Source organism: Engystomops pustulosus, chromosome 4, assembly GCF_040894005.1.
Source record: "Engystomops pustulosus chromosome 4, aEngPut4.maternal, whole genome shotgun sequence".
NCBI classification, from domain to species: domain Eukaryota; kingdom Metazoa; phylum Chordata; class Amphibia; order Anura; family Leptodactylidae; genus Engystomops; species Engystomops pustulosus.
In genome coordinates, this window is record NC_092414.1 from 39341214 (window position 1) to 39400338 (window position 59125).

Genomic DNA, 59125 nt, shown 5'->3' on the forward strand with positions numbered 1-59125 from the left:
AAATCCTCTACATAGCATTGTGCACAGCTCATTCCATCAGTCAGCAACCAGCTATTTGCCTGTGAACCTTCCTAGATCCTGCAGGTGAGACTTGAGGCTTCTAAATATAGCACATTTCCCATGGAAGCATGTCCCCTTTTCCTTCATGGGGGAGGGGGGTGGTTTATTCCCTGCAATAATTATGAGCAACTAAAATGTCCATGATGTGTGTGACTAGCTCTATTCTAATGTATGGATTGGATAATGATGTGGATATCAATATTTTATGATTTGTACTGCACAGGAGAGCACAGCAGGAGTGTGCACGGAGAAGCATTGTGTGATTGAATGTGTCCTACTGTACAGGAGCATCATTCATCAGCACTGGACAGCTCCTCCTCCAATGCAACAGCCACTAAGAGCTGCCTCCTGCCTCTCCTCCCTGCCTTTCCCTTACATCCCAGCTTCTCCTCTGACCAGTGCACTATGCGTTCCCACTAACACACAAATGGGTGCTGACTTTTCTGCTCTGTTCGCTGGCTGATCTGGCAAGGAGCACACTCATCCATGACACGTCCCCTTCTAGATTTCTAACATTACATTGGGCTACTGCGGAGGTCAGACACCCTCAGCCTGTTGTGATTGAATCCCTGGAAACACGAAAGATGTTGGGGAAGGATTACATGCTCGCTATCATTATTGTCAATTATGACGGTAAGTTCATTCAATCTTACAAGCTTTCTAGGAAGAGGCAAATAAAATGTAAAGTACAGGCAAAGCTTTATTATTATTATTATTATTAAAGGGCTGCTGTATCTATGCAGACGTTCATGATGGCTTCCTGGACCATCAGGTAAAGCTGCAAATAATGACTACAGTGGCGATTCCCCCAGTGCTAAGATCTTATTTTATAGAGCTAAGAGGATTGTTTGAGGCTGTTATTAAGTTTTAGTATTTTAAACCTATTTGGACATATCGCTTAACCCTTTAGACAATATATGCTAGATTGATCTCTGCCCTTCTGTTACTACAATGCTTTCTTATGTCATCATTCAAGTTATGGTGAAGTTTGCAGAAATTGTACAATGACTTGTGGCTTAAAAGGAGCTACCACTTTTTTTTTTTGAATACTCGTGAGATTAAATTGTACATTGCTCTCACCCCCTGTATATTAAGAGTCATAGATTTTCTTTTAAGTTTATTGTTGTCGCAAAATAAGTTAATGGAATCCGGGGTCAAACCGAGACTCCACAAAATACCTGTTTTTCTAGAAGCTACTTGTGAATGAGATATAATATGGAAATAGTTCTACCACTGTTATGATTCTCTTATCTCAAATCCCTCTCTTTACCAGTGGTACAGGGTAGTCGGCAGAGTAGAGGTGTGGTTCATGTTTGGCATGGTATGGTCATTTAGATTTTTACTTTGAGTAGTGTTGATCCTTCTTTCTTGTTTCCCCGGTGTGGTTGAATGGTCACAGTCCGTTCTCTGTTGACGCAATACATGCACATAAAACAGTGCTGGTATTTGACAGAATAAGAAGGGTGGTTTACATATGAAAAATATATAAATATTTAATATGCTGCTTTATTGCAGGATATACCTTAGTAGCAGTTTTAAAGTTTTGGGTAGTGTTCAAGAGATTGCCTGGGCCAGAAATATTTTTAACAATTATAGAAATACACAAATAAAGAGATCTGGACCTGTCTATGATACTCAAGCCGGTATTTAAAGGGATATGTATGAAATAAACGCAATTTTAACGTACCATTAAGCATTTTGAAGAAACATGTTCTTTTCATAAATCGCATTCCTCTCCCATGGTGTACACTTAAGTTCTGTTAGTTGAGATTTGCCATTGTATTTAAGCATAAGCTCACAAGGAAGTGTGTGTTATTAATAGATAATAGAGTCCCCGGGTTGCATACAAGATAGGTTCTGCAGGTTTGTTCTTAAGTCGAATTTTTATGTAAGTCGGAACTGTATATTTTATAATTGTTTTTGATCTCCGTGACAATTAGATATTAAAAATGTTGGATTGTCATCAGAACCAGGATTAACAATAAATCTTAATTGTAGACACCTCTGATAGCTCTTACAGCTGATCATTGTAGCCTTGGACTAAAGTACAGTAGATTACCAACATCCTGAGGTCCGTTTGTAACTAGGGGTTGTCTGTAAGTCGGGTGTTCTTAAGTAGGGGACTGCCTGTATATATAAAGTAATATGATAGATAAGTATAATATATAAAGTAACCAATGCTTGAAAAACAATATGTATGACCTTTGTGCCCTCTGTTAAACCTTTAGATTAAATATCTACTTGTAAGCCTAAATTCAATCGTCTTCAAAGTGTTTATTAGGCTGCATTTACACTGACTTATTCCCTCAGGGCTACGGCCTGGCGGGCATACATCAGGTGCCATGTAGAAGAGGAGGGGTGACCGCTCCCCTCTCCATAGCAATGTATTGTGTACGGGCCGTAACACGGAGAAAGATTGGACATGTCCTATCTTCCCTGTGTACGGAGCGGTACAGTGCCGCACGTGTGCAGCCCCGTATCGCTTCGTGTGGCCATTGCCATCTATGGGGGCCATTGCCGCTTGGGGATGTACATAAGTCCCCCATATGGTCATGTGAATGCAGCCGAAGTCATATTCAGTTTTAGACTAGGGTTTCTAGGACACACCAGTATAATTAATTCTGAAGCCCAGTAAACCAGCACAGTTACATGTAAATAGTACCCTCTGAGCAGTAGCCTTTTGACTATAATTTTCTCTTGCCCTTTTAGACATGTTCACACAGAGGTAAATGCAGAAAGATAACTGAATACAATGGGCTCCAAGTTGCACTGGCCTAACTATGCACCTAGATGTCATCATAGTAAGGCTGCATTCACACACATGTATGGGGGACGTATATACGGCCGGCATATATGTGGCCGATATACGTCCCCCATACACTTCTATGGGCTCACGGCGACCTACGGGAGCGGTACAGTGCAGTACACGTGCGGCACCGTACCGCTCCGTGGCCCGGGAAAAGATAGGACATGTCCTATCTTTTCCCATATCACGGCGCCGCGGCCATATATCGCTATGGCTATGCGCTCACCTCCTCCTCCTCTCCCCGCACTGCCGTGTGCCCGCCGTGCTACGGTGTGGTGGGCTCACGGCAGTGTGCATGTAGCCTAACCCGGTGTGTGTGTGTATATAACTATTCTCTGGGTAGAAAACTAATTTCTAGCTTATTACATGAATCCTCAGGCAGGATGACATGTTGTATGCTCCAGACTGTGTGTGACTGTACTACTCACCACTCATACAGGAGGTGGGTGGGTGATGGTACTCTGAGGTACCTACATGGTGAATCATTTGCTCCCCTGTGGACCTGTTGGAGCCTGTTCTCTTGGCTCCTAGGATGTCTTATACATGGGGAAGATCAGAGCTCTTGTGTAGTCAACATTTTTTTTCTGATATATTTTAACACTGCTTTCCTAAGCACAAGAAAAGGAAATAGAGTAATGCCTCTTGGGTTAACCTACCCCTGGAACACCATAGCACCTAAGGCCACTTTAAAAAGGGCACATGCTTCCACAAATCAAAATCTGAAGAGAATCATTTATCTCTTCCCTGTTGGATTGTTTTAGCTTAAAAATGCTGATGCTTAAATATTAACTATTGAGTATGTGAAACGTGGGAGGAAGTAGAATTTCAAAAAGCAAGAAAAGTTAAGAATAAACACCAAATGATATTAGAATTTGCTGTGAACATATGCTAACTCAGTGCCTAAATATTTTTCTACCCTTATCAGTTGGATATGAGTAGGTTTGCTGAATAACACCCTATATACATCTCTCTAGTTACATTGGGAATGACTAGAGTGCATGACTGTATGACACTTGAGTTTGTGGCTGTGTGTTGAAATTAGCCACCTCATTCATAAAGGGGTTCACTCATTCCCTGTCCATAGGAAGTAGTCTGGATGCTTGGAATCCTCCTTTAAATGACTGCTATGGAATCTTCTTAGACCATCATGTGCACTGATTCACATCTCCTGGGCTGTATATGTATATATCACGTCTTGTATGATTGATGGGATATAGTTAATGGATTTGGAGGGCCAGGGTATAATAATAACTAAGTGTAACGTGGCATATAGTCGCTCTATAAATTATGGCCAGACAATGAAGAAAGTTGTCGTCATCTTCTACTAGAAGTGGATTGGCTTTGCCCTTACTATGGGGTGGAGGAAGCCAGACTAAGCTGCTTTATAATATATGAGTGCAGACAGCATGAGACGTGTTAGGTCCTTTTCAAGGCCATTTTGTTATGAGCCAGTAATGAAACAGTCTGAGAATTTCTTAATTAAAACATAGATCATGTCTACAGTACAGAATGTAATGTGGTATCCAGAAACTCTATCGTCCCTAAAGGGGGATTCTGATGTTACGATTCACAATGTTACAAGAAAAAAGGGAAGACTGGAAGGAATTGGTAAACACATAGAAATGCAGTAAATGTTCAAATCAACAAGGCTTCTGTGTGCGAATTGCAGTAGAGATTATCTCCAGCTATGAGTACTAGACACAGACAGAACCTAGTACATTGTGTCCTACAAGATGTTTACCCCTATAAAAAGAGCTAAGTAATATTTGTGTGCTTGTTTATTAAGGAATTTATGTTGTCTGCCCACTTAAAGGGGTTTTCCCACCAAACAAGTTATCCTCTGGAAAGGGCTAAATATGTTGATTGGTAGGGGTCTTAGTGTTGAGACCCGCAAAGATCACGAGAACGGGGGGGTCTAAGTTATCTTTGTTGGACCCCTTCTTGCTCCCTGAGATGGATGGAGTAGATGGGCGCACATGTCCATTCTGCTCCATTTATCTCCATGGAGCTGACTGAGGTGTAGTTTTTCTGTTCCAATAACAAAACACCCAAATGAAAATACATTACAAGTGTGAACGTAGCTTTAATCTCTTGGGGATTCTGTTAGTCATTCTGTTACTAAATATAATGCTCCATATTCCTTTTTGTTTTATCAGGTTTTAATAATAGTGTGCATGTGCTTTAGTATACTTATGTTTAAAAGACATCTACCATCAGATTTACTGATAGATGGTAGATATCCTAATCTTACTTTCTCTTTATGTCTGCCAGGGGATGGCATCGTTTTTCGTATGTCTGGGAACAGACAGATTCTCTTAAAAAGACTTGAATTAAAATATTCAAATGAGCCGGAGGTGATCTGGCCTAAGTTACCGGAGCTCCTCTCAGCTCCGCTGCCTGATAATATATGCACGCCTCCTCTAAGTTCATTGCACCCATCAATTGTGACGTCTGTGGATTGCCGGGCAAGAGCAGGTTGCAATGAACTCGCCATGTCATGTACTTATTATCAGGCAGCAGAGACGAGAATTGCCCTGGCCACAACGCCTCCAGCTCATTTGAATATTTTTATAGATTCTTTTTAACCCCTTAAGGACACAGCCATTTTGTAGCTTAAGGCTCAGCCCCATTTTTTTGGATTCTGACTTGCGTCGCTTTGTATGGTTATAACTTTTGAACACTGTTACTTATCAAAACGATTCTGAGATTGTTTCTTCCTCACATGTTGTACTTCATTTTAGTGGTAAATGTTGGCTGATAAGTTTTGTGTTTATTTACAAAAAAACCTGACGGCGGTGCTACACTGCATCAGCTGTTAGTTCTAGACGGCAAGGCGTGAATCCCGATCACCGTTTTTGTTTCTTGCCCCGCCCCCTGTGGTCCTTTCCTTTTAATCCACCTTACTAACAACTACATGTTTGATAAGCAAGAAAACTTTTGATCATGTTGCAGATTCCCTAAATGAGTCAAATCTACGGCCAGTTTTAGAAAGGATCTAAAGTCCGTTTCGCAGGTCTTTGTAATTAATACATGAGTACCAGGGGTTATGGTTTTCATTTATAAAATACAGGCGGTCCCCTACTTAAGAACACCACTCGACTTACATACGACCCATAGTTACAAACGGACCTCTGGATATTGGTAATTTATTTTACTTTAGTCCTTAGCTAAATAAACAGCTATAACAGTTATCAAATGTGTCTGTAATGAAGCTTTAGTGTTAATATTGATTCTTATGACAACCCAACATTTTTAAAATCCAATTGTCACAGAGACCAAAAAAGTTCTGGCTAGGATTACAATGATAAAATATACAGTTCCGACTTACATACAAACTCAACTTAAGAACAAACCTACAGACCCTATCTTGTATGTAACCCGGGGACTGCCTGTAATTAGTTTTAATATTGTACTTTTTATAGCCTATTAACATTGTATTTATACCTGTAAATACTGTTAAAGTCCTAAACTATCTGGCTATCTACTCTAATAATATAAGTATGATCCCATTGGCACTGTTGGCAATCATTAATGAGAGTTTTAGAATCATCCAAGTTAATTACAAATGTGTCATTTGTGTGGGTGTGTTCCTGCAAAAATGTAATAATTTTAGTTATAAAGGACATAATTTACTGTTATTATAGCTCAGCAAGCCATCATCACAGCTTATCAGTGAAGTCATTTTAGAAATCTAACACTTTTCTTGACTTATTTTAAATGAGTCATGTTATCACTTAAAAGGCTCAGACTTAAAGATGATGATATGTAAATTTGTTTTCCTTAAGGAGATTATGTAGAATTAATGTTAGCATTTTTCAGAAAATGTTTCATTTTTATCCAGCACCAACTCCTAAATAACACTTGAATAATAAGTAAAAGTATTTTAAAAAAAAAACCTGCCATTCAAATTTGGAGACATAGATAAAAGTCTTTTTTATAACAATTTTGGGGCAGATTTACTTACCCAGTCTTGTCGCGATCCAGCGGCGCGTTTCGGGTCTTCCGGCGATTCACTAAGGTAGTGCGCCTAATGTCCACCAGGTGTCGCTGCTGTGCTGAAGTCTGCCAGAGTTCACTGGAGTTCACCATCCGTTGCTGGGTGCAGGTAAGCGCGTGTCAAGCGACACATTTTTTTAAAAAAAAATTCTGCGTTTTTTCGAATCCGTCGGATTTTCTGTTGGCCACGCCCCCCAATTTCCGTTGCGTGCATGCCGGCGCCAGATGACACTAGGATCAACTGGTACCTAAATGATATGAAGATTTGACAGGGCTTGGAATGACTCATAATTATAAGCACATCACATCCTCTGAAAAAATATCAGTCTGACTATATGGGGAATCATGGCTTTTGATGGCACTGGTTAGTGTTAGCGTTTATAAGGAAAAAGGAGGAAATGATAGTAAAAAATAGTAAAACCACGTTACTGAAAAATAGTAAACCCACATTTCCGTACACTGAAGTATGAAAAAGTTATTAGCGGCAGAAGATGGCAAAATGAAGAATCTTTTTTTGTACAGGTTTTAATTTTTGTAAATATATGAAAACATTATAAAACCTATATAAATTTGTTTTCCCCGTGATTGTACTGGTTCCAAAGAATAAAGTCCAAGCCCACAATAAAATGGCGCAAATGCAATTTTTCACTAATTTCACTCCATTTGAAATTTTTTCCCGCTTCCCAGTAAATGGGATGGAATATTAAATACCCTCACTATGAAGTGCAATTTGCTTGCAGAAAACAAGCCCCCACACAGCTCTGTACATGGAAAAATGTTATACATTTTTAGAGGTGGAAAATGAAAACGCAAAATGAAAAAGTATATACGGTAAATGTTGATCTTTTTGCTAATTTATCAAACAAGAAAAACTGAAATATCAGATGGTCAGAAGTATTCAGCCCCTTTGCTCAGTATTGAGTAGAAGCAGCTTTTGAGCTAGAACAGCCTTGGGTATTCTTCTTGGGAATAATGCAGCAAGTTTTAAACACCTGGATTTGGGGATTCTCTACTATTTTTAGTTCCAGATCCTCTCCAGTTCCCTCAGGATGAATGGTGAACAATGGTAGACACATTTTTAAAGTCTCTAAAATCAAGAATGGTCACAGAGTTGTTCTGAGGTCACTGCTTTGTTATTTTAGCTGTGTGCTTAGGGTCATAGTCTTGGTGGTCGGCAGCACGATTGCTCAATGGTTAGATTTACAGCCTTGCAGTGCTGGAGACTTGGGTTCAAGTCACAGGGTGAACATCTGCAAAGAGTTTGTATGTTGTCTCTGTGTTTGAGTGGGTTTCCTCTGGGTGCTCCAGTTTCCTCCCACGCTCCAAAACATACTGGTAGGTTTATTAGATTGTAAACCCCATTGGGGACAGGAACAGATTTGGCAAGCTCTGTACAGCACTGCATAATCTGTGTGCGCTATATAAATAAAGGAATTATTATTTGTTGGAAGGTTAGCCATCGGCCCAACCTGAGGTCCAGAGCACTCTGGAAGAGGTTTTCATCCAATGCAGCATGCAATGGTTAAATAATTTTTACAGTACGATATGGTTCTCCCCTGCACAGCTGAAAAGCTCTTTGACTCACCAATCAGCTTACTCTGGTGAATGTGTGGGCAAACACACGAGCACGCTGCCAATCTATGAAACAGCGTGCTTCTACACAGTAATCCCCCGGATAAGAGCCTTCATTTTCTCCATTAAATCCTCCTTACTGTCAGCAACATGGAACAGATTTCAATTTTTACTTGTGCTTAAATAATATTTTTACTTTTAACCCCTTAACGACCGTCATACATATCCCTTGCAGATACCACTTATATACTTGCCATAACAGGGTCCCAATTTAAACGATCATATCTCCTGAACTGTGGAACCTAAAATCTCAGTTCCGGAGTCATTGCCGAACGTCTGTTCCATTCATCTCTGGGAGCAACCAGGGGTCCTTGGACCCCCTGTTCTCTTGATCTGTGGGGGTCTCATCACTGAGACCCCCACTGATCAGCTATCCTGTAGATAGGGGCTAACTTGATTGGTGGGAAATCCCTTTTAATTTAACGCATACAACCAGTGTCAGTAGTCACAGTAATACACAGAGTGGAGCAGCAGGAGAGGACGTGGTAGCAGTGAAGACTTCTCAGCTGCTGTCACCACTATCCTGTTTTCTGCACAAAATTTTTCTGCATAAAAGAAAATTAAAAATTGTTATGAAACTTAAAGCGGTTCTGAAGATATCTTTTAAAGAGGAGCAGAACAGAACTGGAAAAAGTAACCTGGGCGCTCAGGCACCAATGACCCTCGGTCAATAAAGGGTTAAGGTTAGCAAATCTTTTAGCTGGCACCCTACATTCCTTTAACAAAGGAGAATAGAAAGAATACAGGATTTTTAAGATGGCAACTGTGAGATATTCATAAAACTTTATCCTGGAAGTCAAGATGCTTACAGTCAATGATACGTAATTTTATCATAAAGCTGAACATACAGAAAAAGATCATTAATAGATCAATATGTAATGGCAAAAAGATGCTCTGAAATCCCTGCAGACCTAAAGAAACTGCTGATTCACCAACCTATAGGGATCATATTGCCTGACATAGAACCATGTCACGTGGAACATACAGATATTGAGATGTAACTACTTGTTATGTTCTAGCAGTTAGCAATTATTCTGAACAATCCGGAATGCCAACAGCTGAAGGGCATCAACATGGAAACAATTGCTTCTAATTAACTAGTACAGTTACACCAAAGTAGGTGCATGTGCGCAAACATTAGATTGTGGTCATCTGGAATTGGTATATAACTCGCACAAATGGCCTGGCCAAAACTTTGATATTTACAGGAAAGTTTTGATTAGTGATATTCTCAAATCAAACTATGTTTCCATCTATTATTTCTGTCCATTATGCAGTTTGTGAAAAATTTCCACTGTAATCCGTAGCTAATGAGTTGGTGCATGGAGAGTCCTTAGGATCTGCTATCGCCTTATCTGTCGGATTAGCAGCAAATGTGCCTTGTGAGCAGGGCCAGATTATAGGGTGGGCCCCCACCACTTCGCCCTTAAATGGGCCCCCACCAATACATTAAGTATTCTACCATAGACCACAGAGCACTCAGGACATGAGTGTCCTATCGCTGGCGGGGCAGTAACCTCACACACTGCATCCCGAAAAAAGAAGAAGTTGGTCAGGGAAGGTGAGTATACTTTTATTATTTTTACAGGGGGTTTACATGGGGGGTAACAGTGTATATATAAATATATACACTCACCGGCCACTTTATTAGGTACACCATGCTAGCAACGGGTTGGACCCCCTTTTGCCTTCAGAACTGCCTCAATTCTTCGTGGCATAGATTCAACAAGGTGCTGGAAGCATTCCTCAGAGATTTTTGTCCATATTGACATGATGGCATCACACAGTTGCTGCAGATTTGTCAGCTGCACATCCATGATGCGAATCTCCCGTTCCACCACATCCCAAAAATGCTCTATTGGATTGAGATCTGGTGACTGTGGAGGCCATTTGAGTACAGTGAACTCATTGTCATGTTCAAGAAACCAGTCTGAGATGATTCCAGCTTTATGACATGGCGCATTATCCTGCTGAAAGTAGCCATCAGATGTTGGGTACATTGTGGTCATAAAGGGATGGACGTACTGTGCGTTCAGAGATGCTCTTCTGCCTACCTTGGTTGTAACGGGTGGCGATTTGAGTCACTGTTGCCTTTCTATCAGCTCGAACCAGTCTGCCCATTCTCCTCTGACCTCTGGCATCAACAAGGCATTTCCGCCCACAGAACTGCCGCTCACTGGATGTTTTTTCTTTTTCGGACTATTCTCTGTAAACCCTAGAGATGGTTGTGCGTGAAAATCCCAGTAGATCAGCAGTTTCTGAAATACTCAGACCAGCCCTTCTGGCACCATACCACGTTCAAAGGCACTCAAATCACCTTTCTTCCCCATACTGATGCTCGGTTTGAACTGCAGGAGATTGTCTTGACCATGTCTACATGCCTAAATGCACTGAGTTGCCGCCATGTGATTGGCTGATTAGAAATTAAGTGTTAACGAGCAGTTGGACAGGTGTACCTAATAAAGTGGCCGGTGAGTGTATATATATACAGTATATATATATATATATATATATATATATATATATATATTTGTAGAAAGTCCAAAGCAGCACATAAATTGTAAAGAGTGGGTGCAGGCCTATTTTGGCCGGGCAGCAGGTCCTCAGCAATATGTAATTGGAAAAAAGGCAGCACTCCAAGGTTTCAGTAAAAATCAAAAGAAAGTCCTCTTTATTGCATATCCCAATACAGCAATGCTTCAGCTCGGTGTGAGCTGCAGGCTCTGGTAAAGACCAGGTGCCGCTTAGTCACCGGTCCCAGGAATCGGCTAGTACCATCTCCCGCAGTGGTCCAGTGGGTCCACAGACTCCTGACAGTGGGGCTGTGTATATATCTATGTATTCCTGGGGGGGTGCTGTGTATATTTCTATGTATTCCTGTGGGGGTGTGCTGTATATATCTTGTGTATCTGGTGTTACTGGGGCTGGCGCTGTGTATATACGTGTGACTGGCGTTGGCGCTGTGTATATAAGTGTTACTGGAGTTGGCGCTGTGTATATACGTGTTGCTGGGTGTGGCACTGTGTTTATACGTGTTAATGGGACTGGCGGTGTGTATGCACGTGTTACTGGAGCTGGTACTGTGTATATACGTGTTAATGGGACTGGCGGTGTGTGTATACGTGTTACTGGGGGTGGCACTGTGTATATATGTGTTACTGGGGTGGCGCTGTGTATATCTAAATATTACTGGGGTGGGTTTGTGTATATACGTGTTACTGGGGGTGGCGCTGTGTATATATGTGTTACTGGGGGTGACGCTGTGTATATACGTGTTACTGGGGCTGGCGCTCTGTATATATACGTGTTACTGGGGGTGGCGCGGTGTGTATATACGTGTTACTGGTAGTGGCGCTGTGTATATACTTGTTACTGGGGCTGGCGCTGTGTATATACGCGTTACTTGGGCTGGCCCTGTATATATACATGTTACTGGGGTTGGTGCTGTGTATATACATGTTACTGGGGGTGACACTGTGTACATACGTGTTACTGGGGTTGGCGTTGTGTATATACGTGTTACTTGGGCTGGCGATGTGTAAATACGTGTTACTGGGGCTGGCGCTGTGTATATACGTGTTACTGGGGGTGGTGCTGTGTATATATGTGTTACTGGGGGTGGCGTTGTGTATATACGTGTTACTGGGGCTAGCGCTGTGTATATATGTGTTACTGGGGGTGGCTCATTGTTTATTCGTGTTACTGGGGGTGGTGCTGTGTATATACGTGTTACTGGGGCTGGCGCTGTGTATATACATGTTACTGGGGCTGACGCTGTGTATATATATATGTTACTGGGGCTGGCGCTGTGTATATATATGTTACTGGGGCTGGCGCTGTGTATATATGTGTTACTGGGGCTGGCGCTGTGTAAATATGTGTTACTGGGGGTGACGCTGTGTATATATGTGTTACTGGGGGTGGCGCTGTGTATATCTACATGTTACTGGGGTGGGTCTGTATATATATACATATGTGTTACTGTTGGTGGCGCTGTGTGTATATAAGTGTTACTGTTGGTGGCGCTGTGTGTATATAAGTGTTACAGGTGGTGGCGCTGTGTGTATATAAGTGTTACTGGTGGTGGCGCTGTGTGTATATAAGTGTTACTGGTGGTGACGCTGTGTGTATATAAGTGTTACAGGTGGTGGCGCTGTGTGTATATAAGTGTTACAGATGGTGGCGCTGTGTGTATTGTGGGGATTTGGCCCGGTAGAGACCGTGGTAGCGGGGTGCTGTGATGCAGTTCAAGACAGTGACACCAAGGTACAGTCCAAAACAGGTCTAGCCTGCGTTTATTGCAGCAAAAAGTAAAATAAAACAGCCTTTACACTCAGGCATCCAAACAAAATAATATCCTACCCGTCAGGGTGCTAACTAAACATAGGATCACTAACTCACAATATCCAAAGTACACGTGGCTGCTCCAGGCACAGAGGTCAGGGCTGTGTGCTCTCCAGCCTCCTTCCACAGAGAGACAACATTCTGAGCTCTGCTGAGTGGCTTTATTGGCCTGATTGGGCTGTTCCCCCCACCTGTGTCCAAGGTGCTGGACAACACAACCTCAGCACTAAGGCCTTGCGTAATAGGAAAACCTAGGGGAAACATACCGCCCATCCACAGTTAACCCCTTCAGTGTCTCACATACCCTCCCCCTCTGTTTGACCCTGTGGGGGCGAACACTATTGGCCATCAGACAGTGGGTACGAGACAGGGCATCGGCATTCCCATGCAGCTTTCCTGCTCGATGTTCCACCGTGAACTTGAAACCCTGCAGCATCAGGAACCACCTTGTGACCCTGGCGTTCCTCTCTTTGGCCTGACTCATCCAGGTGAGGGGAGAGTGATCGGTCACTAGTGTGAACTGTCGCCCTATCAAGTAGTATCTCAGGGATTCCAGAGCCCATTTTATCGCCAAGCACTCCCTCTCAACTATGCTATAGTTCTTTTCAGGAGGTGTGAGCTTGCGGCTCAGGAATGTCACAGGATGTTCCTCACCCTCCACTACTTGGGACAGGACAGCCCCTAAGCCTACGTCCGAAGCGTCAGTCTGCACGATAAAGGTCTTGGTGAAGTTAGGGGTGATCAGTACCGGTCCCTCGCACAAAACCGTCTTAAGTCGCTGAAACGCCCCCTCAGCCTCTTCACTCCACTTTACCATCACCGCCCTGCTACCCTTGGTCAGGTCAGTCAGGGGTGCCGCTATTGTCGCAAAATCGGGGATAAATCGGCGATAATAGCCCACTATGCCCAGGAAGGCCCTCACTTGCTTTTTGCTCAAAGGTCGTGGCCACTGCTGGATCGCCTCTACTTTATTTACTTGGGGTTTGATGACCCCTCGCCCAATACGGTACCCCAGGTAACGGGCCTCTTCCAGACCCAGTGCACATTTTTGGGGGTTCGCTGTCAGCCCTGCTGCCCTCAGGGAGTCTACCACTGCTTGCACCTTGGCTAGATGACTCTCCCAGTCGTTACTATAGACTATGATGTCATCCAAGTAGGCCGAGGCATAACTCCGGTGAGGTTTTAGCACGAGATCCATTAACCTCTGGAATGTGGCGGGAGCCCCATGTAGTCCAAAGGGAAGTACCACGTACTGAAAAAGCCCATCAGGGGTAACAAAAGCGGTCTTCTCTTTAGCCCTGTCAGTCAGAGGTACCTGCCAATACCCTTTTGTCAGGTCAAGGGTGGAGAAGAACCTAGCCTGTCCAAGTCGTTCTATCAACTCGTCAACCCTGGGCATGGGATAAGAATCAAATTTGGACACCTCGTTTAACTTCCTAAAGTCATTGCAGAACCGTAGGGAACCATCAGGTTTGGGAATCAACACAATAGGACTCGACCAGTCACTTTTAGACTCCTCGATTACCCCCAGGTCTAACATCTGCCTGACTTCTTCGGATATGGCAAGCCGGCGCGCTTCAGGGACCCGGTAGGGTTTTTGGTGTACCCGGATGTGGGGTTCGGTTATGATGTCATGCTTGATGACTGAAGTACGCCCCGGTAACTTAGAGAACACATCCACATTTCGGAGCACAAACTCCTTCGCTTCCTGAATCTGGGCCCTGGAGAGGGACTCCGAGATCCGTACTTCAGGCACCTTGGCATCGGGTACACCTACCTCCGGTGTCACCTTCTTGGGGACAGACGCCTTTTCTACTCCCATGGCCATCAGGGACTCTCTTTCCCTCCATGGCTTTAGGAGGTTCACGTGGTATATCTGTTCGGGTTTCCTCCTCCCCGGCTGAGATACCTTGTAGGTTACCTCCCCCACTTTCTCCATGACCTCATATGGTCCTTGCCACTTTGCCAAGAATTTGCTCTCAACGGTGGGCACCAGAACTAGCACTCTATCGCCTGGGTTAAAGGTCCTGAGTCTGGCTGACCTGTTGTAGACCCTAGACTGGGCCTCTTGTGCCCTTGTCATGTGCTCCTTTACAAGGGGCATTACCGCCGCTATGCGGTCCTGCATAAGGGAGACGTGTTCTATCACACTACGGTGGGGGGTCCTCTCCTGTTCCCAGGTCTCCTTGGCTACATCCAACAGCCCACGTGGGGAACGGCCATATAACAGCTCAAAGGGTGAAAAACCTGTAGAGGACTGGGGAACTTCACGTATGGCAAACATCAAATAGGGCAATAAACAATCCCAGTCCTTCCCATCTTTGCTGACCACCCTCTTTAGCATCCCCTTCAAGGTTTTGTTAAACCTCTCGACCAGGCCATCTGTCTGAGGATGATACACAGAGGTGCGGAGCTGTTTAACCTGCAGTAATTTACACATCTCCTTCATAACTCTAGACATGAATGGGGTACCCTGGTCAGTCAAGATTTCCTTGGGGAGGCCTGTGCGTGAGAATACCTGGAACAGCTCCCTAGCAATATTTTTGGAGGAGGTGTTCCTTAATGGAATCGCCTCGGGATACCGCGTAGCGTAGTCCAGGATAACCAGGATGTATTGGTGCCCCCTTGAGGATTTGACTATGGGGCCAACCAGATCCATTGCAATCCGTTCAAATGGCACCTCTATGATTGGTAGCGGGACCAAAGGACTCCTGAAGTGGGACACCGGGGCAGTAAGTTGACACTCAGGGCAGGAGCTACAATACCGGTTTACCTCCTCCCACACCCCGGGCCAGAAAAATCTCTGCAGGATCCTCTCTCGGGTCTTCTCTGCACCTAAGTGCCCTCCCAGCACATGTTTGTGTGCCAACTCTAGCACCAGCCTACGGTGAGATTGGGGTACTACAAGTTGCTCAACCTCCTCACCCCGTATCTGGTCGACCCTGTACAACAGTTCCCCAACAATCACCATTCGGGGGTATATTTTGTCAGCCCCCGGTATTTGGAGTACCCCATTTATCACCTTAACATTCTCCCGTGCTTTAAACAAGGTAGGGTCCTGTAGCTGTGCAGCCCCAAAATTTTCACGGGAGATCTCAAGGTCCGGCATGTCGGCCACCTCCTCGTGGCCCTCGACCTCACCGGCTAGGACCTCTAGGGGAGAGAATTCATCACATGGGGTCACCCCTACTGCTGGTGTGGGTACATTGGCCTCAAAGGGTTCAGGGGCCAAGGCCGGACACACCTGATGTCCATTATCTGCAACAGCACCTGAGGTGGATCTTCGTCTCCAGAGGTCCCAAAACACTGGTAAGTCTCTGCCGATAATAGCCTCATGAAACAGGGTCCCCACCACCCCCACTTCATGGGTGACAGTACCACAAGGTGTATGTAGGTTGATGACGGCAGTGGGATATTCGCGAGTGTCCCCATGTATACATAGCACTCCCACTTTCCGCCCACTGTACAGTCCAGGATCAACCAAAGTTCCCCGCACCAGGGTGACCAGACTGCCTGAGTCTAGCAAGGCTTCCACCGTGTGACCACCAATTGTGACCATACACACTTGGGGTTCTGCATCCGTGACTGACTCGGCTGCCAGAACCGGCCGGGCAAACAGTGACACTCGCCGGGTCTGGTTGCAGTCCATTGGCTCCACTGACAGGGGACAGTTGGCAGCAATATGGCCCGTTTCATGGCATCGCCAGCACTGGATACGGCTATGACCTCGGTCACGAGCCTCACTGGGTTTCTGGGTATCCACGCCCCCCAATGAACCCCCTCCCAACCTGACATGTCTCCCCTTTTCCGCAGTAGTAGTCTTACCAGACGGTTTGGTGACCCTGTCACTGGCACTGTTTCGTGTGGGAGAGGTAAGTAGAAAGTCCTCCGTAGCCCGATATCTCTCTACTAGGGACACGAGTTCCTCAGCTTTTGTGGGACCGGCCTGTCCAACCCACCGCTGGAGCCGAGAGGGCAGAGAACGGGTGAATTTGTCGAGAACCACTCTCTCCACCATCTGTGCTGGGGTGCAGTCCTCTGGTTGTAGCCACTTCCGGACAAGATGGATCAGGTCATGCATTTGGGAGCGTGGGGGTAGTTTTTCTGAGTAAGCCCACTGGTGGACCCGGCTGGAACGAACTTGAACGGTGACCCCAAGACGAGCCAGAATCTCCGCCTTTAGCTGGGGGTACTCACGGGCCTCCGTTTCACTCAGGTCGTAGTAAGCCTTCTGCGACTCGCCTGTCAGGAACGGTGCCAGGACATCTGCCCACTGCTCGGCTGGTAACTCCTCTCGCTCAGCTACTCGCTCGAACACAGTGAGATACGCCTCCACATCATCGGTCGCTGTCATCTTTTGTAAAGCCTTCTGCACTGCAGCCCGTGCGGAATGCTGGACAACCGGGTACCCTTGCAAACCAGTATGGGACCCCTCAGTAGTCGTCGCTTGTGGTGCTGCCATAACGCCAGAAAACTTTTCCATCATCAGCTGGAACATGGCTCGGGACTCTTCCTGTTGTTGCTGAAGCATGGCTTGCTGCTGGCGGGACCTCTCCTCCTGCAGCTGGAACATGGCTTGCTGCTGGCGGGACCTCTCCTCCTGCTGCTGGCGAGACCTCTCCTCCTGCTGCTGGAACATGGCTTGCTGCTGGCGGGACCTCTCCTCCTGCTGCTGGAGCATGGCTTGCTGCAGCTGCCGATTAGCCTGGGACTCTTCCTGCTGCTGGCGGGACCTCTCCTCCTGCTGCTGGAGCATGGCCTGCTGCTGCTGCCGATTAGCTCTGGCCTCCTCTTGCAGGTATTTAATAAAGTCCTCCATCTTGGCTTTATCCTGCACTTTGCCTGCTGCTTTCACCCAGGCCATGCAATGTTGCAGGATGTAGCAAGCCTTTCAGGTGTGTGTCTTTGAACTGCCCGCAATCCGAAGCACCATATGTGGGGATTTGGCCCGGTAGAGACCGTGGTAGCGGGGTGCTGTGATGCAGTTCAAGACAGTGACACCAAGGTACAGTCCAAAACAGGTCTAGCCTGCGTTTATTGCAGCAAAAAGTAAAATAAAACAGCCTTTACACTCAGGCATCCAAACAAAATAATATCCTACCCGTCAGGGTGCTAACTAAACATAGGATCACTAACTCACAATATCCAAAGTACACGTGGCTGCTCCAGGCACAGAGGTCAGGGCTGTGTGCTCTCCAGCCTCCTTCCACAGAGAGACAACATTCTGAGCTCTGCTGAGTGGCTTTATTGGCCTGATTGGGCTGTTCCCCCCACCTGTGTCCAAGGTGCTGGACAACACAACCTCAGCACTAAGGCCTTGCGTAATAGGAAAACCTAGGGGAAACATACCGCCCATCCACAGTTAACCCCTTCAGTGTCTCACAGTATATAAGTGTTACAGGTGGTGGCGCTGTGTGCATATAAGTGTTACAGGTGGTGGCGCTGTGTGTATATAAGTGTTACAGGTGGTGGCGCTGTGTGTATATAAGTGTTACAGGTGGTGGCGCTGTGTGTATATAAGTGTTACAGGTGGTGGCGCTGTGTTTATATAAGGGTTACTAGTGCTGACGCTGTGTGTATATAAGTGTTACAGGTGGTGGCGCTGTGTGTATATAAGTGTTACAGGTGGTGGCGCTGTGTGTATATAAGTGTTACAGGTGGTGGCGCTGTGTGTATATAAGGGTTACTAGTGCTGACGCTGTGTGTATATAAGTGTTACAGGTGGTGGCGCTGTGTGTATATAAGTGTTACAGGTGGTGGCGCTGTGTGTATATAAGTGTTACAGGTGGTGGCGCTGTGTGTATATAAGTGTTACAGGTGGTGGCGCTGTGTGTATATAAGTGTTACAGGTGGTGGCGCTGTGTGTATATAAGTGTTACAGGTGGTGGCGCTGTGTGTATATAAGTGTTACAGGTGGTGGCGCTGTGTGTATATAAGTGTTACAGGTGGTGGCGCTGTGTGTATATAAGTGTTACAGGTGGTGGCGCTGTGTGTATATAAGTGTTACTGGTGGTGGCGCTGTGTGTATATAAGTGTTACAGGTGGTGGCGCTGTGTGTATATAAGTGTTACAGGTGGTGGCGCTGTGTGTATATATAAGTGTTACAGGTGGTGGCGCTGTGTGTATATAAGTGTTACAGGTGGTGGCGCTGCGTACATGCATTGATCTGAACATGTTAGTAGCTTATTGTTGCACTTGGTTAGGTGGTGGTCGACTCCCTTTAACTTAAAGTATTCATTGCCCTGACCATTAATAATAAAATATATATAGATACATGTCTCATTGCTTGCAGAGGAGCAAGTACCCAGGTGATTCTATTTTTTATCTATTCTTTCATTCTGTCATCCAGCAGTGGAGACAAGAATTGTTGTTTTTCATTAGCAGAAGACAGGAAATAGACATTAATACAATTCTCTTTTGATTCTATCTTGAATTTCTGATCATGTCATTTGAAATTTTCGTGTACAGCACAGCTAATTTCTTTTCTTTTAATTACATTTTTTTTTTTTATTACGCCATTGTAACCAGAAGAATGATGGAAGCAACAGATTGAAATGATAGCGAATATTGAGTCCACTGTAACAACCGTTCTATCTATCTATTTATATATCTATGTATCTATCCCTCCATTGCTGACATCTTGGTTAAATTATGGCATGCATTTGTTCAATAATTACTGTTCTTAATATGTAATTTAACATGGCAAGCCTGTGCACAGTGTGATGCTGACATGACGTGTCTTGTAGCTAGGAGACGGTTTTCCAATTTTCTAATAGGGTTTAAGCTGCATTGTGTCAACATGATTGAGTTTACAAGGGAAGGCAGGTTAACCTTTGTATATTTTTAGCTGCCTTCTATAGATGAGCAGATAAAATAGCAATTCTCTGAGGAGTGTACTTGACTTGTCAATATCTTGGAGTCCAGCTGCCCCTGTTTTTATCAGGATCCAGAATAATTTGTATTGTACTTAATAATGCCTGAAATATGCAGTGATTAGGGTAAAAAATAAATTTTTTCAAGCAACCTTGTTAAGCCTGTACTGTATTTCTATCAAAGGGAACTTCTAAACCACAAAATTTATTACAGTCACACGTCGGTAACGGGTTACCATAATTACAGATGGTTAACCCAGCAGACAGGTGACTTCTCAACTCTGATCTTCACTGCTAGATATGAGGAAACCAGTCCACTAACAAGTAGCAATGAAGCAGCACTCCGTTGGATAGGTTCCTCCTTGGTTAGGAAACCAGTCCAGTCACTTTCTGGACCAGGACTCTAAAATCTCATAAATGGTTTGTCTGATCATTTCCTAGTGCATCTTATAAATCTTCAATTGAGCTGGCTAGCATTTTCTTTTGGCTAATTGGATTCTTTGATCTCGATTATGTACTGCATTGTCCTCTTGGTTTTGACTCAAGAGGACAATGACAGTAAGGTTTTCAAAGTGAGAAATATTTAATAGCATACTACAACTTGAACTGTATGATATTATCAATTGAAATGGTCTTTTATCTGCTTTTTTAAGATAACCTCTGGAGTGACCCAACCCCTGAAGCTGATCCTAAACTTCCTCCAGGATGGAGGACCATCCGTGATTCTTCTGGGACCTATTACTGGCATGTGCCGACAGGAACAACTCAGTGGCAGCACCCAATGTACAACTCAGGAATATCTAATAGTTTAAGTACTATCCAAGAAAAGGTATGTTGCCTGTCTTCATATATGTGTGGAGTAGCTTGGTAGCCACAGCAAAAACTAGTCCAAGATACAGTCAGTGACAGTGACACAAAGGTCTAAAACCGGGCTTTGCCTTGTTATTTTATTGCAAGAAAAAGTCTAAATAAAACATAAAGCTTTATACTTCAGACTAAAAACAAAATAATACCTGCTCGGCTGAGGACTAACCATACAGAGTCTTTGCCTACTAAGGCTACATTCACACTAATGTATGGAGGACGTATATACGGCCGACGTATATACGGCCGATATACGTCCTCCATAGATGTCAATGGGTGCACGGCACCCTACGAGAGCGGTACGGTGCAGCACACGTGCGGCACCGTACCGCTCCGTACCCGGAAAAAGATAGGACCTGTCCTATCTTTTGCCGTAATACGGCGCCGTGCGCCATTAATTCCTATGGAGTGGGGCGGGGGTGAGCTGCGCTCACATCCTCCTCCTCTCCCCGTACACTGCCATTGCCCGCTACGGTACGGTACGGGCGGGCAACGGCAGTGTGAATGTAGCCTTAGATTGTTACTTCCAGCCACCTGAAACAAAAGAGAACAAAGTTGTGGGTTTTACCTCACACAAACAATGACAGTCCATAGACAGCTTCTCAGCCCTCAGCACAGGAGACTTCAGACAGGAAGGTAGGACCTGTCTCTCCACATGGCCCACCTGTAATACACACAGTGCAGAAATTGTAAGCTCAAGGAAGAGCTGAGCTCCAACACCTGGGTTTCCTTCGAGCTACCAGGAAAACCTGTGCTGGACAGGAAAGGAATGACCTGCCCCACTTTCAGCATACCAATCATTCCAAAAATCCAGGCCCGAAAACAGAATTTACCAAAATCTATTTCTTGCTAAAGGCACCCAGCTTTCCTGAACTTTAGACATGGCCCTCAGGTTTCCCTGGGTGAGTTTTTGCTTCCTGTCCCTTTAACCGGTTAAGGACCGGGCCCTTTCCTAGTTTTTCATTTCCATTTTTCACTCCCCACCTTCAAAAATCTATAACTTTTTTATTTTTACACGTAAAGGGCTGTGTGATGGCTTGTTTTCTGCGTAACAAATTGCACTTCATAGTGATGGTATTGAATATTCCATGCCATGTACTGGGAAGCGGGAAAAAAATTCCAAATGCAGTGAAAATGGTGAAAAAACGCATATGCACCGTTTTCTTGTGGGCTTGGATATTACGGCTTTCACTGTGTGCCCCAAATGACATGTCTACTTTATTCTCTGGGTTGGTATGGTCACGGGGACACCAAATTTGTATAGGCGCCAATAACTTTTTTATACTTTATTTTATGGAGCTGTGGGTGGTGTCATTTTTTGCGACATTTATTTTCAATGATATAATTTTTAGGACTGTACGACCTTTTGATCACTTTTTATAGATTTTTTTTTATATTTTTCAAAATGGCAAAAAAGTGCCATTTTTGACTTTGGGCGCTATTTTCCTTTACGGGGTTAAGCGCATTGAAAAACCGTTAATATATTTTGATAGATCGGGCATTTTCGGACGCGTCGATACCTAATATGTTTATGATTTTTACGGTTTATTTATATTTATGTCAGTTTTAGGGAAAGGGGGGGATTTAAATTTTTAGGTTTTCTTATAATTTTTTTTTTTTTTTTTTTAATTTTTACTATACCCTAAGGTACTTTAACCCTAGGTTGTCTGATTGATCCTATCATATACTGCCATACTACTGTATGGCAGTATATGGGGATTTTCCTCCTCATTCATTACAATGTGCTATCACAAAGTCAGTTTGTGAATTTATTTTCCCTTATTCATAATATTAAATGGCACCACATCAAAAGTGGCAAAACACTCTGCTTACCTGTTGGATCCAGTAAGGAGAACTGTGTGACTGTCCCTTACAATAAGGAAGCTGGGAAGGTTTTGTGTGAAAGAACATGACTGACCCACATGAAATCCCAGCCTAAACCCAATTGAACACCTTAACCCCTTCACGCTCCGTGGCAGATATATCCGCCACGGAGCGCAGTGACTTAGCGCTCAGTGGCGGATATATCCGCCACGGCGCTTATGCCGGCTCGGCTCTGGATCAGAGCCGAACCGGCATCGGGAGACACGGGGTGCCGGCTGTAACTAATAGCCGGCACCCCAGTGTAACACCCGCGATCGGAGTTGTCTCCGATCGCGGGTGCTTAACCCGTTAAATGGGGGATCTAACATGCATCTGGGGGATCTTTCCCCCACGATCGTTGCTATAGTAACTCTGGGGTCCGATCTGGACCCCAGAGTTACCTGCAAGAACTGCCAGTAAGATGGCGTCTGTGACGTCATCTTACTGGCACAGTGCCAGCCTATGCAAGTGTATAGGCTGACACTGATAATACTCTGCAATACATGAGTATTGCAGAATATTATCATGAAGAAGCAATCAGATGATTGCTTCTTCATGTCCCATGGTATAAAAGTGAAAAAGTTAAAAAAAAAAAGTTATTCAAAAAATAAAGTCATAAATCACTAAAAATGCCCCAAACTCCCAAAACATATAAAGAGACATATAACTCAAAAAAAAGTCTAAATCATAACACAAACCCCACATATATAGTATCACCGCGTCCGTAACAACCCTTAGAATAAAAGTAAATCATTATTGAACCCCCACGATAAACGCCGTAAAAAAAAACTGCTATAAACCTTCCAAAAATTATGATTTTTACCTTTTCAATCCCACAAAAAATGCTATAAAATGCGATCAAAAAACCATATGTACTCAGACATGATACTGGTGCAAAGTACAACATGTCCCGCAAAAAACAAGCCATCAACCAGCTCCGTAGCCAAAAATGTAACAATGTTATGCCACTTGGAAGACGGCAATACATAAATGATAGATTTTTCCCCACATTAGGGTTTTGTTTGACAAATTTAGTAAAACGTAAGAAAATATATTCATGTCTGGTATCCCCGTAATCGTATCAACCCATAGAATAAAGATAACATGATTATTAGTCTATACGGTGAACACCAAAAAAAAAAAAAGTAAAAAATCCAGTACAGAATTGATGCTTTTCTACTCCTGCCCTCAAAAAAAGTTCCTAAATTTTCAACAATAGGTGATACCAACCCCAAAATGGTAACAATGGAAAAAGCATCTCGTCCCGCAAAAAAAATGCCGTCACATGGCCCCAATAACGAAAAAGCGAAAATTTTATAGCCTTCAAAAGGGGCCAATGAGGAAACTAAAATCCTGGCAGCTGCAGCGCCCTCCTTCCCTTCTGCACCTCGCTGTGCGTCCATAACACAAGTAACGGCCACATGTGGGGGGTCTTTGTACTCAGGAGAAATTGCAGAACAAATTGTATGGTGGGTTTTCTCTTTTTATATTTTGGAAATGTGTAAATTTTAGTGCTAAATGAACGTATAAGGGAACAATATGACCATTCTAAATTTCACCTCCATTTTGATTCAATTACTATGAAGATCTCAAGGGGTTAACAATCTTCGTAAAAGCTGTTTCTGATAGTTTGAGGGGTGCAGATTTGAAAATGGGTAGATTATATAGGGGGTTTTGATGCTAAATATGTAAAATTTCATTCAAAACTGTATTTATCCCCAAAATAGTCAATTCTGAAAATCCGGAAAAGCGATATTCTATTTGCAAGCCGCGTGACATCAAAATAAATTATCCAAACATTTCAGAAATTATGAAAATGTAAAGTAGACAAATGGGAAATGTTATTCAGCAACTTATTTAGGTGGTAAATCTATCTGCCTGAAAACGCAATGACTTAGAATTTCGAAAATGGCAAATTTTTCAAAAAATTTATCATATTTTCTTTTTTTTTGTAAATAAACGCAAAACTTATCAGCCAAAATTTACCACTAAAATGAAGTACAACATGTGGGGAAAAAACAATCTCAGAATCGCTTTGATAAGTAACAGTGTTCAAAAGTTATAACCATATAAAGAGACGCAGGTCAGAATCCAAAAAATCGGGCTGAGCCTTAAGCTACAAAATGGCTGCGTCCTTAAGGGGTTAAGGATGATCTCCAATAGAAACTGCAAGTTTCTTACAAGTGTCTTACAAGATCTTCCAGACCGATGATCGAAACTTCCCACATACAAAATGGAAGCTGTTTTACCAGCAGAAGTAACTGTATATTAAAGAGTAACTGTAAAGGTTTTGTTTCCATAAATCAATAGCTCTTGGGATGTAAAACAACTTTTATCTTTGTTACCTATATCCAGTAGTTTCCTTACTATACCCCTCCGATTATCTCAATGCTGCAGTAGCTGGTTCCTCTGTTTGTGCTGAGAAGCTGTAGTTTCTTTATCTGTCGGTTTCATGGGAGGGGAGGGGCACTGAAAGGACTCAACATAGTCTCATTAAAATTTTAATTTTATCTAGTCATCTATAATTTTTTTTTTTTTTATAACTTTGTAAAACTGCCGAAGGTGCTCAGGCAAAAGGCACCTGAGCACCTCTCAGCTTCCCCGGACATTAATATATTCATGCGCCAGCTGCAAGCCTCCTCCTATCGCTAGCCGGGTATCCGTCCGGTGATGTCAGAGGACCCGGGGGTGGAGAGAGCAGGACGTGTGCTCTCTCCTAGTTCCCCAGCCGGTGGCGGAAGGATGCTTGCAGCAGGGCGCATGAATATATTAAAGTCCGGGGAAGCCGAGAGGCGCTGGAGTGCTGTCAGCCTGAGCGCCTCTGGCACTTTCACAAAGTTATTACTTTGGCAATAAAAACAACAAAATATATGTAAAACACAGTCCCCCCATTCTCTAGACATAATGAGCAGCCTTTTTAGGACACTCTACCACCAGTAATACGCTTTTGTAGATAGGACCTGGTGGCTAAAAGTTTTTTTTCTTGACAATCCATATTCATGACTTATTCTTAACTGATCATAGTTTTCTTTATAAGTCATTTGACTAACATACTGGGGGTCATTTACTAAGGGCCCGAATCGCGTTTTCCCGACGTGTTACCCGAATATTTCCGATTTGCGCCGATTGTACCTGAATTGCCCCGGGATTGTGTCGCACGCGATCGGATTGTGGCGCATCGGCGCCGGCATGCGCGCGACGGAAATCGGGGGGCGTGGCCGAACGAAAACCCGACGTATTCGGAAAAACCGCCGCATTTAAAACCCGAAAAAGTGTCGCTTGGTGACCGCTTACCTTCACCTGGTCCGAGGTGGTGCATTCCGGCGCGTGGAGATGATTTTCAGCGCAGCAGCGCCACCTGGTGGACGGCGGAGGAACTGCCTTCATGAATCCCGGCCGGACCCGAATCCAGAGCAGAGAACGCGCCGCTGGATCGCGAATGGGCCGGGTAAGTAAATTTGCCCCACTGTCTGACATGTTGACCTAGTGAAGCTGCCACCATTTGGCATTATTGGTCAAACTAACGGTCAATTTTTATGTGAGTTGTTAAACTTGGATCCAACATATTTATTGTACATGTTCAATCATACTTTAAAAACCCTGAGCATTCTATATTGACTTACATTGCTATTTTTATTTAATGGTCAGAAAGTTCATAGGATGTCTGTCACCAATTGTTCTCCTGATCAGCCTTTTCCTGGCACAACAGCTGCTACCGGCAGGAGGTAAGTTGTCTTTTTTAAATCATGAAAACTCCTTTATGCTAGTTCAGTATAGACCAGTGGTGGAGAACCCATAGCATGGGTGCCAGAGGTGGCACTCAGAGCCCTCTACATGGCCATCACCCCAGCGCAGAGTTCGCCAAACAGGACTCAAGGCCTCTTGCAATTCCAGGAAAGCAAGGACCCTGGAAGAAAGCTACAATGATAATCAGAAACTTCTTCTCCTTCATTCTACTATATTGGTGTCCTCAGGTTCCTATACAATTTAAACATGTGACAGAGCAGGGAGTAAGAAGTTACTGTTTAAATTGTCGCATCGGCACTTAAAAAACTAAAAATATATGTGTTTTAGATGTAGTTTGGGCACTCGGTGTCTAAAAGGTTTGCCATCACTGGTATAGACTGTTATAAGAATCTGCAACACATGCAGGCTACCGATCCTGGTAACTGCTTTAATATTAACTGTAACGTTTTAAACTTAGAACTTACATTTTTTTCACATATAATAAAATCAAAGTTTACTAAAGTTTTGTCATTTTGTTATATTAACTTCTAGGATATTGCAATTTTTACGTTTTTCCTTGTTCACTAACAAGAGCCACTTTTGGTTGATGGTAAATTCTTTGTCAATTAGCATATTCAATCAAAAATCTATATTTCTGAGAAACTAATTCTAAAGTAAAAAAAACATTAGCTCACATTTCCTAGTTCAAGAAAAAAGAAAGAAAATATCAATATACCTGGAAATCTACTGTAAAGATAATACTTTGTAAGCATTTTGTGCAGTGAATTCATGAAAAACAATTTTTCGATGTTTTCTAGGCCTTCTCTCCAATGGCACGATGAAGATTTATTTCGCAATATCAATGAGCCTGATAGTAAGGTAATATTTATGAAAGACACAGATTTCTGTAATCTTTGGTGCACACTGAAGATGATGTATTAAACGGGTTGGCCATTCTTTTACATAAGTTGCCTATGTGCCTTTACTGCCTTAATAATAATCCTTGAATGTTCATCAAGTGATTCAGCTCTCATTCTACTTACTTTTGCGCTATGTGCTGATATTTTTGTTCAAAGCTCTGATAAATAGGAGGAGCTGTAGGAGGAGAGTTATGACATTTTCCCAGTCTCTGGGTAGTCTCTCAGTAAAAGAGATCACGAGGACTCCTAGAACAGTGAGAGAGCGGAAGGGCAAAATGTTGGCATCATTTATTCTTTTTGGTGTGTTTCGTGGGCCAGGTCTACTGCTTGGAGTGAGAATTACGATTAGTCACATTTTGAAACATTGCAAAAAAAAAAAACATACATAAAAACACCACAAAAAGAAGAATATGTATCCAAAATTAGTAAAGCAGACTCCTCACCGGCTTGTTCAGTGTGGTCAATTTTGAAAGGTTTGTTACTCTTAATTGAGTAGACAAATTTAACGGCTGTGCAACATTTTGATAAATTAAATCTTAAATTCTCTTCAGTGAAGAAATGTAAATGTCTTTCATGGGAGCAGACTATATGTAGGATTAGTTTCACGTAAAACCCCTGTATGAAGCCACAGGTATTTATGATAGTTGCTCAAACCTTTAACATATCTTGTTAAGCATGCAATGTCATTGGGAAGCTCTCACCACATCAAGATGAAGAAGAGAGAGATAACCATGGGGTCTGGAACATGCCATCTTCACATTCGGATCTTGGACACAGTTCACACTAGGTCCCTTCTGTGTTTCCGAGTGAAGACCAGTATTTTGAAGGGTGATGATGAAAGCTATACGTAAGAGTGTGGTGCATTTTATTTTATTCTTTTTTTTTAAAAGTGTTTATTTTTGGGTTTTTTTTTTTTTGGAACATTTATAAGAACAACAGTAGTCCAACTTAAATACAGAAACACAATATCAGACATACATTGCGGCATCAATATTTTGACAAGAGATTTTATTTTATTCTATATACCAGTGGTGGCGAACCTATGGCACTGGTGCCAGAGGTGGCACTCAGAGCCCTTTCTGTGGGCACTCAGGCCATCACCCCAGGACAGAGTTCACCAAACAGGACCAAATCCATCAAATCTTCCAGCTGTTCCAGGAAACTTGGAGAGAAGCTATAATGAAAGTCTGAATTTGCCCTCCTTCTTTCAACTGTATTGGTGGCCTTAGGGGGCCGATACAATTGAAAGAAGTGGAAGAACAGGTAGCAGTAAGTTACTGCTTAAAATGCCACATTGGCACTTAACGGTAAATAAGTGGATTTTGGTTGTAGTTTGGGCACTCGGTCTCTAAAAGGTTCACCATCACTGCTATATACTCACAATATTGACTTCTTCTGGGACATGGGAACTAGCTGGAACATGTAAAATCTGGGTCAGGCAGTGTGTAGTAATATATACGGTAATCAATTTATTTTGTGATTATATAGAACAAAATAAATTTTATTGTGGGTGATCTGCATGAGGTGTACACACTTTTTTCTCTCTAGCTTTCATCACCATTCTTCAAAATAGAGACAAATAAGGAGCCCAGTGTGAACACTGTCCAGGATTCAAATGTGAAGTTGGCGTGTTCCAGTCCCCAAGTTACCTCTCTCTGCTTCATCTTGATGTGGTAAGGGTTACCCATTGACATTCTTATGTTTGATCTCCGTTCCTGTGGGACTTTCTTTTGATATCCAGTGGCTATAAAACTCTGTTGCAGGACACATTTCCTCAAAAGACATGGGACAAAGTAGCTCTTCCCCAGATAGCGACGGTGAGCTCCTCTCCTTGTGTGACAGGCCCTGCAAGCCTTGACTGTACTGCGGCATCTGCTACCTGCCGACGGGACCTGGCTCCACAGCTCTCAAAGCAAGAGTAGTCATATCACAAGTTACCTTGAAGAAAACCTACCACTTGATCCCGGCCGAAATGACCTCCTCACACCACCCTCTAGGCTCTGTACCACTGATCCCAGGACATATTTTGTTTAGGGACAAAACCGATAGTTTAGGCAAAAAAATTATTCTATAATCTGTAGAAATGACTTCGGTTGTGTTCGTTGTGTTCCACCTCCTTGGACCAAGAGCTGGTGACGTTACTCGGCTCTTGGCACTTCTCGCCCATGTGCAGTCAGTGAATCTTGCACAGCCGGTTGTGACACATTGCAGCTGAGCGAGATTAACTGCCTGCAAATGCGCAAGAAGTGCCAAGAGCCGAGTGACGTCACCGGGTCTCAGTCCAAGGAGGAGGAACGCAACAAAGATGAGGCGTGCATAATTAAATATCGGAGGTGCAGGGAATCGCCAGGGTGACGTAAGTGAAGCGCCGAAGAATCATTTCTATAGATTATAGAATCCTTTTTATTGCCTAAACTATCGGTTTTTGTCCCTAAGCAAAATATGTCCTGGGGTCAGTGGTAAAGAGCCCAGAGGGTGGTGTGAGGAGGTCATTTTGGCCGGGATCAAGTGGTTGGTTTCCTTTAAGCAGAAATTTTCTAATCTGGGCAAATAGAATTTAATATATTAAGAAAAAGCTGGAGCAAGTGGTTATAAAAGTTAATCAACATGCAGCTGTGTTTGACAATGTCTATATACAAGGGGAAACAGTCCCAGCTAAATTGGAGGACACTCAGAATCGTTCTTGCAACTTTAGAATCCGAGACTGACGTATGCAACTTGGCACTGGACTTGTTTTAATAATTTCTGCCGGAAAGTCCAGATCAGTTTTTGTGATAGATCAGATCCACAAGGCCCTCAATCCACCACAGGCCGGTGGGCTACCCTGTGATATTTGAGTACGACCTCACTATTTTTTTATTTAAAGAGGTTTTCCCTCTGTGAAATGCTTGTTACTTTGTCTAGGGTATGAGCTTCATTCTCTTTAATCCCAGAAGATCTTTATTCCGATAAAATATGTAATTGAACTTAAGGTGCTCCGGCCAAAGTCACAGCAATCCTTCACAGCTGGCTGGACAGTATTATTGCAAGACTTGCAGACAGCTGGTGACGTCACTGGCTGTCTGCAGCTCTGGGGGCGGACTTGGGAGAACAGTAGGAGAGGGGAACGAGCATATATTATAACACGGTGGGGGAAAGAGGCTCTCCGGTGACAGCGCCCGGAGTACCATAGACTAATTTACATATTTTATAGAGGTTTTTTTTCTGTGCAATACAGGCCTCCCTGGATTAAAGAAAAAATAGATCATCATCTAGACAAGGTAACAAACATTTTGCTAAGGGCATCTACCATCAGTAAATTGGATTGTCTATGTCCTTTAAGCGATGATACATGTGTCTGTGTCATTATCTGTATCTTTCACTAACATTTATAAATATGTTTAATATACTTTTTTTTTTTTTCTTCTTTTAGAGTTTTGCTGTTCATTGTCTCGGATGGGTGGAAATTCCAGAAGAAGATCTAGCTCCTGGAAAGAGCAGCATTACTGTTAATAACTGTATTCAGCAGCTGGCCCATACGAAATGTGATAGCAGTGACATGTCATCTAATGAGGTGAGTCATTGTTGTAGACATACAGTGTATACATATTTTTACCAAAGGTCACATTGATAAAGGTAAAAAAAGCATGCCTCCCAACTGTCCTGGAGATAATGCAGAGAAATGTTCCCTTTCTGTTCATTCACTGTGCCTCAGCTGCTGTGTAAAGCTGGTTGCCAGCAGTACTACACACAGCACAAGAGGAGACGATCTGCTGCAGGGTAATGAGGAGAGGTGAGTACCTTGTGTTTATTAATATTTTTTTACTAAAAAGTAACAAGGAGGATAGGGGGCACAGTAGGAAGAGCAGCTGCTGGGGGAGGCACTTTATGAAGGGGAGCTACTTAGAGGCGAAGTATGGATGTGAACTACTGGTGGCACAGTATGCAGGGGAGCTTCTGGGGGCAGAGTATGAAGAGAAGGTTCTGAGGGGGCACAGTGTGAAGGGGCACTGCTCGGGGGCTCAGTATGAATGGGGAGTTGCTGGGGAGGCACAATATGAAGGGCTGCTGGGGGGGTACTGTATGAAGGGAAACTGGGGGTACACAATATGAAGGGGTGCAGCTGGAAGGAGCACAGTAAGAAGGGGAGCTTCTAAAGGGGGCTCTGTATGAAGGAGAGCTTCTTGGTGAGCAACAATGTGAGGAGGAAGCAGCTGTGGGGATATAATATTAGGGGAAGATGGGGTGGCACTAAGGGGTGAACTATACTGTGTGATGGCAAAGTATGGGGCAGGGCAAAAAACGTGGCCTAGGACGGATTTCTGCAGCGCACTAAGTGGCATGTTTGATCACTCTTTCACCACACCAGAAGTTGGAAGGAAAGAAATAAGTATAATAAAAAAAATGAAGCAAAAGGGCACCTTTTGCCACTCTTTGAGCAAAAAAGAACTTTAAAATCCTCACATTTACACAAGAAAAAAGTAGCCACACTTCCCTCTTTAATGTAGGGAGTGTGGTCATTATAGTTATTTGTTCCATTGTGAATCATGTGTCTGGATCCCTACACAACTGCTAAATAACAATAAAAGATACAACAATTTTCTCTAACATTAGGCTCCTCAGCTTCATGTTCTAACACTGACATCGTGGGATGGAGCCCTTTCCCCCCAACCTCTTAGATGTTGCAGCTGTCTTGTACCACAGCCTTTTAGGGTTAAATCCCAAGGATCAGAGTGTGATGAGCTACATAAGAATCACTAGGGTCAGGTAAAAAATCGTTTTCCTTATGGAGAGTTTGCCAATGATGGCCATCTTGCAGGCATGTGGAGATGTATAGCCATTGATGCTCCACTAGGGGATTCTGGGAAATATGAAAATAAGCTTTTCTAGTATGAAAGAGACACAACCACTTCGAAACAGCGCTGTCTACAGTTGGGAATTGGTTCATTCTGGAAAACATATACTGGTTTGGCTTACATCCTACATGTCATTAGGCTTCCTAAAAGTCATGCTTGATGTTAAGGGGGGCTTCTTTAAAAGGTAGCAAACGAGGTGTGGTTTTCCTTGTCCCATCTACAAAAACTTATTTATAAGTATCATTGTGATAGTGTTCTGGCACCTGAAGACTACACTGTATGGCCTCTGGATTCTGTTTCTGGTCCCTACTTTTTGTGAACTGTGGGACAGCTGAGGACCATGATCGGCATGGAAAACTAATGCTCTAACTCTAAAGGATGTACAGTTTTAAGAACATGTCTGAGAACAAAACTGCAGTATTAGCAGATTAAAATGTTGTGCCTTGGATAAGCCAGAACAACTTGTTTTAAAGAGGTTTTTCCAATGTTGATTGTAATACCCTATTTATTACATAGGGGATAAGAATTTAATCTGTAGAGGTCCCACCAATTTAATAAAAGGAAATCTACCATTTGATTTCATGCATTATGAACCAAACATACATTGAGAATGCTGTAGCTACACTGATGCAGAAACATATCTTGTTTAATCCCTGAGCTGAGTGGTTTTGCTGAAGAAACAATTCTAAAATTATGATAATGAGGATCTGTCGCTACTGTGGCTGCCTGGTGCTCTCCTCTTACATTAAGTATGCACTGCTTCGGAGAATGATGTAATCACTGTGTTGTCCCTGACAGGTAGAAGTAATCAATCGCAGCACCAACCCCCAGCTGCTGTGCATGAATGATCTAGCTCAGGTTGATTAGTCCTGTCTGGACAGTTCAGGAAACTGTGTAATGTGCTTATGAACAGCAGGCTGAATGCAATCCAGCTTTCCCAAGGTCCTGAATGTTATAATTGTTTTTTCAGCAAAACCACTCGGATCAGGGATTAAACAAGATATGTGCCTGCATCAGTGTAGCTACAGCATTCTCAAGGTATGTTTGGTTCATAATGCATGAAATCAAATGGTAGATTTCCTTTAACGTCAGGTTGAGCTTTTTGTTTTGATCAAAATGTTTTTCTGCAGGTGGTGTATAGGATTGTCATAAATCCCATATATTGCAATACTACTGTATTACACTACATGAAACCTGCATGTAATACTCTCAGTATGGATGGGAACCCTGTTCTTGTCAACTGTTCTTATCTCCTGATTTGTAGATGTCCCAGTAGTTGCAAATGCAGACATTGGGGCTCCTTTACTAAAGGCCCCGTGGACCGCATTTCCATCTGACATCCCAATGATTTCCATTTTGCGCCGCTGGGACAGGGATTTAAAAGGGGTTTTTGGCGCACGTGATCGGATTTTGCCGTAATCGTGACGGCTTTCATGCGACACAAATCGGGGGCGGACAAACCGCAGGATTTAACTTCAAAATTGTGTCACAAGCCAAGCACTTACATGCATCGGGAGGAAGAAGAAGGTGAACTCCGGCGGACCTGAGCGGGGAAGCGACACATGCAGAATATTGGGCGCACGATCTTGATGAATCGCAGAAGAGTTAATCCTTGTCGGACAGTCCAGATCAGGGATCGCGCAGGGACCGGGTAAGTAAATGTGCCCCATTAGATTGTGATCCCCTATCCTGTGGATGGTGGATAACAATCAAAGTTAGTAAACCCCTTTAAGAAAGAAGTTAGACGTATTACATTATTTCAATAAGGTATTGAAAATGTTTCAATTTTTTCTAGCATTTTCTTACATGATATTATATGCCAGTCAAAATAAAATTTTATTCTTATTAACCCCTAGGCGCACCACGACGTTATACTACGTCCCCGGGGCTAGATGCTTAGCGCACCGGGACGTAGTATAACGTCCAGCTTCTGGGACCGGCTCACGAGCGGAGCCGGTACCAGAAGCAGCGGCTGTCAGCTGTCTATCACAGCTGACACCGCGCTGTAACACCCGCGATCGGAGCCGACTCCGATCGCGGGTGTTAACCCCTTACACGCCGCGGTCAAGCATGACCGCGGCGTGTAAGGGTGTTCCTTCTGTGGATCGGATCCCCCGTGCCGCTTACCGGGGGATCCGATCCTCCTCCGGGCAGCTCCGAGGACTGGCATGTGCCCCGGAGCTGCCCGGTTTCCATGGCAGCCAGATCCCTTCCGGGTCTGACTGCAAACTGTCTGAGCATGCGCAAGCTTGCTCAGACAGTTTACACTGCTCTACAATAAAATAGTATTGTAGAGCAGTGTATTGGACTTAAACCAGTGATCAGAGCATCACTGGTTTAAGTTCAAGTATGTATAAGTAAAAAAATGCAAAAACAGTTAACACTACACATTATAATAAATAAAAAATAAATACATAAAATATAAGCCCCTAAAATGTCACTTTCCCATAAAAAAACTTAATAAAGTATAAAAAACATAAAAACACAAAAAAAACCCGCATATTTGGTATTGCCGCGTCCGTAACAATCTGCATAATAAAACAGAATTGATACTGGACCCGCACGGTAAACGTCGGAGGAAAAAAACGCAAAAAACGTTCCGAAAAAAGATAATTTTTAATTAACACCCTATAAAAAATGCTCTAAAAAGTGATTTAAAAAAATTTATGCACTCTAAAATAAGCCCACTAAAAAGAACAACTGTTCTCGCAAAAAATAAGCCCCTAACAAGATTTGTCAGCCAAAAAATAAAAAAGTTATGCATATAAAAAGATGGTGATGCTAAAATGAATAAGATTTTCTCCAAATTAGTTTTTATTCAGTACAATTGAATAAAATACACAAAACCCCCACATATTTGGTATCCCTGCGTCCGTAACAATCTGTATAATAAAACAGAATCGTTATTAGATCCGCAAAGTGAACCCCGTAAAAAACAACCTAAAAAAACTCTCTCTGAAAAAGATGATTTTTTATTAATGCCCTTTAAAAATGCTCTAAAAAAAGTGATTTTAAAAAGTTACGCAATCTAAAATAAGACCACTAAAAAGAGCAATCATTCTCGCATAAAATAAGCCCTTAAACAGATTTGTGAGGTGAAAAATAAAAAAGTTATACATATGAAAGACGGTGATGCTAAAATTAACAACAATTTTGCCAAATTACTTTTTATACAGTAAAAATGGTAAAATATTAAAAATATATATAAATGAAGTATTTTCATAATCGTGGCGACCGATTGAATAAAAATAATATACTATTTTTATGGTATGGTTAACGGCCAAAAAAAAAACACATAAAAATTTTCCTAAAAATTGATGATTTTCATTTCCTCCACCAACAAAGAGTTAATTAAATCTCCCCAATTAGCTATAGAGGCTCCAAAATTATGTATTAGAAAAGTGCATCTCATGTGGCAAAAGAAATAAGCCCCTATAGATCCTCAATAAAAAAAAGAAAAAAATTATAGCCTGTACAATGTGACATAGCAAATCTGATTTGGATGGCGCCTCCTTCCCTTCTATGCCCGGACGTGCGCCCATACAGCAGGTTACCAGCACATATGGGGTATCCGTGTACTCGGGAGAAATTGGGTATCAAACTTTGTGGAGCCTTTTTTCATTTAATCCATTTTAAATGTTTAATTTTCCACCCAAAATGAGTGTATTGTGAAAAAATATTACAATTTGCAGACTCCACCTCCGTTTTGTTTTAACCCCTATAAAACACGTAAAGGGTTAACAAACTTCTTAAAAGTGGTTTTTCATACGTTGAGGGGTGTAGTTTCCATAATGGGGTAATTTATGAGTCTCGCTATTATTTAGGCCTCTCAGTGTCAATTAGAAGTTGAGCAGGTCCATCTAAGTACGGGTTTTGGCGATTTGTAAAAAATGTGAAAAATGGTACCCAAATTCTGAGCCTCATAACATTCTAGTAAAATATGTGGAATCTTAAAAAACCATGCCAACATAAAGCAGACATTTGGGAAATGTAAGTTATGAATTTATTTGGGTGCTTTGACTATCTGCATCAAAAGTAGAGAATTTAGAACGTTGAAAATAAAGAATTTTTCAAAATTTTTGCCAAATTTTGTTTTTTTTCATAACTAAACGCAAAAGATTTCATCCAAATTTTTAAACTAATTTGAAGTACAATGTGTCACGAGAAAACAGTCTCAAAATCCCCTGGATATCTCATAGCGTTGCAAAGCTATAACCACTTATAGTGACACAGGCCAGATTTGAAAAATGGGGCCGCGTCCTTTAGGCCAAAATAGGCTGAGTCCCCTAGGGGTTAAAGGAATTATTCAAGAATTGGATGAAATCTGTTATTATAGATTGTCCGGAGGGAGTGTCTTTTATTCGGAATATTTATATCATGTATCGTATGTATTGAGACTGCATGAACGCTGTTAGATGTATAGAAAGGTGGCGCTAAAGAATGAATGGGTTAGTTAAATAATTCAGAATACCTTATGCTATTGATATTCAGCGATGACTAACCTTCAATGTCTAATATGAACCATATTTCCATGTACGTTATATACATTAATATTTAATAGTTTATTGTATTTTAGGGACAAAATATGGTAATGATTTTGAAGAAAGATACAATGAGCTTGGTGGATCCACTAGATCACAGTTTAATTCACTCTCAACCCATCATTAACATCCGAGTATGGGGTGTTGGCTGCAATAATGGAAGGTATGCAAGTTATCACTGTTTACTATCAGAAGTATTGCAATTTGATATTCTGTAAATAGTACATATGGACCCAAATTATTCTTAATTATTGAAGAAGTGATCCATTTTAATAAAATTTAAAGTGTCCCACCTGGATGTATGAAATTAGCCAAATTCACCTCATCCATCTCCAGTGCTCTGTTCTCTTGACTCCCTAACGCTCTGCACTTCCAGGTCCTGGTCACCCTTGTACTATTACAGTAAGCGATTGACCCCAGTGATCCTCTGTTTGGATGTTGTCAGAGTGCAGAGTGGTGCGATATTGGGCCACATTGGTAGCACTTAGGGTGCCCGCAAACAGTAGTAGTAATCATATTAAATCTTAAAAATAATACAGTAGCATTGTAGTTAATTGGATTTATAAAATTTTCATACAAACATTGTGGAAAAAATCCATTCCGCATCATGTCATTCAAAGAGAACCTGTCAGCAGTTTTTATTCTACTTAATTACTAGCACCCTCAGCTAGGGTATTGCATAGCCTATCTAGCATTTCCTGAGTTTGTGTTGAGTTTATCTATAAAAAAAGTCACCTCCAAAGTCTTATGCAATGAGCAGAAAAGAGTAATATTTTGACCTGGGAGACTGTCACTTCAGATGCCCATATGTTAGGCTTTAACTCTTGCCCTTTTTTGTTTTTGCATTTACAATTTTTGCTCTTCTCCTTTGAAGAAAACCTGTCACCAGGGCCCCCCCCCCACCACCACCACCACTAAGTCGCACAGTACTTTTTTAGATGTTTTAATACATGTTCCACTGATGCCTCTGATTCTTGTGAAAAAGACTCGTATTGATGTTCCAGTAATGGAGGCGGGGAACTTCTGTATATAATCAAGCTACCCCGGCCTCCTCACTGACGCTGACATTGCTAACCCAGCTGAAGAGAATTCCTGAGGGTGGGGTGGAGGTTAGTTGTGCAATCAGTTTTTTTGGAAAAATGGTGCTCTAATTCAATGGGTAGTGGCATCAGTGGAATATGTATAAAGTTTTCAAAAGGGTACTGTGTGTGGTTTGTGGGGGGGAGGGGGGGTCACTGTCACAGATTCTCTTAAAAAATAAAACTTTTTTTTTTCCACGTACAGATATGTATGAGGGGCTTGTTTTCTGTGGGACAAATTATACTTCCTAGCGGCAGTATTTAATATTCCATGCCTTGTACAGAAAATCTAGAAAAGAATTCTAAATGTTTTGAAGTTGAGGATAAAAAGTATTTGCGCCATATTCTTGTGTGGTATGTTTTCATGACTTTCAATGTGCACCCAAAATGCCATGTCCCCTTTATTCTTAGGGTTAGTACGATCATGGAGAAACCAAAATTATATAGGTTTCTTGTTATGTTTTAATCGAGTTTAAAAAATGAAAACCTTTTGTATAAAAAAATATGGCCCAGCTCTATCAAAGTATTGCAACCTATCTGCAAAGTAGCTTCATATGTGCAGGGCACACTAGATTATTGAATACTGGCGCACAGACCCCTGCACAGCTCCGGAACTGTGCACCGCCTTTTTTTTTTTTTTTTTTTGGTGCACCTTTAACATACACTATTTGGTTGAGTACAGTTGGGGAAATAAGTATTTTGCTAATTTTTCCACCTACAATGAATGGAGAGGTCTGTCATTTTTTTGTAGGTACACTTCAACTGTGAGAGACAGAATCTAAAATAAAAAATCCAGAAAATCACATTGCATGATTTTTAAATCATTAATTAGCATTTTATTGCATGAAATAAGTACCCATAGAAAAACAGAAAGTAATATTTGGTACAGAAACAAATTCCAGAAGTCAGACATTCCTTATTTCTCTTTACCAAGTTTGCACACACTGCAGCATGGATTTTGGCCCAGGCTACAGATCTTCTCCAGATCTTTCAGGTTTCGAGGCAGTTGCTGGGCAACATTGAGTATCAGATCACTCCAAAGATTTCTCATTGGGATCAGGTCTGGAGACTGTCTAGATCAGTGGTCCCCAACCAATTTATGCCCAGGGTCCGGCTGTAAACATACATTTTCTCAAGGGACTGGTGGTTGGGGGGATGCGGTCTTGTGTCATAGTTTTATAGCCAAAAATGTATGTTTGGATCCCCCACTTATATTGTCCCCTTCCCGGCAGCATGCCCCTCCCCATGTCTTCATTCCTGCATCATACCTTCCTCCCATATCCCCTTTCCTTTAGCTTCCCCTACCCTCTGCTTCCAATGTCCCCTTTCCCAGCTGAACTCTGTAAAAAAAAATACTCACCTTCCTCATTCCCCTGCAGCAGCCCCCCCCACAAAAAAAAATGTGACCATATTTTTTATTAGAAATATTTATTTGCACAATACAAATAAAATAGTATAAGTCATAGCCTTCAGTTATTGTCCTGACCAACAACCATTGTACATTGAAAAATATTTTATTTTTGTATAATTAACTGCTTCCAACTCTTTTTCTCTCGTCATGTTTTCACAATTGAATGATGAAGGGACAGGTAAGCCACTACCTTACAAACATTATCTATTTGTATTGTGAATAAACAATATGCTAGTTTTATGTTTTACTATCATATAGTGTAATAGAAGTAAATCACAGTTCAAAGCCTGGTTTCATAAAAAAGACTCCATGGGGGGATTTTATCACACGCCGATGTATGATAAAGGCCACGCCCCTATTCCAGGCAGATAAATCACAACACTTAGACCTCTTGATGTATCCGTTGGGTGGCCATGCTGCCAGGCACTGTAAAAACCACAGAGGGTATAAAAAGCTTAATAAAATCAGGGCTAACTTACTATGTACCAGATTTATTAAGCAGTTCATAATTTTTGTTTTAACTTCAACTCAGCGCAGTGTAACTTATATAGTTCTCATGAAAATAAATTCGCTTCTATGTTTCTGAGATATAAAGATTTATCTCTTGCAGAAATAATTTCTCTTCTTGTGTGTAGCTAACCTGCAGTAAGTTCTGCTGCAGGTTTCAATTGCCCAGTATGTTAATTACTGCTGCGGATTGAGTTTGCAGAATTCTGCAGAGGTTGAGCCCTGCCCCCGGCTAGCTTAAAGGGGTTGACCACTTTTCCATAAATCTCTGCTTTTAGACATGTCTCTACATGTTCCTGTGTCTTTGCCTACTTTGAGAGATTCAGCCTTTTCCTGTTCTCCCCATGCGGCCTGATTCATATATACATAGCTTCCTTTCTCTCACTGCTCTAGGCCGTCCTTAGGACATCTCCCACCATATCTATCTTCTCACAGTCCATCTTCAATTACATAGACATGAAAAGGGGAAGGGGGGAGCAGAATAAACCATAACTCTCCTGCTACAGCTCCTTCTTTTCATCAGACATGTAAACAAAGAAACATGGAGAGGCTGCAAACAGTACTAAAAGTAAGTAGCAGGAATGCTGAATCATTTGATGAGCATTTAGTGATTATCCACAAGGTACATGGGCAACTTATGTAAAAGAATGGTCAACTTCTTTAAGGCCAAAGCAGAAACCAACTGAAAATAGCGATCCCATGCTATCTGTCCCTAGCCTAAACAGAGTAACCTTTCCCAAATTATTACTTTTGAAAACTGGAGCGACTGATATAAACATGCAAAATGTCACAGCTTTTTATGTGCAGGGGAGCCCAAAATGTCAGCCATGTCCTAAGATTCATACCCTCTTCCCCTCTTTATGTATTTAGTTTTCAAACTTGTTTAAGCAGATATTTCTAAAGAACAGAATCATGCTTTCATCCCTTCTTTTGATTTTATTTGTCTTGGCATCCGATGCAATGTATAATATTATAACAGCTATGTATAATGTTACAACAGTCCCTTTTTAAGTGCCAGTCTCACCTTTAAATATGCAGTTGCAAAATGTTCTCACCTTCAGTCATAACATAATTTAGTTCCAAGTGTGAGAGTACTAAAGCAAGGCATTTATAAATGAGGGCAATGCCTACAGAAACTATTGGCCTGGACCTGCGCCAAGCTTTATATGACCATGGAAAGTTCATTTCTTCTGCTTCATCTTATGACTCACCAGTGGGATCCACATAAACAACAAACAAGTTATACCCAAAGGCAGCTGCTATGAGCTCATATGTGACACAAGCACCGAGCGGAGGACAAGTCAACAAGTATAACTCACACTCAGAGCTAATAAACAGAAAGAAAACAGAGCAGCTTATGCAAATGTTTTCTTCTGATATGTTATTGGCAAATATATATCACAAAAGTAACTTTTTCCATATCCAAAGGATAAAGAGTAACTAAAAGTCCATCTGTAAATGTGAACTGTCTGCACCTTCACTTACATAGCCCAATAGAAGTGTAATGAGCTCCAGTAGCGCATGCACATTGGCGTTTCAATCACAGAGGAAACTTTGGGCTTTTTTTTTTCTCTTTTTCCTCGGGAGCCCACATTTTTGAACCCCAGCAATCTGTGTATTTTATCCTATTTGGAAATCAGAAAAATTATAATAGGTTTTGTGAATATATGTGTGAAGAATATTTTTTTTGTCAATCATTTCTCTGCTTTCCATATAAATAATGCTCCTGGCACTTTTACATGGCAGTATTGTGGTCATTATTTTCCATCAGTATTTTTAAAGGGTTGGTCTCTTCTCTTCCTGCTAAGCACACTGCAGTTGTAAAATCCTGTACTCTAAGGCCTCAAGCACACAAAATGCGGCTAGTTCACATCCCCATATGCTTTTTATTGGGTATATTTCACATGCATCACCGCATTGTGAACATTCTGGCCCATATTTACTAAGATCCTTGCACCAATTTTCTGGCTGACTTTGCATTTCTTTTCAGTGCAAACTGCTTGAACATATATTTAAGAAGTGTCTGCGCCATATTGGTGTCCCACATGACCGTTTTGTTGAATGGCTGCACTATTTTTCATGCAACACAAATTTCTGCATTGAAACGGGCATCCCAGTGCTCAGTCGGACCATGAACCACATTTATCATGCAAAGTGTGAACCAAAAAAAAGTTGGTGCGCTCTGGCGGAGTAGTGCAGGGAGCACAAGATTCATGAAGAATGGGCACCAGAAATCATGAATCGGTTAGCGTGGATTTTAGTAAATGTGGGTCTTTGTGTCAGCAAGTTCATGGTGTGGTGAGGTCTTCACTTGTCAGCGCCAGGCAGAAAACAACAGCATGCGGCCCGTTGTTTGCGGCCCACATGTATACACAGTCATGTGCACGAGGCCTTTCTCAGAACATGAATACAGTGTGAGTATAACATAATTAGATGATGAATATTTTATTCAAATGCAAAAATCTCAGTGCTTACAATATACCTCCTGGGCCCCAACAGCAGCAACTCAAAAATGTGATAAATAAAAATAAATTATAAAAATAATTTAAAATTATCATAAAAACTTTGAATCGTATACCACTGCTAATCTGTCCACTACGCTTATATATGTGGAATGTAAGAATCTGATTATATAGTACAAGTTCAAGATTGCTATATGTTCCTATCTGACTTTCAAAATATATACTGTATATTACTTATTAGATCTCTTATTATGGCCCACATGGAAATATGTAATATGTCTCTCTTGGTTTACAGCTGATCAGTTGCGGTGTATAATTTAATGGTGGTATTTATTTACTTGAACTTGTATATCATATACCATGAATGGTATAAGGACACTTGTAGTTTGGTTAAAAACATAAATATTAGGAATGTGAATGCTACAAGACTTGTCTGTCTGAGGTTCCACAGTAGTAGATGTAGACTGGCCACATTTACAGATCTGTAGATAAGTATTGTAACCTCTAAGTTTTTACATTTGTGCTTATTAGTGTAAAGTTTGAAATAGTATCTCAAATATATAAACAATCAGGTATAAAATGTGGGAATAGAGGTCATCCCAGGCAACCATGAATAAAATATATAGCTTATAATTACCAGACAAGTCAGTATGTATACATTGTATATCTTGTGCCACAACAGGGATATAGTTTGGCATAACATATATTCACTTAAAAGCGACTTAAATTGTATTGGATCATCTCACTAACCCGGGTTAGTACTGACAGTTCTCAGAGGTTACTGGGATGATGTTTGAGGTTGTGGTAGTTATTACAGTTTAGTCTTATTTAATTTGATGGGGTGAATTAAGGGGTCAGCACTGACCTGTAATGTAAATGTGCCCCTAACACTTGGCAGCAGATCAGTAGGGTAGCTAGGTTTGGGACTGCGCTAATCTGAAAATTATTCCTATTCCAACAATCAGTTTTCAAAAACTGAAGAACCCCATTAACCCAAAAAAATAAGAAGCAGAAATAGGTCCCAAATAGTAGAGGTACAAAGTGTTTTATTATGTTAGGTATGCAATTATTATTCTCTCTAGGGCTCACAAAAAATAAGGTAAAATATTGACTGCCTTGAGAAAGTGGCTTATGCCTAAGGCCATTGTTGACCAAGATGCTGCAAAATTTCCCACATGGAAAATAGCAGTTTCTCCTGCACATTAATGATTTGGTGGTTTTGGGGAAACTGGTTAACATTAAAGTTCATTTATTACCTAGTAAGTTTTATAATCTTATTATTATTTGATAAAATGTGTGTTGTTGTAGGGACTTTGCATTTGTGGCTAATGACAAAGACACCTGCATGCTGAAGTGTCACGTTTTCCGTTGTGATGTTCCAGCCAAGGCCATTGCCAGTGCCCTCCATGACATGTGCTCAAAGGTATACCACAGTTCTGATTTTACTTTGTCACCTTTTTTTTACAAAGCATAAACAATAATTAAAGGAGAAGCTAATAACCTACTTTACTAGGTTAAGTATAGTACCCTAATATGGTCACTCTGGTAAAGTCTGTCTGAAGTCCCTGGGAGCCAAGGTCACATGACTTGTGGGCAGCAGGACTCGGGACTACCTGTTTCATCCCGTCTCCTGCTGCCTTCCAATGGATGAATCATTACTGAACAACAAAAGAAAAAAGGAAGGGTCAGCTCACTCACGTATGCACCGATATGTAGAGATCATAGTCTTGTGGTGGAGGGTGCTTGGATGAAGAAAGCTGTGTTGATCACCAGCAACAGATCATCTTTTGGATTCATGAATCATTACTACATGTACTCATTGCCAAAGATGGAGGGGATGTAAAGCCATGTAAAGACATGTCCCATGTCATGCTGCAGGGTATCAAGGTAAGTACAATATGAGTGACCCTATTATGGCATTTGAAGTACCCTGGTCAAATTTGTTATTAATGGCTATTAATGGTTATTAATGTATGTTAGAGCTTATGAGCTAAGTCTTTATAAGTATGGCAGTAGAAGGAGGGAGTATAATAGACTTTCCTATACATACACTGAGGTGAAGGTATCATTGTAATTTTACCAGTTTTCTTGTGTTTGATTGTCACAGAATTGTTTCATCGGCTGGGATGCGGCATATTTACACATTTTTGAGACTTTTGACTAGCTACTCCTCTTTTCACTTCTTCTTTCTACTAACACCTCCTAGTGTAAGAAATACTTTAAAACTAGTTGCATCTAAATCTGCCATTTTTCTGCAACTTTCTATTCAAAATGTCACATATACACACACTGCAGACCTTAACACCTAATATGCCAGATGTATCAAGTAGTCTAAGCCACTTTGATAAATCTGACATGCAACACAGCTGCTAAGACACTAAAAACTGGCACAATATTCTTGCCAAATATATCTCCCCTCGAGCTTGTTCACACAGGCATGTCCATGATGAATTTAGATGAATACTTTTGAAAATGAAAATATTCATTTATATGCCAAGTTCTATCTACCGGTATATCCATCTAATTATATGACAAAACCAAATGTCATAAGGGAAATGTATGAGCTCTCTGTTGCCTTTATTTGTTATAATGCTTGGAAAAGTATACGAAGGACTCTAGTCCTAAGTCTATATCATCTTAGTTATTTTCTTTCAGATCATGTCAGAAAAAGCAGTGGCCAGTAATTCCATCACCCGTTCTGTTACTTTAGAGACTATTTCTCCAGAAGACTTACCCATACAAGGTAAGTAACAGTCTGTTATAAGGTGTTATGAGTTTCACATGAATATGTAGTGCATATCCGAATTATATGAAAAGATGCAGTATTCTACAAAAGGCCACCTTTCTGAGAATAATAAACTTAGTTGATAAAATGTCAAATTATAAGCTTCTAAAATCTTATATTTCCATACTGGGCAGTGATCTGTCTCTGTGACAGCTGGGAGCCTCTATGAAGCTCTTTTGGATGTCATTTGGCCTAGTGGCCCTGAAAAGTAAAATAAAACTTTAAAAAATATATTTTTATTTTAAAAAGGTAAAAAGCAAATGGCGCCCCTTTCCCTAAAACACATATATAAACAGATAAAATCATGACATATTAGGTATCCATGTGTTCCTAAATGCCCAACCTATAAATATGATTATCCTACACAGAGAGTTAGAGTAATAAGGAAGCTAAGCACCGATGGACTCTGGTAACACCTCCAGAGCCCTTCAGCTTATTAGCATAATTTTAAAAGTTGACGTTTGAAGGAGAGAGGCCATGGATAACAAATATAAAAAATGTAAAAAGATAAGCACAGTCACAGTGCCTGGATCTATGGGTAAGTGTCACTGTCAGCAGAAATTGACCTAATAAACCACTACCAGTATGTTGTCAAGCAGCTGAATACCTTCTAGATCAGGTTTCTTTCATGGTCCAGTGTGGTGGCATCATCCAGAAAATCTACTATAAAGTGAGTATAAAGTGGTTTTATAAAGTCAAGGAGGTGGAGATTTTAACACTGAATTTAAGCTCTCTCTTCCTCAGAAGAGCCCCCTTCATTGTAATTGAAGATCTTGCACTCAGAGAAATCACTAACCAGATCTCCAGCAGTCCTGTGCATGATGTCAATCACAGGAGAGGAGGCATTCTGAGATAGGGAGAGCTTAACTTCCATATTCTCTCCCACTGCTTGACGTTATACAACCAATTTACATCACACTTCAAAGTTGATTTTGTGGATTATGGAACCATGCTGGGCCATGAAAGAAACATGACCAAGAAGATGTAAAGCTGCTAGACAAAATACTGGTAATCGTTTATTATACCAATTTCTGATGACAGGTTCCCTTTTACATGAAAGAGGGAATTCTAAAAATGATGTTTCATACCATATGTGAGGGTGCTGATAGTTCAGTAAAGTTACAGCATTGAGGTCATTTTGGTTATTTTCTGGCTTCATCATGCGTTTGTAATGAGGTAAATTAATTATTTAGGGAAGATAAATCCACAGGTTATGAAATGTATTAACAATTACTTAAAGGAGATCTACCATCAGGATCATGGATTATAAACTAAGTACACTTACATGTTGGTGAATGCCCCCTTTATCAGGATCTACTCTTTTAACTTCGAATAACGAGCCCCATTGAAGTCAATGGGAGACTCGAGCATTTAATAATAATAATTCTTTATTTATATAGCGCACACAGATTACGCAGCGCTGCACAAAGCATGTCAAATCGGTCCCTGTCCCCATGGGGCTCACAATCTAAACAACCTAACAGTATTTTTTTTTGTAGTGTGGGAGGAAACCGGAGTACCCGGAGGAAACCCACGCAAACACAGAGAGAACATACAAACTCTTTGCAGATGTTGACCTGGGTGGGATACGAACCCAGGACTTCAGTGCTGCAAGGCAGAAGTGCTACTCACTCAGCCACCGTGCCGCCCGATCATTTTTCAAAGGGACCATGGTTCAGGAATAAAATGTGTTATTTAATTGAAAAAGAATGTCTTCTGATAAGTTAGCAGATGTATGCAAATATCTGCAATCTATTCTTCACTGTTCCGCGCGTATATTATCTCTCGACCAGTTAGCAGATGTGAAGAACAGTGAAGAATAGAGTAAAAACAGTGAACACAGGATCATTTAAGTGAAAAACGCAATGAAAAACACAGTGAAGAATAGATTGCAGATGTTCGGCACATCTGCTTACTTGTCGGGAGATACGCTGTCCCGGGATCCGCTTCTCTTCTTCCAATGAAGTCTCCCGATCTCTCTGCCCTTCCCGATTTCTCTGCCCTTCCCTATGTCTCTGTCCTGTTCCCCGATCTCTCTGTGCTGCTCCCCGATGTCTCTGCCCTCCCTGATGTCTCTGTCCTGTTCCCTGATTTCTCTGTCTTCCTCCCTGATGTCTATGTTCTGTTTCCCGATTTCTCTGTGCTGCTCCCCGATTTCTCTGTGCTGCTCCCCGATTTCTCTGTGCTGCTCCCCAATGTCTCTGTGCTGCTCCATGATGTCTCTGTCCTGCTCCCCGATGTCTCTGTCCTGCTCCCCGATGTCTCTGTCCTGCTCCCCGATGTCTCTGTCCTGCTCCCCAATGTCTCTGTCCTGGTCACCATCTTCTTCGATGTGTTCCTCACACATACCGTATATTCCGGTGTATAAGACGACCTGGTGTATAAGACGACCCCCCTACTTTCCTGTTAAAATATAGAGTTTAAGATATATTCGCCGTATAAGACTACCCCTTTTCCAACGCATACAAAACACCGGTAAAAATTAAAAAAAAACAGATTTGAATTTAACATGGTCCTTTTTTTTATTTAAATTCTTATGACATGCAGGTATATAGCAGGAAAACTGTCGCTCATAAACATAAGGCATACAACAACATTACCATCGTCCATTTTACTGTACATGTTACCATACTGTACCTTAAATTTTTATTTTATTAAATATTCCCTGCCATGTACTCAGAAGCGGGAAAAAAATTCCAAATGCAATGAAAATGGTGAAAAAACGCATTTGCGCCATTTTCTTGTGGGGCTTGGATATTACGTCTTTCACTGAGCGCCCCAAATCACATGTCTACTTTATTCTTTGGGTACAATTAAGGGGATACCAAATTTGTATAGATTTTCTGACGCGTCGATACCTGATGTGTTTATGATTTTTACTGTTTATTTATATTTATGTCAGTTCTAGGGAAAGGGGGGTGATTTGAAATTTTAGGTTTTTTATTATAAATTTTTTTTTTTACTTTTTTAAATTTTTATTTATACTATTTTTCAGACTCCCTAGGGTACTTTAACCCTAGGTTGTCTGATCGATCCTACCATATACTGCCATACTACAGTATGGCAGTATATGGGGATTATCCTCATTCATTACAATGTGCTATCAGCACATTGTAATGAAGGGGTTAAAACGAAATAGCCTCGGGTCTTCGGAAGACCCAAGGCTACCATGGAGACGGAACGCCCATGCGCCGCTATCTTTTTGTAGCTGCCGGTAGCGGGTGCTACCGGTAAGCCTTTGCTGCAATATGCCGCCGTGAATACCAGCGATTACCAGCGTATAAGACGACCCCAGAGAAGACAGAAGATTTTTCTGTCTTCAAAAGTCGTCTTATATGCCGGAATATACGGTATATATTGTTCTTCACACATATATATTGTTCTTCACATACTATTTTGTTCACACCGTTCCGCGCGTATCTTCTGCCAAGTAAGCAGATGTGCCGAACATCTGTAATCTATTCTTCACTGTGTTTTTCACTTAAATGATCCTGTGTTCACTGTTTTTTTCTATTCTTCATTGTTCTTTACTGTGTTTTTTTTAATTAAATGCTCGATCTCGAGCAGGGGAAGTACTGGTCCGAGCAACGAGCCGTTTCGAGTACCTTAATACTCGAACGAACATCAAGCTCGGACGAGTATACCCGCTCATCTCTATAGATGACCTTTAAATATAAGTATTGAAAGAAATCTAAGTACTGTATATGGGTTTTATGGCTCTTTCACACTAATTCACATACATTGTTCACTGATTTTCACAGATTCCTTTCTAGGCCATTGTTTTCAAAGGGTGTTTAAAAAAAAAATCACTGATCCATTGAAAAAATTTGAAAGCTATTTTTTCACGGATGTGGAAAAAAAAAACTGATGAGAGGTCTGTTTTTTTTACTGATGAGGCTGGGGAACCAGGTGTTGTGTTTTCTAACCAATGTTAGGCTACATTCACACTGACGTGTGCCCGCCGTACCGTAGCGCTGCTCACTCCCACCCTTCTCCATAGTGTAACATGGGGCACGGTGCCGTATTCCGAGAAAAGATAGGACATTGCCGTCTATTGGGGAGGTATATATGCCGTACATATGTTGGCCATATATACGTCCCCCATAGGCAGTGTGAATGCAGCCTTACATTGTATCTTCAGTTTTTTTTATGGACAGGGAGACAAAACAGAAGCAAACCGGATACAATAGAGCAACAAAGTAATGGACGCATAACACATACACAAATGTGAATCTGCCCTTTGGCTTAGATACATTGAATTGTACAGGGTTGGGTTAAATGGTAATCTGGACACTCTACAGCACAGATAGATTCATAGGGGACTCCCGACAGGTAAACTTGGAAGCAAGTCTCTGCAATGTTACAATATGAAAAAAATTATTATGAGAATAGGAGACAGAAGAAAAGTCTTTATGGTATAAGTTGGGACAAAATAAATTTTTTCCATTTTACATATAGCCAATTTACATAGCGAAAGTGCAAAGTCACATTAGGACAGTGTTAACACATTGCAAACAGTATATAGTACTATAGTATATAACTAGTCACACGGTGCTATAACCCTTTAGCTCATGTGGATAGACGTTGGGATACTACAAAGCCACTGCAATAATCTGTTGAATGACTGTAGCCATAGACGATAGTTGTACTGACGTACATTTCATTTTTTCTCTTGTTGTAGTTGATATTCTGGATACTGTGCGAGAGTCCATTCAGAGACATGAAGTGCTCTACCTTGGCAGCATGCCCGTCTCAAAGCCAATGGGTGAGTTATTATACAGATTGAGCTGACAGGGCTACTGCAGGGCGTACTATACCACAAGCACCAAGAAAAGAACAAGAGACAGATACTGGGATGCAGTGATACCTAACATGTTTATGACTTTTAGTGTTTATATTTATATCAGTTCTGGGGAAAGGGGGGTGTTTTGAATCTTCAGGCTTTTTTTTTGTTTTTTTATATATTTTTCAGACCCCTTTGGGTACTTTAAGTCTAGGTTGTCTGATTGATCTTACCAAATACTGCCATACTAAGGTATATTTATTTATACATCATATATTACAATGTGCAAATCTAGACGAAGTGAAAGTCTCGGGTCTTTGTGTGACCTGAGGCTGTCATAGCAACAGATTGCTACTGGCTCCTTAATGCCACTGGCAGCTTTGCTAGCTGGTTTCATCGGTAAGTGTTTACTGCAGTATGCAGCAAACACTTACTGGCTATGGAGAGGGCTCAGCCCATGAGCTCTCTCCATGCACCAGCAGCTGACGTGTGAAGTACAGCTACATTACGCGTCAGTAAGGGGTTAACGGATATCTACCACCAAGTTAAAGGATTGTAATCAAAGCGCACTTGTGTGTGCCCCTTCTGTCAAGATCCTCTCTTCTTTTATGCCTTTGTGTTTACAAAAATAGGATTTAAATTTTATGCAAATTAGCCTGAGGGACTCCGGGCTCAATTAACACCTGTGGAGCCTGGAGCCACTCAGGCTCATTTGCATAATTTTAAAATCCTATTTTCTGTAAAAACAAGGGCATAAGAAGCTAAGAAAAAAGCGGATCCTGCTAGAGGGGGCACACACCAGCATGTAAGTGTGCTTGGTTAACAATCCTTCATCCTGGTGGTAAGTTTCCTTTAAGCATACATAATGTAGCATTTAGTGGTCCATTTTTTGGGTCTTGTTTGGTGCTAGATTATCAAATATTCTGGATTACTGAATTTACAGCTAATATAGGAAAATGCAAAGCCCTGTGTGCAAGGGGAGAATCTGTACCTCCAATTTAGTATGCTTCCATTTTCTGAAATATGGCAATATGCAGGAACCCTGTATGTACTTAACTTTATGGAGGAAAGCCTTTAATTTAGAGGGGTATTCCTATTGCAGCCTTTCATAGCCAAGATCAAAACAGCAGTCTGTCAAGAGGCAGAAGATGGAAACTACCTAACATGCTGTTCTCAGAGGCGGATTAAGGCCACCATGGGCACCAGGGTGCATAAAGATTGTGGGCCCCCCACCAGTCTGGATTTTTAAATTGGGGTTTCCACTATCTTCTTCCATTATGGAATATGATTAACAGAGATCAGCAGAAAATAGAAGCCTTTCTGTGATTTAACATAGGCTTGCAGACACATACCGTATTTTTCGGACTATAAGGTGCACATAAACACCTAAAATTTTCTTAGAAATCCAAAGTGTGCCGGGCTACGCCAGCAATATTCTGCCAACACCCTGCACACACTGTTGATGGGCACAATACCCCACATCGGTGCCCTGGCACCGGGATAACAACATTGTGCCCCTCCGTGCATCAGAGCAGGGCAGTAGCAGGAAGAGACCAAAGCCGCAGCTGCGACCCTGCATGGCCGGCAGTACCAGAGGGGGACTCGGCAGTGACTGGAGGAGGAAAGGCAGAGGAGGGCAGTGGATCCTACTTACATAGGTCCCCGCTACCGGAGACGGCCCCTTCACAGCAAATCTCCAGCGGGAACTGCAGACCACTTGGGGCGTGAACAACAGGCGCCCTAGCGCGAACCAACTTCTTCATCTGCCACGTGCACGGACCCCCTTCTAACCCGGTGTCATCTCCCTGTGTGACCGCTCACCTCTGCTCCCTGTGTCCTTGCCGATGGTGCCGAATACGGTCCGTAGCTATTCGGGGTGTTGCTCACGTAGGTATGCACTCGGGGTGCTGACAGTTGCCGGGTCACTGCTGTGGAGAGTGGCTTTACCACAGGTGGTGGCGGAGCAGGCTCTCTTTGCGACCTCTCCGGTTGGCATCCAAAGCACGCCCACGGACCCCCTTTTAACCCAAGCAGCCCACAGGAACCTGCGCCTTATAATCCAGTGCGCCTTATATATGCACCTAGACGTCGTAGCTGGCCTTTATTCATAATGCGCCTTATAGTCCGGTGCGCCTTATCATCCGAAAAATACGGTAAGGTCCATTATGCCTACTTGATTAACATCTGTAAATTAATGTCGACTACACCATCATTTTTTTCTGTTACAAGTAACAGAAGTATGACAGTAGGAAACCTTTTGTGTCTGCGAGTCTATGGAAAATGGCTGTAAGCGGAAGGGTTCCATTTACTCCTGGTCTCCAGTGGCAAAAAAAGATACAGGGCCGGAATTGAAGAAGAGTGAGACAGACAGCCTTATACTGCACTAGATTTATCAAAGTATCTGATGCTGAAGAATACACCTGGCACAGTATAAGACTGTCACCATGTAGAAGAAGGTAATAAAATCATAGTGAACTAATAGCAGCAGTTAATGACAGATGATTAGAGAAAAGCGTTTTGGCTGTGCGATCTGGACATATTGTCAGATTGGAGGCCGAACAGTCATTTCAGCAAATTAATGCCCCTAGCAACTAGCCATGGCTGTGATTGGCCATGGGTGTCTCTCTACTTATGTTGTCTTTGATCAGAGAAACCTCTTTTTTTTCTTCTTCTGGCCGCCATGTCAAGTTCTTCCTGTCATATCATGTCTTTGCAGATTTATCGACACAAAAAATGTTAGGATCCTCACTTCATCTCCACTTCCACCTATTATTAACATTGTGCTATTCTTTTGCTACCCTTGATTTCACCATTATGTCCCAGCAGTAGCCAATATAATCATAGTGCCCCTACAGTATCCAACATAGTCATAGTGCCCCCACAGTATCCAATATAATTATAGTGCCCCTACAGTAGCCAATACAGTAATGGCTCACATAGCCCATTTGTAGCCAATATTCACAGGTGCTCCAATGTGTAGTGAATTGTCACAGGGGCACCCACCTGTAGCCGGTAACCCACAACCATGACTGCAATACAGTGTAGACTAGTTCTACAGTATAGAAGCCAGGTCCTGACTTTTATCTGCTGCGGGACAGAAATGGAGGAAAGCGTGGCAGCGTAATTACATCATGATGCCGCCACGCTTCCTTCCTGAGTTCAGCACATCCAAGAAAGTCTTCCTACAACATAACACTCTGTATCAGTAGCCGATGTGTCTCAAAGACGCATATGCTATTGACTGTGTCTTCTTAGGTATAGTACTCGAGCAGCTGGTTCAGGCCACATAGAGTACTATTCTAATGCTACTTCTGGCAGGGAGCTCCGATGGGGACCGACAGTTGCGGGGGCAGGCCGTTTTTGTAACTCCCACAGAAGAACATGATATGGAAATATTATCACCTATGTTATACTGCTTTTAAATTGACCTTTACAGGATTAGTGGCCTCCCCAGGCTGCTCCAAATATACATGTTTTCTAATCTGTTCCACAAAATAAACATTCTGGTAGAATTCTAGAAAATTGATATATAGGCGGTGATGAGGGTGGCAACATATTCCCATTTGTGCAAAAAAATTAATGCAGCCTTATAGGGTTCCCATAAAACTTTGGGTTCTCCAATCATGTGTGTTGCAGATGTTATATAACGCACGTCTAAAGCAAACTTGTCTGTGTTGTTCTTTCAGGGATGGATATCTTAAATACGACTATAGAGAACATGATCAGTACAACACTCAGGGAACAGTGGACAGAAGCTGTTATTGAAGTGACTGATACAGTGCTGACTGTACAACACAGAGAGGTAACACACTCCACACATGGGGCCAATGTCTGCATATAACAAAATATGCACCACATCTTCATGACAGCATATTTCCTCTGAAGTCTTTGCTGTTGGGCATGGAGCCCACTCATATGTATCAATGGAGCAACAAATGTATCTCTTAGAAGAGCCTATAAGGGGGCAAAGGTGAACTTATTTTCTTTTCCTTTAGATTATTAGGATCAGAATTAAATATCTCCCAGGGCCCTTCTCCTGCTGCAGGAATCTAGTGCTTCTCTGTTTTAGCATTGAAAGAAATTGGCTCAGATTTCCATCTTGGCCAGTTTTCTGGGGCACTTTGCACATAAATACATGCGCAAACTGCTTGTACATGTATTTATGTAGTGTTTGCTCCAGTTTTGTGTCCTGGCAGACACTATATAGGAGCGTTTTGGTGCAGAACCGCACTAGGCCCCACATTTATGTCAGAAGTCTAACATAATTGTGGTCCACGCCCATTAAACTCAGTGTACCAGAAAAAAACTGGTGCACTCAGTTTAAGGGTGCATTTATACAGCCGTATGCCTGGCCGCAGCCTGTGCGCTGGAGAGGAAAACGTGACCCTCACCCCCCTCCATAGCGAACAGCGGTGCACGGCCGCATATATATCCCCCCAGATGGGCATGTGAATGTACTGTAAGCGCTATCGCCGCATGCGCCAGGTTATGGAGGAACGTGCACCAGTCTTTAATAATCTGGCCCAGATTTATCATTATTGAGGCAACTTGCACTATGTGTGCTCCAGATTATTATTTTCAATAATCTGGCACACTTGCATGATAGTGTCTAAACTGAGTGCACTAGTTAATTTCTGGTTCACTCAGTTTAATGGGTGTGCGCCACAATTATGTCAGACTTCCGACATAAATGTGGCTCCCGGTGTGAATCTGCACCGGAACGCCCCTTTAGGTACACAGTGCAGCCGCGACACAATACTGGAGCAAATACTACATAAATACCTATGTTTATGTGCAAAGTGCCCCAGATAAATCTGGTGCATTGTTACTTATTTTATAAAAAGATTAAATATATAAAGATGATGGGTCTATGTTTTTATGAAAATAAGCATAATACATATCTACAGGGCCCTAGCTTTTTACACAATATTATAACTCAGGTGGATAATATTCTTAAAGACTCTATAGTGAAGCACAACTCAAGGACTGCGGGTGAATTCTTAATGTATGAATGTATAAGACTGCATTAGATAGATCCTTATTTTACCTCTTTTTGGGCTGCAGTTCCTGGAATGGGAAGTGCCTTGCAGTATTAGATTCATGGAAATGACTCAGCAGTCTAGAGAAGCGTCTAATATAATTGCAAATAGACTTATCCTTCTTACAAAGTCAGCACCATTAGAAAAATTAATTGGGAATCTTTTCAAGATTGTGGTGAAGGACTGCGGAATAGTAGAATATCTAATGTACAGTGGGACCAGTGCAGGTCATTTACATGCACTATATAAAATGACTGCCTCCTGCTGGATGGTTTGTATCTCAGAAATCTCAGAAATCAAAGGTGCGCCTTATAGTCCAGTGCGCCTTACATATGAACCGTACTTACAGACAACAGCTGCCTTGAACTGTGCACAGGTCTGCCACCTGCTGGTCATTCATCCTTATAATCAGGTGCGCCTTATAATCCGGTGCGCCTTATATGCAAAACTAGATGTTTTAGCTTAGGTGCGCTTTATAATCCAGTGCACTTTATAGTCCAAAAAATATGGTAATTATATAGCACCATCATATTATGCAGCGCTTTACATCTACAAATGTAATAGGACATTCCATTGTACAGTAGCTCCAGACAAATTTTTTTGCCCCAGTGACAATTCAATTTTCAACATTTTTTCTCTGTAATGGGACCAAGGATTATCAATAAAGCTTCATTACAGACACTTTACAGCTGATCATTGCAGCCTGGGGCTTTAGTAAAGCATCTAGTGAGCTTCACCAGAGATCACAGTGGGCAGAGGGGTCCGTCTGTAACTAGGCGTCATCTGTAAGTCTGGTGTCCTTAAGTCGGGGACCGCCTGTACAGAGAATTTAAATATAACAAGTTTTCTTTAGGATGTGTTTTAACATGACACTTTTATCTCCAGTGATTTCTTATCCTCTATGTATATTGAAATATATACTCTTTCTATATTACTATTCTTATGCATGCAGTTTTGTATACTATGTTTTATAGGTAGAAGAGGAACCTATCTGGCAGGGTCAAGTTCGATATGTGACATTTATCGGCATTGGAAAAGACCCGCACACATTTGCATTAATTATGGATACAGGCAAACAGTGTTTTCAGTGCACAGTGTTCTGGTGTGAACCAGACGCCGGACATGTATCTGAGGCTGTGCAGGCTGCCTGTATGGTGAGTGTTATATCTGTTTCTTGGTGACATGATACAAAAGCCAGGCTTATCACATTATTGCATAGTTTGTATACAGATGGCAGAATGTTTTAAATGGGTATTCCCACGAAGACAAGTTTCTTATATGTACTCAGGATGACAAAATAACACATTCTCTAATTCACTGTTATTAACAAAAATATAGTATTTCACAGCCCAACCTGTTTCTATCTGTCCTGGTGTACACAATTTCAGTTCCCCCTGATTTCTGACCCTGAATTTTCTGACTTTAGGGTTGGCACACATCTTGTCTGTGCTGTGGAGCTGAGCTCTTCTCTGTTCTCCCTGTAGCCCTCACCTTTGCATTCCAGAATGAGCTCACACTGATACACACTGACTTCCTGCTGGCAAATAACACATCAGCGTGATGAGAGCTACAAGCTACAGGCTGATAAGTTCTTTAGCCGGGGAGGGGGAGGGAGGCACATCAGATCTGATAGTGTGTTATGGCAGAGCAGAGATGTAGCAGAGCTGACTATGTCATTGTGTGTAATATGCATCTCATGAATCTCATCTTCTCTAATCTCTGATCTGTCTCATTTCTCTTTCTATGTGTCAGATACAAGTATAATGTACAGATACAAATAATATGATGAATTTGTCATGATGTATACAGTGAAAAATCAATGGGTCATATTTTCATCATATGTGTTTGTGTTATATAGGTTCAGTATCAAAAATGTGTTGTGTCCACATCATCAAGGATGAAGTCAAAAAGTGGACCCGGAAGATCTCTCTTGAAAATAAAGCGGACTGCATCGGTTGACTCTCCGATCTCACCATTCAGTTCAGCAGGTCACACTCTGCAGAAGAGTAGTGGGACAAGTAAAAGAAGAGGGGTTATGGCTTTCTTTGAAGCATTTAAGCAAAGGCATGTGAGACATAATCCTTAGAGTAGGTTAGTTTTGCTGAAAAGGTCCCCTTTTTAAGCTATTTGCCTGTTTTCTAGATATTTTAGAATGTTTTGGTTGTTTTCTGTAATTTCAGATTAAATACATACGTTTATTATATTTACCAGACTACAGGCAAATTCAGGTGCTGAAATTCTGTATGCTACATTACTGAAGTTATAGTACAAGAGACATGACTGATGGGCATGAATAAATAAGACTGTGTGTCTTTGATATAACCGAGGACAGCTAGTAAACATTCATTTGGGACCATGTGAGAAAACAAATTACCAGGTCACACCATAGAGCATTAACTTTTCTGAGATTCATCAGATCTGCTTCTACCTTAGAAGGGTTTTCTAGGTCGTTGCAGTGAGCTAGGTCCTCAACATCAGATTGGTAATGGTCTGACCCCTCAGTGACAGCATTTAGATACTTTTTGCACTAAAAACAAACAGAGGGTGGAGCCAAAATTATGACTCCATTCTCAGCGTATTGATTGGTGAGGAACATCTTTATCACTAACCTGAAAATCCACTTTGACTTGATACCTAAACCTCTACATTCCGATAAGTGGTTTAATTGTATAATATAGCTCAGTGTATCTGAAACAGAGCTATAAATCTCCTGCAGGCATGGAATTTAAAGGGTTATAGGGCATAGCTCATTGTATTATTGGGGAGACCCTAAATACTGGGCCCACCTTCAATGGAGAACATATGCCCCATAGAGTGGCTGGTTGGATTATGTATTTCTGCTTCTTTCAATTCTATGCAACAGTCAGAAGTTATTGTTTGGCAGCTTATAGAGTTGATATTTGTCTTCTGCTCTACTCTTGGATTGGATCTAGTGGATCTATTGATTGATGCTGGGCCCAGCACAGGGTAGTGGATTAATTGAACCTACTAAACTAAAATTTTTCCATGAAAAATTATTATTTATATCTGTAAGGATTCACAAGTATTTGGCTGCAGGGATGACAAATCCTATTGGTGAGACTTAATCTGTGGAACAAAAGTGCAGAGTGGCGGATCATGTCGAAAATTTAAATTCAACACTGTTAGGCCCCTTCCACACTTGCATTGCAGATCACGTCAGAGTCTGATCAGGGTGCGATCAGTGTTTGGTCAGTGAAAAACGCACATTTTGCATCAGAGTGCAATCAGTTTTCAGTCAGAGTTTATTCAGTGTCTCAGTTTTTCACACGCGTTTTTAATGCAATTTCAATGCGTTTTTCATGCGCAGATAACGCGCGTGAAATGGACTCAGGACTGAGCTCTATCTTTTCTATGGCAATTGATGCGTGAAAAACGCATTGCACTTGCAAGTGTCTCAGAGTGCAATGCGTTTTTGATGCGTCTCCATAGACTTGTATGGTGCGTTTTTCACCAGCGTGACTTGCAAAAGTAGAGCATGTCGAGATTTAAACGCGCGTAAAAAAAAATGCGCGTGTGTGCGTGAAAAAAATTGCAAGTCTGAAAAGACCTATTGATTACAATGGGTCAGAGTGCAATGCAAGTTCTGCGCGTCAAAAGCATGCGCAGAAAACACGCGTGAAAAACGCAAGTGTGGAAGGGGCCTTAGGTTTTTTATATACATGAAACGCAGTACTTTCGATTAAAATTCTTTCATATTTTTTTTCTACTCTTGAACCCTTTACCACTAAAATGTTTACTACTTGTTCCCACCACTAGAGAGAGATTATGGGTCTGCTACATAAGACTTGTAAATTGATATACATAATAAAAATAGATCTATTAAAGGACATCTACCACCAGGATGAAAGACTGTACGCAAATTAGCCTGAGGGGTTCTGGGCTTTATTAACACCTATGAAGCCTGGATCTGAGGATTATGCTTCACACCGCCCTTATGACCATATTTAACATTTTAAATGAGACTACTGATGTGCAAATACCTTGTAATCTTTGGTGATCCTTTATTGTGATCCTATGTCATGTAGAGCATAGAATAAGGTGTTAAGTTAGGTTTAAAGGTTCAAAGGCGTCATCCTAAATGTACTTGTGTTATAACATCTAAAGAAATAGGCAGAACTAGCTCTGGGGCCAGTGCTATCCGATTTGTGCCACATTTGTGGGCCTGGTGATGAAAGTAATACAAAAGAGTATGCTAACAGCAACAAGGTACTGCATGACTGTCAAGACTCGGGGTCACTGGACCCTCTCGACCACTGTGGAAGATGGTACTAGCCGACACCTGGGACTGGGATCTAAGTGGCACCTGGTCTTCACCAGAGCCCGCCGCAAAGCGGGATGGTCTTGCTGCGGCGTGGTACCAGCAGGTCGTTCCACAGATACGACTAGTCCGCGGTGGCAGCCAAGGTCGAGGTACAGAATCACAGTCCAGGTTCGAGGTCAGGCACCGCCAGGCATTCAGGGCAGGTGGCAAAGGTTTAGAGGTCAGGTCCGGGGTCACAACAAGAGATCAACGCAGGAACAGAGAACGAGAACAGAAACACAGCGCAAGGAACCGAAAGCTTTCTCTTATCGCTTTGGG

The 59125-nt window shown here is 41.9% G+C and overlaps 1 protein-coding gene across 1 annotated transcript; it reads left to right on the forward strand.

Moving 5' to 3' along the window:
- The first annotated feature begins 411 nt into the window (after positions 1-411).
- APBB3 (amyloid beta precursor protein binding family B member 3) lies at positions 412-56728 on the forward strand. Its single transcript, XM_072145765.1, has 13 exons — positions 412-693; positions 20364-20539; positions 26086-26162; positions 26982-27042; positions 30496-30636; positions 36495-36622; positions 39122-39127; positions 43227-43341; positions 44574-44661; positions 49385-49468; positions 53173-53288; positions 55500-55679; positions 56384-56728. Exons 1-13 carry the CDS (start codon positions 645-647, stop codon positions 56609-56611), a joined length of 1449 nt encoding a protein of 482 aa, XP_072001866.1. The 5' UTR covers positions 412-644; the 3' UTR covers positions 56612-56728.
- Positions 56729-59125: the final 2397 nt, after the last annotated feature.

Coding starts and splice junctions, on each gene's coding strand:
- APBB3 (XM_072145765.1), top strand. CDS start 645: ATGTTGGGGAAGGATTACATGCTCGCTATCATTATTGTCAATTATGAC. Junction 43,342..44,573: donor TCCATGACATGTGCTCAAAG/GTATACCACAGT, acceptor ATTTTCTTTCAG/ATCATGTCAGAAAAAGCAGT. Junction 53,289..55,499: donor TGACTGTACAACACAGAGAG/GTAACACACTCC, acceptor TATGTTTTATAG/GTAGAAGAGGAACCTATCTG.